The sequence below is a fragment of the Amphibalanus amphitrite genome, unplaced genomic scaffold (assembly GCF_019059575.1).
Source record: "Amphibalanus amphitrite isolate SeventyFive unplaced genomic scaffold, NRLGWU_Aamphi_draft 000151F_arrow, whole genome shotgun sequence".
Classification (NCBI taxonomy): domain Eukaryota; kingdom Metazoa; phylum Arthropoda; class Thecostraca; order Balanomorpha; family Balanidae; genus Amphibalanus; species Amphibalanus amphitrite.
The window spans coordinates 83,403-148,698 of record NW_024881646.1 but is presented as its reverse complement, the minus strand read 5'-3'; the positions used below and the strand labels follow the sequence as shown (position 1 = coordinate 148,698).

At 50.1% G+C, this 65,296-nt stretch overlaps 1 protein-coding gene across 1 annotated transcript; it reads left to right on the top strand.

Annotated features, from left to right (window-relative positions):
- The first annotated feature begins 21,042 nt into the window (after positions 1-21,042).
- LOC122382943 (acetylcholine receptor subunit alpha-like) lies at positions 21,043-52,743 on the top strand. The gene is made up of 7 exons (XM_043368914.1): positions 21,043-21,483; positions 42,930-42,974; positions 47,028-47,137; positions 47,472-47,652; positions 48,816-48,931; positions 52,053-52,221; positions 52,603-52,743. Exons 1-7 carry the CDS (start codon positions 21,274-21,276, stop codon positions 52,741-52,743), a joined length of 972 nt encoding a protein of 323 aa, XP_043224849.1. The 5' UTR covers positions 21,043-21,273.
- Positions 52,744-65,296: the final 12,553 nt, after the last annotated feature.

The following is a 65,296-nucleotide window of genomic DNA, read 5'->3' as shown; positions in this document are numbered from 1 at the left end:
GAGGCCGGCGACGGGGCACCAAGAGCAAATAAAGTGCCTCAACAAGCCGACATGGGGCCTGAGAATCAGTGTGGAATTTTAGGACCCTGCGTGAGCTCTCGGAGACCTTCGTATTTCGTAAGGTCCACAAAGGTCGTTGGATCCTCTGAAGCTGAACTCTGCGGGGCCCTCAGAGGCAAGCATGTCTCCTGGCACCTGCCTACGTTGAGTTGAGACCCTCCGAGGCCGTCGTAGGGTTCTTCAGAGGCCAGCGTTGGCCCTTGAAGCCGTCAAGAGGGCCCTCAGATGTCATCATGGCGGGGCCCCTGAAGCCTGCCTGCGTCGAGGCCCTCAGAGGCCGTCGTGGGGCCCTCAGACGCCAGTGTGGGCCTTTGGAGCTTGCGTTGGGTCTTAGAGACCATCGTGAGGGCCCAGAGAGGTCGTCGTCAGGGCCCTCAGCCCCTCAGGGACCGTCCTGGAGTCCTCAGAAGTTGTTGTGAGGGCCCTTAGAAGCCTTCGAGAGGATCATCAGAGGTCGTCATGAGGGTCCTTGGCCATATTGAGGGTCCTCATGGGCCCTCAGATACCTTTGCAGGGCTCTCAGAGGCCTTGGTAAGACCGCTAGAGGCCATCGTTGTTAGGGCCCTCAATAGACCGTTGCAGGGCCCTCAGATGCCAGCATAGCCCCTGCAGCCTGGTTGTGTTGGGCCCTCAGAGACCGTCTCTGGGCCGTCTGAAGCCAAATGGGCCCTCCGACTTGAGTTGGGTCTAGGGCCGTCACGAGGGCCCTCAGAGACCGTTGTAGAGGCCCTCAGAGGCCAGTGGGGCCCCTGGAGTCCTGTGGGACCCTCAGCGGTCGTCATGAGGGCCCTTAGTGGTCGTTATAGGGCCCCAGGGGACAGAGTTCGTCGTGAGAGCCCTCAGAGATCATCGTAAGGGCCCTCAATAGGGGCCCTCAGAGGCCGTCATAGGGCCCTCAGAGGCCAGCGTGGCCCCTGGAGTCTCCTTGGGGTCCTGGAGTCTCTGTGGGACCCTCAGCGGTCGTCATGAGGGCCCTTAGTGGCCGTTGTAGGACCCCAGGGGACAAAGGTCGCCGTGGGAGCCCTCAGAGATCGTCATAAAAGTGCCCTCTGGGGCCGTCGTGAGGGCCCTCAGATGCCGCGTGGAGCACCAAACGCGGCTCGGGACACTTCTAGCCAGTGTGGGGGCCCCAAAGACTAGCATGGGGCGCTCCTGACCATAATTGGACATCCCGGATGATTCCACATCAGTGTTCGTTTCCCGATCACTGGTTTTGAGGAGAAATTGTATTGGATGGTGCGACGGGCCCCTTGTACGGATTTTGGGGGTGCAAAAAGATATGTTTGCACCCCCATGTTTTTCGATGGGGGTGCAGCTGCACCCCCTGCACCCCCTATTCCGCCGCCACTACACAGAGGTGATGTATCGATGGAGGGACCGAGCTAGTTCCAACCTGCTTTAGTCGAGGTTTTATCAAAGAGTTGTTAGGCCACAGGCAGCGTATCCATCAGTCGTGTATTGGTGCTCAATACAGGCATTGCACCAGCAGCAGCAGCACCAGCGGCAGCACCCGCGCGTGGCGGCTCCCCGGTCCAGAATGACCGCCGCACAGTGTGGCCGAAGACCAGTTTAGCGCGAATTTAATCTCAGCGCCGCTCGGATCCACTGAAAATGGTTCTCTGGCTCCAAAACTGACATTTACCCCTCGCCGGACCTATTGGTTTTCAAAATACGCGCCGGCCGAAGGGGGGGGGAGGGGTACGACCCCCGTCGCTGTTTCGCCCCTGATGAAACTAGAGCCTCGCGGAAAGAAACGAGTGTGTGTGCCGTTACGAGACGCAGCAACTGGTATCCGATTTTAAGGTCTCTGGTTAACCTGTGACCTCTGAGGTCAGGTCAAGTGGCCCAAGGCACGGATTCGTTTTTTATTAATAACTTCGCGAAAAAATGCCGCAGAGCCGCAATTTTGGCATCATCGTGTTCGCCTCGCTCAGGTGCGTCGAATGGTATACTTTTTGTTCGGCTTCAGTCAACTTAAGGTGTTGACCTCGGGTCAAGGTCAGGTTAGAGCCCCCCAGATCACGAAGTTGGTCGAAGGAGGCCATGTTGCATATCATTCGATTCGGCAGGTCTTCCTGAGTCCATTGGTGGCTTTCCCGACTCGCTAGCTCAATTTGATCGGGAGTTATTGACGAAAAACTCTTATTACCCTAGTGACGTCATAAATGACGTCACGTAAGGCCAATAATGTAAAAGTGAAGCATCGGACCTTGCAAGGAGTGCATGAAATCACGATTCCGTGTGCTTGAGATAGTTAATTAGGCTGGAGCCTGTTCGGCCGCGCCGCCCCCGACCTTGGTCAGGTCACGCCGGGCGGCCGACTAGACATGTTCAAAGCTGAATTGACGGCAAATAGGCAAAAAGTGGCAGCTGAAACTTGCTCGCTTATGTTCAGAAATGTGCGGAGAGTTCAGCCATGCCCTAATCGTCATATCCATTTTTATCCATTTTGACATTTTCCAACTTCTTTATGAAATACTATCGTGAGAACGATACACATGCAGGGCTCCTGTTCTAACTCATTAAACTCAGAAACTATTCATTGAAAAGCTACCATGATAGCAGAAGCAGCTTCATCATGAATTGTGCTATCCGTTGATATGCTATTTTCTCATATTTCTTCTCGAAGCTTCCGTAAAATTTACATTGAAAACTGGACATATTTCTCAGTACCATAGCCCGATTTCAGGAACCGGAGCGTGGGTCTACTTTCGGCAGGGATATAAGTCCTCAAATGATAAAGTGGCTTAAAAAATAAGGTTCTATCCGATAACTTTGGACAATTTCCTACCCATTGATAGGTATAAATAACAGTTTATCGAAAGTCGGGTTTTTGATTAAATTCGCGCTAATCTGGTATTCGGCAAGACCGTGCGCCGCCCCCGGCTGCGGCCGTGACCCCGCGCCGCCGGTGGCAGCGGCGCTCCCAGCGGGAGGTGGCCCGCAGAGGCGCACCCAGCAGCGCGCCGAGAGGGACGCCCCACCCCGGCCACGCAACGCATAACACAGCCAATACATAACAATACATAACCCAACACATCTCCCCCCTAAATAAATAGCGCCTTAGGCTGTAATTGTACACATGGAGGTGTCACTTCAGCGACAGCATGTTGGTGATGATGTCCACCACGCTGGCGAACCCCGCGCCGTCGGCGTATGCGATGCCGTGTGCGCAGGCGGCGGCGTCGAGAATCGAGCGCCGTCTGCGGTGTCGGAAAACGAGCGCCTTCAACGTGCGAACATCGCCTCGAACTTCTCGGTGGCCTCCCAGCGACGTATGCCTGTCGGTAACGATCAGTTCAGGGCAAACCATACGGGTGACGATGATAACTAACTCACATACATTTATCAAATTTATGCCTGTTAAGAGAGATCTCACAATCTGGAGACTATTCGAACGACATGAGGACTTTCATAATGTTTTTTTTTTACGGGTCAGGGTATCTAGCCGGTGGCCTGGAAATCCGTCCATATCGTGTCACGTATGGACGGTTAGCGGGCATGTACGGTTGTTCCGTGACAGTTTCACCAGAACTCCAAACGAAATCAGGGAGCGGGGAACTGCTCTCAGATATAATGTTTGGGTCCTGACTCTGAGTGGTGTGCCCGCCGTCTGTCCGCCGCTCTCGCCGTTGGGGCGTTGATAGCGCCATCGTCCATCGCCGTTAATCAAACTGCAACTCAAAATAAAATTGGATCGAACTAAAAGGTTTATTGCAGCCTCGATGAGGAGATGGTCAATACTGATGACCAATGACCGTAAAAACTGTCAAAAAACCACACACACACACAACAACATTCGGTCAGATTCAGTCGCAACACATAAACAGGATAACACATACAAAATGACTAGATCAAGACATTGATGATTAAATGAGGATATGAAACAATCATGGACAAACAAAACCAAGTTCAATAAACAAATTAAAGATCAAACAGGCACCTACTTAGTCCGGGTATAATGGGGTCGTGCTCCAATCAGCTGTTAGGCGCGTCTGCTCGTCAGTCGTCTCCAATAAGTACAAATGAGACCAATGATAGCGAGACCAATGATAGCGCCAACCTCAACGTGAGTCACGTCACACCGATGCCTTCAGTTCAATGGCTGGAGAAAAAATAAGTAGCAATTAGTAATCCACATCCATGCGTCGAGCAGCCACGGTCACACACATCACAATCATGCAACATGCGCCTCATTCCATGGCACCAACATTCATCCCAGTACCGACAGAGCTTTGGCGGTAACATGGCTCCCCATTTTTTTGCCAAAAAAAATCAAACCTTCTCGCGCGCGTCCCGCGCAAAAGCGATACATCAACACAAAAGGCTCCCTTGACGGGAATTAAGACCTCAGTTCTCCCGACAGCGATTCCACTCAGTCACCCGAACCGCAGAGTGGTAACACGCTCCGAACTGCACGATCTAGAGTCTAGCCCGTCTAGCCATTTGGACCTCGAACGTGCAACAATAAACACAATCGGCCAGCGGCACCGCAGCGCAGCACACTGCCTTACCCGCCACTGCGTGTCTCGGCCACGAAATTCACAAAGTACGCAAGTGAGCGAAAGTCACGCCGTTCAGCGATGGCGCCAGCTCACCTAGCTAGCCACCGGGCAGTCAGCCTTCACTACGCGCCCACCATCGGTCGCGGCTCGCTCATGCACTGCAGTCCCTCACTGCCCTACTCGTCAGTTCTCAAGAGCAGTATGAGGCGGTGGATCGGTCGGTCATACTCCGACCGCCCGATCTTCACGCGCACCTTACGCACGAGTTCGTCGTCACTCGGATACACGCGCACAACGCGTCCCATCGGCCACCGCCCCCTTGGGGCAGCATCGTCCACGACGATCACGACGTCACCGTCTCGGACGTTGGGTTCAGTTGCCTGCCACCGTCTCCGTTCCTGCAGAGAAGGCAGGAACTCTCTCCTCCAGCGTGTCCAGAAGAGGTTCGCCAGGAATTGTACGCGCCTCCAGCGATGTCTCGCGTACAGGTCCTCCTTGACGAATCGTCCCGGAAGAGAGCACACTACTTTCGACTTTAAGGTTAGTAGCTGCTGAGGAGTCAGGGGTTCGACCGTGTTAGTATCGGACATACTAGTGTAAGTAAGTGGCTGGCCGTTGATGATGGCTTCTGTCTCGACCATCACTGTGCGCAGCAGTTCGTCGTCCAGGCTGTGGCCGTGCGAGGCCAGGATGCTGCTGAACACCGCCCGCGCTGTCCGAATCGGTCGCTCCCAAACGCCTCCCATATGACTTGCGTGAGGGACATTGGCGTGGAACTCAACGAGGTCGCAGTCATCCTTCAGGAGCTCATCCTGGATCTTCTTGTGGTCAGTCTCCTTCAGGGCGGCTTCCAGAAGGCTCTTGCCGCCCATGAAGTTGGTTCCTTGATCGCAAAACAAACGGCGAACCGGGCCTCTCCGCCCCACGAAGCGCCGGTATGCGTTCAAGAACGAGTCAGCCGATAGTGAGTTTGCTGTCTCCAAGTGGACACCTCGGGAGCTCAGGCACGTGAACATCACGCCCCATCGCTTCACATCGCTTCTCTTTTCCCGGATATAGAAAGGGCCGAAATAGTCCACTCCTGTGAACGTGAACGGCTCGGCACCTTCCACACGTTCTGCAGGGAGATCCGACATCTTTTGTACAGACGGCGTTCCTCTCAGACGGATGCATTTCACACACTTCAGGATGCATCGAGACACCGCAGACCTTCCTCGTACTATCCAGTATCCTCGCTGTCTCACTTCACTCAGAGTTGTCTCTCGTCCGCAGTGCTCCATCCGGTCATGCACATGACGCACAACAAGGTCTGTCACATGTGAGCGATTGGGCAATATCACCGGATGAGCCACTTCGAAAGGCACATCTGCTCTCCGGAGTCGACCCCCAACTCGCAGCAGACCGTCGTTGTCGATGAACGGGTCCAGTCGGAACAACGAGCTCGTCTTCTTGACGCACCGCTTGATCCGTCCACTTCTTTCGTCTGTTGATTGAAGGGCCAAGTTCCGTCTCTGAAGCTCTTCGCTGAAACTGTCAGCTTGAACAGACTTCAGAATTGCCCTTTCAGCTTTGTTCAGCTCTTCTACGCTGGTCGCCACTCCGCGCGGCTTTCCCAGCGCGCCCTCCTCATGTTGTGCTGTATCTCGGTCACAGCTTCTTGCGCGCTGGCGCACTATCTGGCAGAAGCGCCGTACCACGGCGACAGCTCGTTTGGCTCGAGACCAGCTGGAAAAGTAGTCCAGTCGTTTGGCCAGAGACTGGTTTTGACCATCCTGCTCTGGGACTCCTCGGACTTCAATCTTGAGCACACTTGCTGCCTTCACTTCAGGGTCATCCGATGCCACTTCTGCCTTTGTGACCTGTCCGGGAAGACCTCCGCGCTGCAGAAGGAACGCAGGTCCGTTCCACCACAGACCGTTGGTCTTCAGCTCGTTCAGAGCTGCTCCTCTCGATGCTATGTCAGCTGGGTTATCTTCGGACGCTACGTGTCGCCACTGAGTGGGGCGCGTCGCCTGTCGAATCTGCTGGACGCGGTTCGACACGAAGACATGAAACCTCTTCGATTCGTTGTAGATATAACCCAGCACCACTTTGCTGTCGGTCCAGAACACTTCGTTCAAGTCTGGTATATCTAGCTCTCTTCTAAGGAGACAGCTGCCCTTCACCATCGCCACTGCCGCAGTCAGCTCCAGTCTGGGTACGGTGAGAGGGCGCTTAGGAGTGACTCGTGCTTTGCTGAAGACGAGTGATGATGCCATTTGCCCGTCCTCCGTCATGATCCTTAGATAGCTGCAGTAGCCGTAGCCTTCCAGACTTGCATCACAGAAGTGATGCAACTCGTACAGCTTCACACACTCTTGTCCCAGGCCATGGGCGTAGCACCTGGGCACACTCACTGAGGAGAGCTGCGAGAGGCCGGACTTCCAGCTTTCCCAGCGTTTGGCAGTCTCGTCGGCTACTGGATCATCCCAGTCGTATCCATCTGTGCAAAGCTGCTTCAAGATCTTCTTGCCTTGAAGGGTTACCGGCGATACGAAACCCAAAGGGTCGTAGAGGGAGCTCACGAGAGAGAGGATCCCTCTTCTGGTGGGTGGCCGTTCTGGAGTCTCGAAGCTGAAGCCGAGAGTGTCGTCTCTCAGGTTCCACCTGATGCCCAAGGTGTGTTCAAGTGCCGTCATCTCACTCATGACTTCGACTTCTTGCAAGTCCTTGGCGCGACGGTTGGCCGGGAGCTGTAGCAGGACCTCAGACTCGTTAGACGCGAACTTCCGTAAGTTGAAGCCTCCTTTCGCGCAGAGATCGATGGTTCTCTTCGCCAGGTCTACGGCAGACTCCACGTCTGGTACGGATGTGAGGCCGTCGTCCACGTAGAAGTTACGCCGCACGAACTCGGCTGCACTTCTTCCTGATGTACTCTCGTATCTGTTGGCAGTTTCCTTCAATGCCATCATCGCACACGCTGGCGAGGACGTCGCCCCGAACAGGTGTGTTGTCATGCGGTGCTCTTCTGGGCTAGCGGTGATGTCACCTCGCTTCCACCACAGGAAGCGGAGGAGGTTCCGGTCTTCTGGGTTGACGCCGACCTGGTTAAACATTCCCTGAACATCACAGCTGAGGCCGACGAGCTCCTTTCTGAAACGGATAAGTACGCCGATGAGACTATTTCCGACGTCTGGACCCTGAAGGAGCTGCGAGTTCAGAGACACTCCTTGATGTTGAGCGCTACAATCGAACACCACTCTGAGCTTGGCCTTCTTGGGGTGGCACACCCCATGATGTGGTACGTACCACACATGTCCCTCCTGTTCTTGTTCATCGGCTGGAACGACTTCGGCGTAGCCTTTCTCCAGCATCTCATTCATAAACGCTTCATACTCCTCTCGGAACCTTGGGTCTTTCGCCAGTCTGCGTTTCAATCCTTGGAGCCTCTTCAAAGCCACCTCTCTGTTGTCCGGAAAGGAGAACGACTGGTCCCTCAGCGGGAGGGGCATCTCGAAATGGAGGTCCTCTCTCTGATGTATTTTGCTTTGCACGATGTTCATGAACTTCGTGTCGTCTTGTGAGTACGTGTGCTCTTCAAGCGTGTCGTGGAAGTCAGCCTCAAGCAGGTGCATCAGCTGAGCAGGGCTCACTTCTCGAGTGTGCACGCGGAAGGCAAAGTGACAGGACGTCCCGTTGCTCCTTTTCGCCTCACTGTCCAGGATACCGACGATACTCCATCCAAGTACTGTCTTCATTGCCCATGGCTCGTGGTCTTCTCCCGCGACAACTTCTAGAGGCTTCACTGCCTTCGCGCAGTTGATTCCGATCAAGACTCCAATCTCGGCTTCATCGAAGTATGGAGGCAGTTGCTGTCCAACAGACTTCAAGTGAGACCACTTCCGTACGCTCTCCTCTCTGGGGATGAGCCCACGATCTGCCGGGATATCGGAGCGCGAGTAGGTCGTAGGCAGGGGTACTTCGTCTCCGCCATCAACTGCCTGCACCACTAGACCATGGACGGCGTGAGCTCGCTCGACTGATTTCCCGGTCATTGTGCTCAGTTGCAGACGGGTTTCCACCCCTTCAACGTCCATCTGCTGGCGCACCGACTCCTTGATAAAACAGGCGTCTGACTGCAAGTCCAATAAGGCGTATGTGACGATCTCTCTATCTGGTCGCTCATCATGACGAAGCCGCACGGGGACGACCATCGAATGGGCGCACACATTTCTCTCTGCAACGCCCACTCGAAGAGAAGTCGCACTTGTCTGGGTACCCTGACTGCTCTTCGTGCTTGATCGCCCACCATCAGAGGCCACCAGAGCGTCATCATGCAGGACGGTAGGATGCAGCTTCCCACACTTAGTGCACCGTTTCTTCACCTTGCACGTACGCCACACATGTCCAGGCTTGAGACAGCCTCTGCAGAGACCGTGCTTGAGGACGGCGTCATGTCTCTCACGGACGCTCATCTTGATGAACTTCTGACAGTAGTCCAGAGTGTGGTCTCCGTTGCAAATCTTGCACCTCAATCTTGGCACTTGGTCACCATCTGACGGCGCGTTGGTGGCAGCTAAGAATGTTCTTGCTCTTGTCTTGGGCTGAGGCTTCTTCGTGTTCTGCTCAGCTTCGGAGAGACGACTACCAACTGGTCCGCTGGCAACGCGCGCTTCTTTCCTCAAAAAGAGGACAAACTCGCCTAGAGACGGATACCTCGCGCTGGATCCGAGGCGGGGCTCGTAGAGCGCCTCGTCTATCACCCGTTCCCAGCGGTTCACAATGTACTTCGGCAGTAGCTGAAGCATCCGAACGTTCTCGTCAGGGTCACTGAGGACATCCAGACCTACAACGGTTCTTGAAGCAACTTCGCAGCTCTCCAAGTAGTCGGCGAACTGCCGGAGTCCCCTTGCATCGCCAGGAGCGATCTTCGGCCATGTACGTATCTTCCTTCTGTAGGTCTGTGCAGTTATGAAGTTGCTTCCATAACGCTCTTGCAGTTTCGCCTTCGCCTCACCATAAGCATCCTCTGAGCTCAAGTGCAGAAAACCTTGGATCGCGTTGCGTGCTTCACCGCTCGTGTACCGAGAGAGGAAGTGTAGCCTCTCGGCAGCTGATGAAGTGCGCGCTTCAATGTAGCTTTCAAATGATTTCATCCACAGGTGAAACTGCTCTGCATCACCACGGAACACCTCTGGCTCCAGGGCTGGCAGAGAACTTCTCTTACTCTGCTCTGCAAGTAGCTGAGCCAGCCCTGAGAGAAGCTCTGCTGCAGAAGAGGCGGCTGCTCCCTGCGAAGGTTCTTGACTAGGATTCCTCACATCAGCTTCTCGGTTCGTGTCAGCTGCAGTGCTCAGTCCTGGTGCAGGCTGCTGCTGGTGATCAGATGGAGCAGCAATGTCCTCTACTGTCTGTTCCGGATGGCGGCTGGTTACAGCGTTTCCCTCAGTCTGACCTTCCAGTTCCAGCTTGAACTTGTGTGTCACCTCTGCCTGTCTCTGCTGGATTTCGATCTCGGTTTGCAGTGCCAACTCCTCTTCTTTCCATTGCAACTCTTGGCGTTGACGCTCAAGCTCTTGCCTTGCCTTCAGCATGGACAGTCTTGCTGCCACTTCAGCTTTCTTGCGCTGGTCTTCGATCTGCATCAGCTGAAGGCCAGACTTCGTGCTGACGCCAGAGCCAGCCACTGATGCACTTGCCGTCTTCTGCGGCTGTTTGCTCTTCAAGTAGCCTTCAACCACCATTCTGACTTGGTCGATTTCTTCCAAAACCATCTTGTGGTTCTCTGAGTGTTGCTCCACTTCAGCCCGAGGGAGCAAGTGACACAACTCATATTCGGTCTGTGAGAAGGAGATGTAGTTGTGGATCCACTTCTTGGCCTTCTCTTCTGAGATGTCTGGGTTCAGCTCCACTTCAGTACCACTCTGTCGGACCACCTGCCGACTGAGCTGCTTCAGTTCACGTAGCTGATGCTTGTAGGCCTTCGTCTTCAGTTGAGTTTGGTACTCGCGTCCCGCCTCTGTTGGACGGATGGCTCTCCCAGAACTGGACTGCAGAGCGTCCAACGTCTCATCCTCCTTCCTCGAATCAGCCATGTTAGTTCAGGTAAGGTCAGTATCAATAGGTTAGTGGTTCAGAGGAATTGGTTATGTTAAAAACTATTAACTTCACCAAACACTATACTACAAACACAAGTTGTAGGTAACTATACTACAGAAAACAACTCAAAACTGGTGACACATCATAACTGAAGCCACCCCACTACGGATGGAGGAATTTTTACTGATAGCGCCATCGTCCATCGCCGTTAATCAAACTGCAACTCAAAATAAAATTGGATCGAACTAAAAGGTTTATTGCAGCCTCGATGAGGAGATGGTCAATACTGATGACCAATGACCGTAAAAACTGTCAAAAAACCACACACACACACAACAACATTCGGTCAGATTCAGTCGCAACACATAAACAGGATAACACATACAAAATGACTAGATCAAGACATTGATGATTAAATGAGGATATGAAACAATCATGGACAAACAAAACCAAGTTCAATAAACAAATTAAAGATCAAACAGGCACCTACTTAGTCCGGGTATAATGGGGTCGTGCTCCAATCAGCTGTTAGGCGCGTCTGCTCGTCAGTCGTCTCCAATAAGTACAAATGAGACCAATGATAGCGAGACCAATGATAGCGCCAACCTCAACGTGAGTCACGTCACACCGATGCCTTCAGTTCAATGGCTGGAGAAAAAATAAGTAGCAATTAGTAATCCACATCCATGCGTCGAGCAGCCACGGTCACACACATCACAATCATGCAACATGCGCCTCATTCCATGGCACCAACATTCATCCCAGTACCGACAGAGCTTTGGCGGTAACAGGCGTAGCCGCGCGGTCCTCATCGTCATCCCGGCCTCGCAGCTTCACAGGTTTCAGGTGGTCATGGTGTATCCTGATAACCTTCCCACCAGGCATACTGACCTTATACGTGACTCCTTCCTCAGTTGGACCTTGTTTCTCTATCACAGTCCCTGGTCCCTTGTAGTGCAATGCCAGCTTGCGTTTGCCTCCAGGACAAGTGGTGTGGTCCCTCACCCAGACCTTCTGACCCGGCATGTACGGTGTCTCTCGTGCTGACTGGTCGCGGGAATCCTTCATGTTGGCCGCTGCTTGCTCGATTTTTTCACGGACTTCTTCATGTGCATGGCGTAGCTGACGAAGCTTGTGTTCCAGGTAGGTGTCGACCATCGAGACCTCCTGACGTGTTCTGAATAGCTCATCGACGGGAAGGCGAGCTTCACGTCCGTGCACCAGTAAGAAAGGCGTGAAACCGGTCACCGAGTGCCTGGACGTGTTGTAGGCGAATGTGAGGGACGCCAAACGATCGTCCCAGTCGGACCCACATGGCTTGATGTATTTTGATGACATGTCTTTGAGCGTCCGATTGAATCGCTCTACCATTCCGTCGCTTTCTGGCCGATAAGGTGATGTGCGAGTCTTTTCTATGCCCATTCGCTTACAGAGTGATTGGAAGACGGCCGATTCGAACTGTCGGCCTTGGTCGCTGTGGAGGCGCTCCGGTACCCCGTGGTGCAGTACCAAATCGAACATGCACTCGGAAACTGATTCAGCCGTTTGATTTGGCATGGCATATGTAGTCACATACTTGGTAAAATAATCCATAATGACTAGGGCGTATTTGTTTCCACGTGCGGATACTGGCATCTCGGTTATATCGACGGCCACTCTTTCGAATGGTCTCGAGTATGTCTCTGTTTGGATTGGTGCTTGCATTTTTGGCGTTGGTTCGTTCCTCCTCTGACACAATTCGCATGTTTCGCAGTGCTGGTTAACATCCTTGCTCATCCCTGTCCAAAAGAATCTAGCCGCCACTTTTTCCAAAGTGCGCGTCTTTCCCAAATGGCCTGAAGTCTCGTCGTCGTGCAACATCTCCAAAACCACCTTGCGATACGTTTTGGGGAGGAGCGTCACCGAATCGCTGACGCTGCCCGATCTCTTTAGTTTCATGATGCCCTTATCTATGAACAGCTGGTCGAAAAAACGAGCCATCGTTCGTAGAGAGCTACTCTTTTTCTTGAGCTCCTTCCTTGGAGGTAGCTTCCCCGCTGCCAACCAGTTCTTGACTTCATTCAGGACGGGGTCCAGATCCTGTTCCAGCTCTAGCTTCCCGAGGGTAATTTCTTCCCGAGAGGCTTTGTGGTTGGCGGTTAAGAGCTCGCTGACTCCTGCATCAACTGTTGGATCGGTGAAGTCGGTGACAGGCCTCGACAGAGCATCGGCATTGCCGTTGTCACTACCCTTTCGGTACTCAACGACGAAGTCGTACGTGCTGAGCTCAACGGCCCATCGACCTCTCCTCCCAGTGGCATCGCCGTCAACGTTGATGGATTTCGGGATGTTTTTTAGGGGTTTGTGGTCGGACGTGATGGTGAATTTAGTGGCCGCGAGGTAGTGACGAAAATGTCTGATGGCCCACACGATCGCCCACAGCTCCTTGTCGTACGCTGGCCATCGTCGTTCGCTTTTGTTTAGCACTTTGCTGGCATACGCGACGACTCTCTCTTCGTCATCGACCATCTCTGTGAGAACAGCTCCCACCGCAGTGTTTGAGGCGTCAGTTGCGAGCCTGAACTCCCCTTTAAATGTCGGCAGGGTCAGGATTGGAGGAGACGTCAGCTGTGTCTTGATGTTATCGAAGCTTTCTCTGAGCTCGTCAGTCCACTCGAAGTCACCTTTCTTTTCTGCGGCTTCTCGGATTGGACGCACCAGGTCGGAATAGTTTGGAACGAACCTGGAGTAGTATCCTGCCAGTCCCAGGAAGCTCTTTAGATCTTCTGCTTTTCGCGGTCTAGTCCAATTGCGCACCTTCTCTATGTTGGCTGGGTCTGGTTCGACGCCTCTCCTTCCCACCTTGTGTCCGAGGAACACCACCTCGTCTCGAGCCAAACAGCACTTCCTTGGCTTTAGCTTCATTCCTGCTGCTCTTATCCTTTGAAATACTTCCTCCAGGTTCTTTAGATGTTCTCGTTCGCTCTCTCCAAACACGATTATGTCGTCGATATAGACGAGGCAGCTCTTGGAGTCCATTCCAGCCAGCACCAGCTCCATCAGCCGCTGGAACGTCGCTCCTGCGTTCTTCAGGCCGAACGGCATCGCTCGGAAGTGGTGGAGACCTTTTCCTGTGCTGAAAGCAGTCTTCTCCCTGTCCTTCTCGGCGACGTCAACCTGCCAGTAACCTGACGCCATGTCGAGAGTTGAGAAAAATTTTGCTTCGGCGAGGCTGTCGAGGCTCTCGTCCACCCTCGGCAAGGGAACTGGCAAGCTTTGTGTGACGGAGTTCACTGCTCGGAGATCGATGCAGAACCTGAAACTGCCGTCTTTCTTTTTCGCCAGGACAATTGGTGAGCACCAAGGGCTGGAACTTTCTTCAATGATCCCTTCTTCAAGCATCTTTTCTTTTTGTCGTTCCACCTCCTCTCTCAGCTTTACTGGGATTCGTCGTGGCCGTTGACGTACTGGCGGTGCATCGCCAGTTTTGATCTGATGTTGAAGGAGAGTCGTTTTTTCCGATGTCTGCTTCGCCTTTGCTAAAAACATCACTGAACTCCATCACTAGCTGCCTTAATGAAGCCTTTCCCGTTTTTGAGAGCACCGCTGACTCCAGTTTGAGCTCCTTCATGAGTTCATCGATCGTCCCCTCGTCGACTGCGGCTGAAGCAACCGATGTGTCTGGAATGTCGTAAATACCTCTCCCATTCTCCTGGATTGAGTACAAAAGTCCTATCTCTGTACCTGGAGGGATCGTGATTGCCTCACTCCCGATGTTTGCGATTTGAACCGGGACCTTGGCTTCGCTCGTCACCGCGGTGACCACGCGAGGGATTCTCCATTCTTGCTCGTTCCCCACGGGCTGTGGCTCGAGCACCCCTTGCCAATTGACTTCCTTAGTGACTTTGACACCACCGTCTGGAATCTCGACGTCGACCTGAACGAGCGTCTGAGACTTTGCCGGTATTGTAACAGGCGAGCATGTTAGTACCCTGGCGCGCTGGGGTCGTAGCTCTGCGTATGTCGGGAGTGGAATCTCCAGGCTGCCGACCCTGAAGACCCCTGCCTTGTCGTCTAGCACTGTTTTGTGCTGGCAGCAGAAGTCTCGGCCGAGAACGACTTGGTAAATCAGACCTGGAATTACCAGCATAGGCTGGATGAATTGCAAAGCCTGTATGGAGAATGACACTTCTGCCTGTGTAGTGACCTGTATTCTCTGCCCACCCGCCTGAGTTATTGCTCCAAAATGCCCTCTGCGGGACGAGTGTTTCGGTACGACCGTCTGGGCGAATTCTTGTCCGATCATTGATGCGTCGGCTCCAGAATCAACCAGGGCCCATACGCTGCGCCCTTCGACTTCGACTTTGATGACAGAAGCGCGCTTGGTGTTTGGTTCTTGCCCCGGCATTGCCGGAGTATTCTCCACAGCGCCAGATATGTCGCGTGCGGGGCTCGAGGGAGCGATGCCCCCTGCTGCGACTGGCGTTCTCCAGCATTCGGGTAGCGCGTGCCCGTACCGTCCACAACCCTGGCAGGGAATACCGGGCGGAATCGCGCTCAGTTTTGCCCTCGGGGTAGCGGCTCGTGCTGTCCGTTTATGTCGGTTTGAAAACTGCGGACAATCACGTTTGAAGTGGGCGGTATCGCCACACAGGTAACAAACGCCTCGTCTACTGCCGGTCGGTTTGCGGTGCTCGGTCAGCTGGACTTTCATTTCATTCAACTCACTCCGGAGTTCTCCAAGAATGGTCAGAATATCTGGTGCCTGTCCACTCTCGATGGATTGCGCTTCTTCAGACGAAATTGCCACAGCCGTGTCATGACCGGCGGACGCCCGCATAACGGCGAGAGTGAGGTCCTTTTCCCAAAGTCTCTGGACAACTTCCTCCGCTTTTTGAAGCGACAGCACAGTGTGGTCATTGTGCAGCTTCTCTTGAAGCTTAAGATCGCTCAGACCACACAGGAAGTGATCTAGCGCTATATGATCCACCTGTTCACTGGATAACCCCGGGTGTGCCAGATTTGTAATTTTTCGGACGCGATCCGCGAATAACTCTATATTCTCTTCAGGCAGTTGACGGATAAGACGCAACTGAGCCCGAGCCCGTCGCGTGTCGCAACTAGATCCAAATTTCTCTTGTAGGACCCCCTTAAGTTCCCTGTAGTCGCTCCTGGCTCTTTTGTCCAAGTTCCCGCAAATGTCCAAAGCAGCACCATCCAGCAAGTCGAGCAGGGCAGCTGCTAGTTTTGACCCCTCAAAGTCGCCAAAACGCGTCTCAAAACGGGAAATCCACGTTTCCCAATTTTCCTCCTCGCCACCGCTAAATTTTGTTGTGCTGTGAATTTTTAAGTACAGTTCGCTCGCCATTTTGGGCGGTGTATGATCGACGACTAATAAATATGATCGTATCGTCCAACGATACGGTATGCAATGACCAACGGGTAATTTGAAAATCGTGTCGTGCAACGACAACGCTATATAGCCCTATGATCGTATCGCCCAACGATACGTTATGCAATGACAAAACCAGATAATTTGAAAATCGTGTCTTAAACGACCACGCTATCTGTGCTTTATGAGCTGTAGGCGCTGCCAGTGCCTCAGCGTGATTTAATATTTGCCTAACATTATCGACCTGAAACCAGCAAAATCTGGGTCGAGAACAACTGCACCTTTTCCAAATTTCAGGTCGTAGGCTAAGAGCTCATCTATCGTAAATCGATAGCATAAGAGCTGCTAAAACGGTTATTGTTTAAACAAGCATAACTCAAAAGTAGGGAGCGTAAATGAGCTTACCTTGACCGCGCCAATGTTAGGCCACAGGCAGCGTATCCATCAGTCGTGTATTGGTGCTCAATACAGGCATTGCACCAGCAGCAGCAGCACCAGCGGCAGCACCCGCGCGTGGCGGCTCCCCGGTCCAGAATGACCGCCGCCCCCGGCTGCGGCCGTGACCCCGCGCCGCCGGTGGCAGCGGCGCTCCCAGCGGGAGGTGGCCCGCAGAGGCGCACCCAGCAGCGCGCCGAGAGGGACGCCCCACCCCGGCCACGCAACGCATAACACAGCCAATACATAACAATACATAACCCAACAGAGTGTAGACTGCCGTGGTCGAGATTTTATCGTGAGTCTAGTCCGCTCTAGCCGAGATTTTATCGGAAGTCTAGCCTGATCTTCATCTGGCCGAAGATATATCGGGGATTCTAGTCCGCTCTAATCGAAGTTTTATTGGGGGTCTAGCCTGATCTGGCCGAGGATTTATCCGGGGATCTAGTCCGCTCAAGTCAAGGTTAAATGTGAGTATCTATCTAGTCTGCTCTAGTCGCAGCTTAACCTAGAAGTTTTCTCTTCGATGATGTAAGCTCAGACGTTGTAATGTGGCATTGTTGAGCGCGGTGTCGAAAGTATATAGTAAATAGTTAGTAGTTGGCAGGGACGGGCGGTGGCATCTACGTGAATTTGCAGCTGGTATGTAACAGAGATGCTCATCCTTGTATTGTCTTCCTTTCCTTTCTAGCGCCTTTCACTGATAAATTGCGGATGTTTAATATTGAAACTAAGTCGGCATTTGACGTTTCTTCTTTTCTTGATGACGTTAACTGCTACAAACTTTCCAATTAGTTCACTTCAACTTGCCACTGAATGAGCGTGTTTTGGTTGAATGAGCACTGGCCAAGCTGTGTTAACCTCCTACGAGGTCCCTGATTTGTGAGATGCGTCCCCCGAGCTGACTGGCCGGGGCTCGGTCATATTGAACGATTCCGTCCATTGGTGTTGTAACCGCACCATTCTCCGTCCGAACCAGTGTAACGGTCAGTCTCCGTCCGAACCAATGTGACTGAACCAGTCTGTCCGAGTGTTACTGGGCCATCCTCCGTCCGAACCAGTGTAACTGAACCAGTCTCCGTCCGAACCAATGTGACTGAACCAGTGTCTGCCCTGATCGGGCAGGTACTGCCGGTTTTCGCCCCGGCGCTGTTGATGTATTACTGAATTGTTTGAACTGGAGGCTGTATCTCTGGTTAGACGACTTTGGTCGAATGTGCTGGCTCATAGCGTCTTCTGCGGTGGCTTGGGTAGAGCGGTATAGGCAGAGGTAGCATAGAAACAGATGTAGACGTGATGTAGCAAGTTCAGCTCACGAGGTAGCTCCCTACTCTCTGAGTAGGGAAGTCTCGAGATGGCCCGCAGTTTGAGCCGTAGAGGTGATATGGGAAAGTCGGCGCGGTTGGTAGCATCCAGGTGGATAGACGAGCAATAAATGGAAACAAAACCAGTGTCGTTTCACTGTCGTCCCTGTGAGGTATTTACGTCTGTGAAACTTTATTGGTAAATATGTCAGTCGTAATGGCCAAATATATTTATTTGATCTGGAAACCAATTTTTTCTGTTCAAGGGGCACTGTTGAATCCTGTTGTGACGTTTTGAGTGGAGTCCTCATAACTGATAATTAAATGACATGCACAAAACACTCACACTCATACTGAGCAGGCGATGGGTGGGATTGTGTGAGCTCGCATATGATGCAGTTTGTTGTTCAAGTCGGCCGTAAAACGTGTTGATCGGAGAGTTCGATGCATATCCGCTATTTAGGTCTGTTTTCGACGAGGGGCAAACAGACAATTTGCACCCTTGGGTGCATGAACCATGAAATGTCAGGCGTGAGTGCGTGAACCGTGGAATAAACATTTCTTTTTCCGTCTAAACTGACATCGAATACAGGTCGGACTAAGTAGCCCCCGAGTGAAGAGTTACGTGTGTATTCACTGAGGACTCATTTCTTTGGCATATTAGTGGCTTTTGGTTTGCAGAGAATTACACTGAGTAGTCGCACGATTCGTGGACCGTGTTCAATGGCCCTTTTCGGTTAACGCCTACCGTAGGGCCTGGCGCCTACCTGTGGTTACCTATCTAAGAATCCGCAGCAGCTTATCATGTAGTGAGTGCATTCTTCCAGGAAACAGTTACAACCACAGCGTTTGAGTCAGTCTTCTGAGCCAGCTAGAGCTTTTGAGCGCATCTTACCTACATACATTTCTCTCTTATCTCTCTTACCTATGCACAGGCGATATTGCTGTTCTCTGCAGATCTCTGTGGATCTCTTGAAAAGAGCTCGATTTTGTTTCAACTTAATTGTTCACTCGGTATTTATGTCAACAATTCTACCCGTACAGCTTCATTTGAGATGTGCTCAAAGTGGCCCGCACAGTCCAAGCATTTTACGCACGGCACCGCGAACTATAGCATGCGCTTCGTGTCCCCGCCAACAGATGTCACTGGTGACGAGCGCCTGATTTCACACTGTGCCGCAATGCTCGCGGACTGGGCTGCAGTCAGCGACCGAGACGGCGAATGTTCGCAGATGGTCGCGGAGCTGCGAAAGTGACGTGCGGCCGGTCGGGCAGCAAATAGTAGAACTAACGGTGACCGATGGGGGAGGGGTAACGTGATTAATTACGAGCTGTGGCTGATGCTTGACTGAGCCTTCAGCCGTGCGGTTCTGACTGCGGATTGGAGCGTTCCAACATTTCCAAGACCTCTCTCCCTCCCCCTTCCTCCCTTCTTCCCCCCTCTCTCTCTCTCTCTCTCCCTTTCTCTCTGTCTGTCTGTCTGTCTGTCTGTCTGTCTTTCTCTCTCTCTCTCTCTCTCTCTCTCTCTCTCTCTCTCTCTCTCTCTCTCTCTCTCTCTCTCTCTCTCTCTCTCTCTCTCTCTCTCTCTCTCTCTCTCTCTCTCTCTCTCTCTCTCTCTCTCTCTCTCTCTCTCTCTCTCTCTCTCTCTCTCTCTCTCTCTCTCTCTCTCTCTCTCTCTCTCTCTCTCTCTCTCTCTCTCTCTCTCTCTCTCTCTCTCTCTCTCTCTCTCTCTCTCTCTCTCCAAACAACATTCTCGCCCCAATAACCGCTGCGCCGGCTATTAGACAGAGGGCAGACACAGCTCAGCGCTACACTCCGTGCTTCTGACAGAGGCCGGTTTATGAGTCGGACCCGGCGCACGGTGGCGGGCGGGACGGATTGGCGCTCGTCGGGGTCGGGCCGTCGGTCCGGGCCGAGCACCAGTGCCGACTGTCGGCGGCTCCGAGCGGTGTCCAGGGTGGCCACCAGTCGCGCTCGTGCTCTCCGCCGCCGCCGCCGGCGCTCGGGACGCGCAGTGAGACGCCGGTGCTCGTCGGAGCGGCCTGTCGGACTGACGGATTCTCGCCCCGGTGCGGTGGGTCGGCGACATGTGCTGAAATGACATGAGCTGACATCGGAGGTCAAACGTTTCCATTTCTCACCTTTTGATTGCTTCAAGAGCAGTATGCCTTTACCACGGGTGGAGAATGTTTGAAAAAGTTACCCCGGCCGGCGACCGAAAGTCAGAAAGACGATGATGCTCAAATATTTGTCAACGGTTATCAACAAACCCCTATTCTGTGGCATAGAATAATGGATGTCTGCCGTTTGTACGTTTTTAGGGAAAACTGCTGCACGCAGGTGCGGAAGATTTCGTAATTGTAACAACAATTTTGCAACATGCCTTAAAATTTCGGACGCATGTCACCTAGTGCTAGGTCAGGTCATCAGGTCAAATTTGCTGGATGATCGTGCTAAAAATGCCATCATGCCCTTTGCAAAGCTTATTCCGTGGAAGTTGCAACCTTCCCACACAAAACAACATGTCAAATTTGACCGTTTTGATCCTCTTATTGATTTGAGCTCGCACCTGAAATATTATTCGCGACCGAGCCTTAAACGAGTAATCGAATGTTTTGTTTGCAGTGTTTAAGCTCCGTTATGTTCATGAACTGTGAGAAAAGTTGTCGGAGAACGCTAAAATCAGAGAAATTTGGCTTTTGATGATCTATGGTGATTTTATTATTGAGCTTGCCTAAAACATGACCAGATTTCTCTGATCACGTTTGTCGCTCTTTCAAACATCGTTCCGCTTCTCGCCTCGTAGCCCAGTAGCCGAGTGAGAAGGAGCGTGAAAAGCCCACCTCTCTACTCAACGTGTTACGATAGGGCCACCATCCTGGCGCGGGTTAAGTTGGGGGAGCCTTGAGCCCCAGCAGCTCGTCCTTCCATCTCACTGATATTACTCTCGTCCTGTCTTGTGATGTTATTACAGTGCCATCTTACGACAACGGCCCTTAAATATGACTTACTTCTGTTTGATGAAACATGTCGGGCTCCGCGATGAAAAGACTTAAAAACATAGAAGCTCCAAAATGAAAATAAAGTAAATTTTCAAGAACTTTTCAATGTAGATAAAAATAATGAGAGACGCTTTTATAGATGGCAGTTTTTTCGTATGGAGACAGCTTTTAGGATTTACAAAAGTGGAAAAAGTTACCCCGGCCGCGCCGGGGTCGGCTGAAAGTTACCCCGGCCACGGCCGGGGTGGCCGGGGCAGGTTCTCCACCCATGGCCTTTACCATTTCCTGTCCTTCCCAGACATACAATTCGATGGACCTGCCACTTCATTATTTAATTGTACAACTTTCCTTTTTTCGCTGGCTAATATTTGGATCGTTCCCGCATCTATTCCAAGTGAACCCCGTAACATAACCGTTCCCCTCCTAATGTGACCGGTGTTGTCCCGCCCTGTTTAGTTCTGCTCACCTTCCTCGGGTGGTGTGTGCTGCATTCCCTGTGCCCCGGCCACCCCCTGGCCATGGTGTGGCCGCTCCGCCCCTTCCTGCTCCTGCTGCCGATCCTGCTGTCTGCGCTGCTGACCTCGCGGCCGGCCGGGGCCAACTCGGACGCCTCTCGGCTCTACGACGACCTGCTGTCCAACTACAACAAGTTGGTGCGGCCGGTGGTCAACAACACCGACAAGCTGCAGGTCTTCATCAAACTCAAACTGTCCCAGCTCATCGACGTGGTGAGTGACCTCTCGCTGTAAAATTTTAACAGGGAGAGGGCGGCCATGTGACGCGGCTGGTGGGTGCGGGAAATGAAATGATTTTGATACTTGTGATAGTCGTCCGATCCTTTATTGATGAGGCCATATTTATTTGTCTGTCGTTATTCATATTTTGTTTACAGCAATGCTCTGAAGACCTGATTGGCTTGCTTAGTGTCCAGTATACCTAAAGCATGTACGCTGTGCGCAGTCTCCAGTAGGCCCGCAAGCATTTTTTCACGTCAACTCAGGGGTTTCTTTAAATACACTGTGTGCAGTGCAACTGCTCTCCGGAAAACTAGACCTTTTGTTCATAAGCACAAGCCAAACCTAAACTAAAACGGTTAGTCTTGTTCGAATTTCGTAGCCCCCTTTCAAGCAGGTGGATGGATTCAACGTAAAGTTTATGGTTTGTTTTTAGAGGCCAATAGATTCTTGATAAGATCGTTGTAAGAATCATTATTCATTATATCTAGCAGTCAGTGGTTAAGGTGCCCAGAAGTTAGCCAGCCTGCTTTATGCGTCAACATTTTCTGTAATCTGTTTTAGTCATTATGTTATATCGTGACCGTCCACTGCATGTCTACTCTTTTGTGTACGGATCACACCATGGCCCATCTATCCTAATCTCTCATCGATGTTATTGTCCACATTTGTTTCTGTCTCTGCCTCCCCGGGCCTATGTGATGGTTCTCCTTCCTTGTAGGTAGGTACTTACTATACGTACAGCTTCTGCCGGTATTCGTCTCATCAAATATGCATTTGCCTGCCTGTTTTTGCATGAATGCGTTCAAAGGATTAAAGCGGTACCTACTAAAAAGGCCAACGTTAGGTGTATAGCATACCTAAGTATCTAGGTACATGTGAAAAAAGCTAAGCCGAACAAATGGAGATGACAATGATATAATCTTATTTTAAGTGTTATAAAAAAAATGATGCATTTTACTTAATTGGTGCTTAGTCGTGGCCATAACTATTGTCGGGTATGTAGCATGGCGCATTAGTAAAGTGGTCTTGGCATGGCGTGCATTTGTGACAAGGCCGAGCTGGCTGGTCGCTCCGGCTCGTAATGTGCCGCCCTGATACCGAGCTTCGTTCGCCTGCCATTGGCGGTGCCATTACTGCGGCGGTAGTGGTCACGAAACGTGAGCGCAACTGCGGCTTTTGGAGGAGCTGCCGACGCAGGTAGGCAAGCACCAAGATACCTATAAGAAACAGGTAGATCCGATGTTTGAAAGTAAAGCCCCAGTCACAAATTTGACGCACCTGTGACATTTCCTGACACCCACGTGACTATTGTATTAACTTTTGTGTTTTGCGATGTTTTGACCTTATTTAAAGTACTGAAAGCTCAAAATGTATGATTAATGTTGTTTAAAGCAGCATTTTAATAATTATGTTTGTAAATTATCGATAAGCTGCTTATAGCAGGTCACGTGATTGCTACCAGATTATGTGCTCAGAAAGCATCTTTTCAACTTCAATTTTGAACAATTTTTACCTGCTTTGAGGCCAAATGATGGACGGTTTGAGGCACACGATGAAATGCTGAATCTATTAATGCCAAAATTTGTTCGTTTTTTGCATTTTTAGACTAGTATACCCTGGCTCAAACTTTGACCAATTTGTGTGTAAACCCTATGGTGAAGGGAAAACTTCACGCCCAGCAGGCGTCATTACAGTGCTACCAAATCGTGTTTGGTGGGGGTCGGCAAGCACCACGAAGAACATTGCTCGTCAGTTTCTTCTGCATACTCGTTATCGTACCTATAGCCTATAGGTTTGGTAGCCTCGAGTTTGTCATTTATCGGTCTATCTTGGACTTGGAAATTTAAATCCAGCCTTGCTTGAATTTTTACCCTTTCTGGAGGTGTGGTTCTTTCATGAGGAAATAACGGTGTCTTCCCAAAGAGTGACTGACTGTGAGTTGGCGGACATCTCTCGGTCGTGCGAGCTCGATTAGACCTGTGACGGATCACACCGGCCGGCACGCACCGCCGCGCCGGGGCGGTGATGGTGTGGCGCGGACGGTGCTCTCCGCTGCCGGCTGACCGCTGTAAGGACAGCACACCATCGCTTACTCACCGCTGATGTGCTCGGCCCGGTACCGGGACATACTCAGCTCGGCGGATCCCTTTGTCAGCGGCCCGACCCCGAGCCATTACACCGCCGTGCGGCCGGCCAGCCCGTCACTAACCGGGTGCATGTAAGTAAGGCGACGGAACAGCGAGGGACAGGACAGCAAAGGAGGTGGGGAGATAGCGATGGGGAGAGTAGTCAGCTGCCGGACATTGGTCACGTGACCACATTTTCCGTGTGACCTTGAGTTGGCACCAGATTTTGTCGACAGACGTGGCGCAGCTTATTTTACTGCATTATTTTAGATACTAAATATTTAGACGTGTGGTGGTAAATGATACCGTGCAAATAATATTGAATCATCGGTGACATAGTTACCATTGATACTTGAATAGCATCAATAAAATGCAATTATTACTCTTCCATTGATTTTATTGTGTTTGCAGGCATAGGTAGAAACTGAAAAGCTGAGCCTGCAGCTTACAGTTGTTCTATACAGTAGCGGCGGAACACCTTCAATTAAGAGGGGGGGGGGGCACTGCCGACTTTCGGTCCGATTCTTTCCATGCAACGCCCATAGGGCTAATGTTAAAATGTCAAAATTATAGGGGGCACGGTGCCCCGGTGCCCTCCCCGTTCCGCCGCCTATGGTTCTATAACTCTTAATGCATAAATCAATGCTACTGAGGGCTGCAAATTTGTTTTTTACTTATCTTTAATAAGTGATGCCCTACCTTCATCTACCATTATCTGTAAGAATCTTGCATCAATCATCACCAGACTTCTTAGTTTTTTTTTTACATACCTACGCCCCAGCCGCGAGAGTGGGCGGGTACGACTCCCTCGCCTTAAAGGAAATAGTTCACTTTTTAACATGGGTTTTGAACTGGAATAGCAGTTCCGTAGCTTGGGCTGAGACGAGCATAAATCAGGAGCTTTTACAGCCCAACGATCACCCTAGGCAAAGATATTCTATTTCTCGTCCCGATTGCGTTGAGGATGTGTGCCTTGCATAAATTTCCATCCAGTATGAAAAGAGCATGGGTCCCGAAAATTCTTCAGAAACTAAAGAAATTATCTACGAGAACTCTAGAGAAATTCTCGTACTGATCAATTAGGACATTCAGGGGAACATTATCAGATCGAGCAGATCGCCCAAATGCCGGTGGCTGCGATAATTTCTCTGTTTCTGAAGAATTTTCGGGACCCATGCTCTTTTCATACTGGATCGCGTGTGCCTTACAGAAACTGAAAAGTTCTTCCTATATCAAAATATAGAAAAAAAATCTTTTGTTATAAAAAGGTTTTATTTTCTTTGCTGATTATTTTGAACATAAAAAATAATAAATCGTTGCAAAAAAAATAATTTCATGAAAGTGAACTATTTCCTTTAAAGGGACTATCCCACCTTTAACATGGGGTTTAAGGTGGGAAATCTGCACAACCGCACGTGCAGATTTGGTCACGTGACCAAGCGCATTTGCCGCCACTGTATTTATATACACTGTGGGGAGAGTGAAGGGTAAAGTGTGTGTGAAAGAGGGAGAGAGAGAGGGGGAGAGGGCAAAAGTGGGATAAATAGAGAAGAATACACCGACCGTGGCTTGTCGATGTGCTGACATGCCCAACTGGAAAAAGAATTGCGCAGGGGATACAGGGTTGTATACGACTCAGAGTTGAATCATGAATCGACTCAAGAATCAGTCGTTTTTCTTCGAGTCATGAGTTGAGTCGAATCAAATAATTTGAAAGCTTAATGAATCATGAGTCGAGTCGATTCACATATGTATAGGCCACTTGAGTCAGAGTTTGAGTCGATTCAAGGTAACGCGAGTCACATTTTGAATCGATTCAATGAACTTGTCACAGTCTGCTCCAGCTACCAGGGAAGATAAACTTATTTTTAAAGTCATGAAACTGCTAGTGAAGTAGTGAGCACCTTTTATGTTTAGGCTGGCATCCGCTACCTATTATATTCAACTTTGGCCAAGTCAGCATTGCAATTGCCTCAGCCTGTATTTATACCTATAGGTAATCACTACATCTGTGGACTGTTACTGAAATACTCACATTGGGTTGGCTTTGTGAGTGCTAGTAAGGGAACTAACAAGTATAAGATAGCTACCAGTTTACAATTGAAATAAAACCTTAAATAATTGTCTATCAAAGTTGTCTAGAAAGACCATCAATAACCCTCACATTTTTCTTTTCCGATGGTTCACAATTGCTAATACGTGGTCGCGCATGACGTCGCAAATAACTATTCGTAAACAAGATGAAAAATGAAGTTTTTATTTAATTCAAGCTGATAAATGAATAGGAACAGATTTAAAACGATATGAGAACTTGATCTTTTTAGCCAGAAAATTATAAAATGATAAAAGTTAAGAAAAAATATAACATGATTTGGTTTCAAATTAAAATTGTATGACGTCATTAACGTGGACAAATGTTTCTCGAGCTTGCATAGATAAGAGTAATATTTGTAAGTTATTAGCAATTTCTGTCGACAATCATATTTGCTGCCATATCCCAAACGTAAAGGAAAAGCAAAAAATCGTAGCGGCGCTACCATAGCTAAAAAAAACGCTACCATAACGCAAATCAACTGGAAAGTGACGTTTTATTTAACTTTGTTATTTATAATTAACGCAAACGTCCATTTTTAGGCTTGGCCGCGGAAACACATATCTCTTCAGCATTGCGCGCCACACAGGAATGCGGCTGATTCACGTGCTTTTGTGAGCGAGGTGCTTCCCTCCGGGAGAAATTCGCCGTCCCCATATGCTTAACACGGAGCCGAGCGGCGGCTGACAGGTGGCCGGCTCTCGGGAGATCGGCAGCCGACACTCGAAAAATCGACAAGCCGCCGCTGAATGCGCGTGCGAAGATGAGCGGGGTGCCGCCGTTCCGGAGAGACGGCTGGAAAATTCCACCGGCCGGCCCGGCGGCAGTGTGTTGGGCGGCGGGCGGCGGGGCGGGGTTTCCCCGTCCAGCGGCCGGCAGCGCTGAGCCGAGTCGTTCCCACGGTCTGGCGGCCAGCTGGGTGGGGGCGGGGTGGGGAGTGGGGCGGCCGATTGCCAGCCGCTTCTCCACGGGTAGGTGCTGCCACCTGCGCAGTAGTTCCACTGGCGGCCGCCAGGCCCGTGTGCGGGCCGTGCGCGGTAGTTCCGCCAGCGGCCGCCAGAGGTCACGCGCGTCGTGTCTAACCTGACGAAGCTACAAAAAGTTAGATAACTTTGATAAGAGGGACGGTAAAGCCACAATTCCAACGCTGAATGTTGGGCAAAAGCAAAGGGATCCAACACAGCCATCTGTATTTACTGTATTTACCCTTTTCTGTCAGCGATAAGCCCCAGCAATCGCACCGCTGTAAAACTCGCAAGCTGTTCACCGTGCAGGGTATTGCATTATAACCACCCACCGGCTCTCTCTACGTATGTGTAATCGCTTAATAGGTAGGACGCTAAAACAAGTTAGAAATGATAGGTAGGTGAAACAAAATACAAATTGGGAACAAGTATAATTCAAATTACAAATAATTCATTGGAACAAATCAAAATTATCTGAGACCAAGGCAAATTCGCAAAGTCTTTGATCGACTAAAGACGTCTGATTTAAACGTCGGAAAGGAACAAGTTCTTTGCGGTATTTAGGCAAGTAAATACCAAGTACTTTGGCAGGTTTTCAGTACATTAGCAAGTTTTCAGTACATTACCAAGTAGCAGGTGATACAGCAAGCTGGCAGGTACTTTGGCAGGTTCAACAAGTTTTTCGTGAATATCTAAGCTTCTAGACGTCCGATTAACACGGGACGAACACCAATCGATCCCAAATTTTCTCCCTCATACTTTGATTGCCAAAGCGACGCGGAGCGAGCCAAGATATCTTGTTTAGTTATTCATTTGAGTAGGATTGCGGCTTTTTTGAAACGCTGAGTTTTTGCAGCGAGCTTTTTCTCTTAGGGCTTGCGAGATAGCTGCGTGCACACATATCTCTTCAACATTGCGCGCCTCACAGGAATGCGGCTGATTCACGTGACAAACTCGGTGGCGGTCCCTCCGTTGCGGAGATTCGCCGCCGACCGCCCGACGACGGGAAAAACTGCCGAGTCTGCCGGCAGCTGCTGCCACCTGGACCGCAGTTGGGGCGGCCGGACCGGTGGCTGCTGCCACCTAGCGGTACAACCGCAGTCTAGCGCATACAAGACCGCAGCGTACACTTATCAAAGCATACATGGAAGTCGTAACATACAACGTTCAAAACATACAAAAAACAGACCAGGTAGTCGAAACATACAAAAGTGCAGTACCAAGTACATTTGCGAGTACCAAGCACTTTCGCAAGTACCAAGCAAGTACAAAGTACTTTTACAAGTACCAATCAAGTACCAAGTACTTATGCAAATACCAAGCAAGTAGCAAGTACTTTGGCAAATACCGAGTGCTTATGAAAATACCAAACAAGTACCAAGTACTTTGGCAAGTACCGATACTTTGGCAAGTACCAAGCAAGTACCAAGTACTTTTGCAAGTTCAGCAAGTTTTTCGCCAATATCGAAGCTTCTAGACGTCCGATCGTCACCGGGAAAACACCATTCGATCCCAAATTTTCTCCCGAATCTTTTTATGGCCAAAGCGACGCGGAGCGAGCCAAGATATCTTGTTTAAATATCCATTTGAGTAGGATTTCGGGTTTTTTGAAACGCTCAGTTTTTGCAGCGAGCTTTTCCTGTTAGGGCTTGCGAGATACCCGCGGAAACACATATCTCTTCAGCATTGCGCGCCACACAGGAATGCGGCTGATTCACGTGCTTTAGTGAGCGAGGTGCTTCCCTCCGGGAGAAATTCGCCGTCCCCATATGCTTAACACAGAGCCGAGCGGCGGCTGACAGGTGGCCGGCTCTCGGAAGATCGGCAGCCGACACTCGAAAAATCGACAAGCCGCCGCTGAATGCGCGTGCGAAGATGAACGGGGTACCGCCGTTCCGGAGAGACGGCTGGAAAATTCCACCGGCCGGCCCGGCGGCAGTGTGTCGGGCGGCGGGCGGCGGGGCGGGGTTTCCCCGTCCAGCGGCCGGCAGCGCTCAGCCGAGTCGTTCCCACGGTCTGGCGGCCAGCTGGGTGGGGGCGGGGTGGGGAGTGGGGCGGCCGATGTCCAGCCGCTTCTCCACGGGCAGGTGCTGCCACCTGCGCAGTAGTTCCACTGGCGGCCGCCAGGCCCGTGTGCGGGCCGTGCGCGGTAGTTCCGCCAGCGGCCGACAGAGGTCGCGCGCGTCGTGTCTAACCTGACGAAGCTACAAAAAGTTAGATAACTTTAATAAGAGGGACGGTAAAGCCACAATTCCAACGCTGAATGTTGGGCAAAAGCAAAGGGATCCAACACAGCCATCTGTATTTACTGTATTTACCCTTTTCAGTCAGCGATAAGCCCCAGCAATCGCACCGCTGCAAAACTCGCAAGCTGTTCACCGTGCAGGGTATTGCATTATAACCACCCACCGGCTCCCTCAGCGTATGTGTAATCGCTTAATAGGTAGGACGCGAAAAGCAAGTGAGAAATGATATCTCGGAAAAGTGAGATACGGCCAGAAATGAGTGTGGGTCCCTCCGTTCTGAAGATTCTGATCGACGCCGATTGAAATAATTCGCCGTGCATATCTCGGCTTATTGACGACCGATTGACACGGGATAAACACCGATCGATACCAAATGGCTCTGTGGGGGGGGGGGGGAGTAGAGTGGCAAGTTTTCCTACCCGACGAACCCGGAATTATCCCGAGGGGGTAGTTGTGGGAGTAGAGTCGGGGGAACGGGGGGGGCGAGTGCAAGTACCAAGTACTTTCGCAAGTACCAAGCAAGTACCAAGTACTTTTACAAGTACCAAGCAAGTACCAAGTACTTATGGAAATACCAAGCAAGTACCAAGTACTTTGGCAAATACCGAGTACTTATGCAAATACCAAGCAAGTACCAAGTACTTTGGCAAGTACCGAGTACTAGCAAGTTTTTCGCCAATATCGAAGCTTCTAGACGTCCGATCGTCACCGGAAAAACACCATTCGATCCCAAATTTTCTCCCGAATCTTTTTATGGCCAAAGCGACGCGGAGCGAGCCAAGATATCTTGTTTAAATATCCATTTGACTAGGATTTGGGGTTTTTTGAAGCGCTGAGTTTTTGCAGCGAGCTTTTTCTCTTAGGGCCTGCGAGATACCCGCGGAAACACATATCTCTTCAGCATTGCGCGCCACACAGGAATGCGGCTGATTCACGTGCTTTTGTGAGCGAGGTGCTTCCCTCCGGGAGAAATTCGCCGTCCCCATATGCTTAACACGGAGCCGAGCGGCGGCTGACAGGTGGCCGGCTCTCGGGAGATCGGCAGCCGACACTCGAAAAATCGACAAGCCGCCGCTGAATGCGCGTGCGAAGATGAGCGGGGTGCCGCCGTTCCGGAGAGACGGCTGGAAAATTCCACCGGCCGGCCCGGCGGCAGTGTGTTGGGCGGCGGGCGGCGGGGCGGGGTTTCCCCGTCCAGCGGCCGGCAGCGCTGAGCCGAGTCGTTCCCACGGTCTGGCGGCCAGCTGGGTGGGGGCGGGGTGGGGAGTGGGGCGGCCGATTGCCAGCCGCTTCTCCACGGGTAGGTGCTGCCACCTGCGCAGTAGTTCCACTGGCGGCCGCCAGGCCCGTGTGCGGGCCGTGCGCGGTAGTTCCGCCAGCGGCCGCCAGAGGTCACGCGCGTCGTGTCTAACCTGACGAAGCTACAAAAAGTTAGAAAACTTTGATAAGAGGGACGGTAAAGCCACAATTCCAACGCTGAATGTTGGGCAAAAGCAAAGGGATCCAACACAGCCATCTGTATTTACTGTATTTACCCTTTTCTGTCAGCGATAAGCCCCAGCAATCGCACCGCTGTAAAACTCGCAAGCTGTTCACCGTGCAGGGTATTGCATTATAACCACCCACCGGCTCTCTCTACGTATGTGTAATCGCTTAATAGGTAGGACGCTAAAACAAGTTAGAAATGATAGGTAGGTGAAACAAAATACAAATTGGGAACAAGTATAATTCAAATTACAAATAATTCATTGGAACAAATCAAAATTATCTGAGATCAAGGCAAATTCGCAAAGTCTTTGATCGACTAAAGACGTCTGATTTAAACGTCGGAAAGGAACAAGTTCTTTGCGGTATTTAGGCAAGTAAATACCAAGTACTTTGGCAGGTTTTCAGTACATTAGCAAGTTTTCAGTACATTACCAAGTAGCAGGTGATACAGCAAGCTGGCAGGTACTTTGGCAGGTTCAACAAGTTTTTCGTGAATATCTAAGCTTCTAGACGTCCGATTAACACGGGACGAACACCAATCGATCCCAAATTTTCTCCCTCATACTTTGATTGCCAAAGCGACGCGGAGCGAGCCAAGATATCTTGTTTAAATATCCATTTGAGTAGGATTGCGGGTTTTTTGAAACGCTGAGTTTTTGCAGCGAGCTTTTTCTCTTAGGGCTTGCGAGATATCTGCGTGCACACATATCTCTTCAACATTGCGCGCCTCACAGGAATGCGGCTGAATCACGTGCGATTGTGAGTGAGGTACCCTCAGTTTCAAGATTCGGCTGTAGAATACGTAGTTTTAAATACGTAGTTTGACGTAGATCTCGGAAAAGTGAGATACCCCATATGCTTAACACAGAGCCGAGCGGCGGCTGACAGGTGGCCGCCGGCCGGCTCTCGGGAGATCGGCAGCCGACACTCGAAAAATCGACAACCCGCCGCTGAATGCGCGTGCGGCAGTGCTGAGCCGAGTCTTTCCCACGGTCTGGCGGCCAGCTGGGTGGGGGCGGGGTGGGGAGTGGGGCGGCCGATTGCCAGCCGCTTCTCCACGGGCAGGTGCTGCCACCTGCGCAGTAGTTCCACTGGCGGCCGCCAGGCCCGTGCGGCAAGCGGGCCGTGCGCGGTAGTTCCGCCAGCGGCCGCCAGATGGATACCGCCGCGCGCGTCGTGTCTAACCTGACGAAGCTACACAAAGTTAGATAACTTTAATAAGAGGGACGGTAAAGCCACAATTCCAACGCTGAATGTTGGGCAAAAGGAAAGGGATCCAACACAGCCATCTGTATTTACTGTATTTACCCTTTTCAGTCAGCGATAAGCCCCAGCAATCGCACCGCTGCAAAACTCGCAAGCTGTTCACCGTGCAGGGTATTGCAATATAAGCACCGACCGGCTGTTTTATCGCAAGTGTAATCGCTTAATAGGTAGGACGCCAAAAGCAAGTGAGACATGATAGGTAGGTGAAACAAAATACGAATTGAAATTAAACATACCTCAAATTGCAAACAAATCATTGATAACAAATTAAAACGAACTGAGACCAAGGAAAATCCGGGAAGTCTTAGGTTGTCTAGAGTCGTCTGATTTAAACGTCGGAAAGGAAAACTATTTTAGAACAAGTTCTTTGCGGTATTTAGGCAAGTAAATACCTTTGGCAGGTTTTCAGTACATTAGCAAGTTTTCAGTACATTACCAAGTAGCAGGTGATACAGCAAGCTGGCAGGTACTTTGGCAAGTTCAACAAGTTTTTCGTGAATATCTAAGCTTCTAGACGTCCGATTAACACGGGACGAACACCAATCGATCCCAAATTTTCTCCCTCATACTTTGATTGCCAAAGCGACGCGGAGCGAGCCAAGATATCTTGTTTAAATATCCATTTGAGTAGGATTTCGGGTTTTTTGAAACGCTCAGTTTTTGCAGCGAGCTTTTCCTGTTAGGGCTTGCGAGATACCCGCGGAAACACATATCTCTTCAGCATTGCGCGCCACACAGGAATGCGGCTGATTCACGTGCTTTAGTGAGCGAGGTGCTTCCCTCCGGGAGAAATTCGCCGTCCCCATATGCTTAACACAGAGCCGAGCGGCGGCTGACAGGTGGCCGGCTCTCGGAAGATCGGCAGCCGACACTCGAAAAATCGACAAGCCGCCGCTGAATGCGCGTGCGAAGATGAACGGGGTACCGCCGTTCCGGAGAGACGGCTGGAAAATTCCACCGGCCGGCCCGGCGGCAGTGTGTCGGGCGGCGGGCGGCGGGGCGGGGTTTCCCCGTCCAGCGGCCGGCAGCGCTCAGCCGAGTCGTTCCCACGGTCTGGCGGCCAGCTGGGTGGGGGCGGGGTGGGGAGTGGGGCGGCCGATGTCCAGCCGCTTCTCCACGGGCAGGTGCTGCCACCTGCGCAGTAGTTCCACTGGCGGCCGCCAGGCCCGTGTGCGGGCCGTGCGCGGTAGTTCCGCCAGCGGCCGACAGAGGTCGCGCGCGTCGTGTCTAACCTGACGAAGCTACAAAAAGTTAGATAACTTTAATAAGAGGGACGGTAAAGCCACAATTCCAACGCTGAATGTTGGGCAAAAGCAAAGGGATCCAACACAGCCATCTGTATTTACTGTATTTACCCTTTTCAGTCAGCGATAAGCCCCAGCAATCGCACCGCTGCAAAACTCGCAAGCTGTTCACCGTGCAGGGTATTGCATTATAACCACCCACCGGCTCCCTCAGCGTATGTGTAATCGCTTAATAGGTAGGACGCGAAAAGCAAGTGAGAAATGATATCTCGGAAAAGTGAGATACGGCCAGAAATGAGTGTGGGTCCCTCCGTTCTGAAGATTCTGATCGACGCCGATTGAAATAATTCGCCGTGCATATCTCGGCTTATTGACGACCGATTGACACGGGATAAACACCGATCGATACCAAATGGCTCTGTGGGGGGGGGGGGGGAGTAGAGTGGCAAGTTTTCCTACCCGACGAACCCGGAATTATCCCGAGGGGGTAGTTGTGGGAGTAGAGTCGGGGGAACGGGGGGGGCGAGTGCAAGTACCAAGTACTTTCGCAAGTACCAAGCAAGTACCAAGTACTTTTACAAGTACCAAGCAAGTACCAAGTACTTATGGAAATACCAAGCAAGTACCAAGTACTTTGGCAAATACCGAGTACTTATGCAAATACCAAGCAAGTACCAAGTACTTTGGCAAGTACCGAGTACTAGCAAGTTTTTCGCCAATATCGAAGCTTCTAGACGTCCGATCGTCACCGGAAAAACACCATTCGATCCCAAATTTTCTCCCGAATCTTTTTATGGCCAAAGCGACGCGGAGCGAGCCAAGATATCTTGTTTAAATATCCATTTGAGTAGGATTGCGGGTTTTTTGAAACGCTGAGTTTTTGCAGCGAGCTTTTTCTCTTAGGGCTTGCGAGATATCTGCGTGCACACATATCTCTTCAACATTGCGCGCCTCACAGGAATGCGGCTGAATCACGTGCGATTGTGAGTGAGGTACCCTCAGTTTCAAGATTCGGCTGTAGAATACGTAGTTTTAAATACGTAGTTTGACGTAGATCTCGGAAAAGTGAGATACCCCATATGCTTAACACAGAGCCGAGCGGCGGCTGACAGGTGGCCGCCGGCCGGCTCTCGGGAGATCGGCAGCCGACACTCGAAAAATCGACAACCCGCCGCTGAATGCGCGTGCGGCAGTGCTGAGCCGAGTCTTTCCCACGGTCTGGCGGCCAGCTGGGTGGGGGCGGGGTGGGGAGTGGGGCGGCCGATTGCCAGCCGCTTCTCCACGGGCAGGTGCTGCCACCTGCGCAGTAGTTCCACTGGCGGCCGCCAGGCCCGTGCGGCAAGCGGGCCGTGCGCGGTAGTTCCGCCAGCGGCCGCCAGATGGATACCGCCGCGCGCGTCGTGTCTAACCTGACGAAGCTACACAAAGTTAGATAACTTTAATAAGAGGGACGGTAAAGCCACAATTCCAACGCTGAATGTTGGGCAAAAGGAAAGGGATCCAACACAGCCATCTGTATTTACTGTATTTACCCTTTTCAGTCAGCGATAAGCCCCAGCAATCGCACCGCTGCAAAACTCGCAAGCTGTTCACCGTGCAGGGTATTGCAATATAAGCACCGACCGGCTGTTTTATCGCAAGTGTAATCGCTTAATAGGTAGGACGCCAAAAGCAAGTGAGACATGATAGGTAGGTGAAACAAAATACGAATTGAAATTAAACATACCTCAAATTGCAAACAAATCATTGATAACAAATTAAAACGAACTGAGACCAAGGAAAATCCGGGAAGTCTTAGGTTGTCTAGAGTCGTCTGATTTAAACGTCGGAAAGGAAAACTATTTTAGAACAAGTTCTTTGCGGTATTTAGGCAAGTAAATACCTTTGGCAGGTTTTCAGTACATTAGCAAGTTTTCAGTACATTACCAAGTAGCAGGTGATACAGCAAGCTGGCAGGTACTTTGGCAAGTTCAACAAGTTTTTCGTGAATATCTAAGCTTCTAGACGTCCGATTAACACGGGACGAACACCAATCGATCCCAAATTTTCTCCCTCATACTTTGATTGCCAAAGCGACGCGGAGCGAGCCAAGATATCTTGTTTAGTTATTCATTTGAGTAGGATTGCGGGTTTTTTGAAACGCTCAGTTTTTGCAGCGAGCTTTTTCTCTTAGGGCTTGCGAGATAGCTGCGTGCACACATATCTCTTCAACATTGCGCGCCTCACAGGAATGCGGCTGATTCACGTGCTTTTGTGAGCGAGGTGCTTCCCTCCGGGAGAAATTCGCCGTCCCCATATGCTTAACACAGAGCCGAGCGGCGGCTGACAGGTGGCCGGCTCTCGGGAGATCGGCAGCCGACACTCGAAAAATCGACAAGCCGCCGCTGAATGCGCGTGCGGCAGTGCTGAGCCGAGTCGTTCCCACGGTCTGAGGTACCCCCAGTTTGAAGATTCGGCTGTAGAATATGTAGTTTTAAATACGTAGTTTGACGTACATCTCGGAAAAGTGAGATACGGCCAGAAATGAGTGTGGGTCCCTCCGTTCTGAAGATTCTGATCGACGCCGATTGAAATAATTCGCCGTGCATATCTCGGCTTATTGACGACCGATTGACACGGGATCAACACCGATCGATACCAAATGGCTCTGTGGGGGGGGGGGAGTAGAGTGGCAAGTTTTCCTACCCGACGAACCCGGAATTATCCCGAGGGGGTAGGTGTGGGAGTAGAGTCGGGGGAACGGGGGGGGCGAGTGCAAGTACCAAGTACTTTCGCAAGTACCAAGCAAGTACCAAGTACTTTTACAAGTACCAAGCAAGTACCAAGTACTTATGGAAATACCAAGCAAGTACCAAGTACTTTGGCAAATACAGAGTACTTATGCAAATACCAAGCAAGTACCAAGTACTTTGGCAAGTACCGAGTACTTTTGCAAGTACCAAGCAAGTACCAAGTACTTTTGCAAGTTCAGCAAGTTTTTCGCCAATATCGAAGCTTCTAGACGTCCGATCGTCACCGGGAAAACACCATTCGATCCCAAATTTTCTCCCGAATCTTTATATGGCCAAAGCGACGCGGAGCGAGCCAAGATATCTTGTTTAGTTATCCATTTGAGTAGGATTGCGGGTTTTTTGAAGCGCTGAGTTTTTGCAGCGAGCTTTTCCTGTTAGGGCTTGCGAGATATCTGCGTACACACATATCTCTTCAGCATTAGACGATAACCAGGAATGCGGCTGATTCACGTGCGATTGTGAGTGAGGTACCCTCAGTTTGAAGATTCGGCTGTAGAATATGTAGTTTTAAACACGTAGTTTGACGTAGATCTCGGAAAAGTGAGATACGGCCAGAAATGAGTGTGGGTACCTCCGTCCTGAAGATTCTGATCGGCGCCGATTGAAATAATTCGCCGTGCATATCTCGGCTTATTGACGACCGATTGACACGGGACAAACACCGATCGATACCAAATGGCTCTGGGGGGGGGGGGGGGGATAGAGTGGCAAGTTTTCCCACCCGACGAACCCGGAATTATCCCGAGGGGGTAGGGGTGGGAGTAGAGTCGGGGGAACGGGGGGGCACGTACCAAGTACTTTCGCAAGTACCAAGCAAGTACCAAGTACTTTTACAAGTACCAAGCAAGTACCAAGTACTTATGCAAATACCATGCAAGTATCAAGTACTTTGGCAAATACCGAGTACTTATGCAAATACCAAGCAAGTACCAAGTACTTTGGCAAGTACCGAGTACTTTGGCAAGTACCAAGCAAGTACCAAGTACTTTTGCAAGTTCAGCAAGTTTTTCGCCAATATCGAAGCTTCTAGACGTCCGATCGTCACCGGAAAAACACCATTCGATCCCAAATTTTCTCCCGAATCTTTTTATGGCCAAAGCGACGCGGAGCGAGCCAAGATATCTTGTTAGCCTTACATTTGGCTTCATATAATACTGTGCTGGCTTGCAGCTGGCACGTAGTTAGGTACATATTGATTTGCTGCTGACATTTTTATTTACATTATAGGTATGCAAAGTGTGTTATGTGGTTTCAATAATAATAGCAACATGTTTTTCTTTATTTTTATTTCATACATAAATAAAATGGTTAATGTTAGCTTTTTTAAAATATCTACATGTAATGTATATAGTTCACTAGTTGTCAGGAATTACATATGCAGTATGCACCCATGAATGTATTTCACTACTTAGCAAAGCAAGCGTCACACTTCTTTTTGCAACAAAGGAGAGGCGCTGTAGGTTAGGTTTTAGGTTTTAGGTGGTAGGTTTTAGGTTGAAGGTTGTGTTAGGTTATGCCAGGTTTGATTAGGTTTGGTTTGGTTTGGGTTGATTAGAAAGCATCTCTGGGTACAGCGCCTCTCCATGGTTGCAGAAATAAGTGTGACGCTTGCTTTACGACTACCTGTATTTCTTGGGTTTGCACAAACATTTTATGTTGAATAATTTGATGAGTCTGTCCAATGAGTTGAGTCAGAATTGAGTCATGAGTCGATTCAAATTATTTAACAGAACCCTTGAGTCATGAGTTGAATCGAATCGCTAAACTGAAAATATGCTTGAATCATGAGTCGAATTGATTCATATATTGCTTGGCATGTTTGAGTCAAGAGTTGAATCGAATCATTTCAATTAAAGTTTTTGGAATCATGAGTCGAGTCGATTCAGTTTTAGGAAACTCTCTTCTGAATCGACTCACCAAAAATTTGAGTCGTATACAACCCTGAGGGGATAGCACTATAGATCTTCGGCGGCCTTATTTCCATCGCCAATGGGCGCCGGGTCAGAGTGCGGGAGTGGCGCCGCGCTCTGCCGGTCCCTCGTCTGACGGCTGCCGTGACGGCCTTGAGCTGAGGTTCGACGGCGGTCGGCCGGGTCCCGGGCCGACCGATACCCGCGCCGGAACCGCCGCCGAGAGCATGACAAGCGGCTGCAAATGGCTGCGGCGCGCCGCGACCGCCGCCGCGCCGGCCGGCATAATCAAACGGCTCTGGCCGCCGGCCGATAAGATTGATCCGGCTAATAAGAGGCCGGGTGCGCCGGCCGCCGCCCGGTCCTCGCTCCCTATTTGCTCTGTGTGTCGGTCCGGCCGGCTTCCTGCCGAGACAGACGGCATCGGAAAAGGGTGCATCGCTGTCATTGGTCAGTAACTCCGCTGTCTCTGAGGCACTACCGGCGCCACACCGTAGCACAGCAGCAGCCATGAGCAGTGAGCATCGTTAAAGGAACAGCAGCTACCCTGCAGGCACCGCCGCCGCAGCCTCTGTCCTGTCTGGGTGGCAGTGGTGGCTTCGCTAGGTCTCCACAGACCAGCGGCAGACCCGATGAGACCCTCCTCAGACCGCCGACCTGTCTGGCTATACCAGTCCCGCGGCCTGCGCGTCGACCCGGTCCGACCATTGCCGCTCACGGGTCGGTCGAACGCGCACCGCCGCCCCGCCGCCGGCGCCGCGCCCGCCGCAATGTAGTTACGCTGCCAGGCAGCTAATTCGGTTTGCTGCCCCGGCCTTCCACCAATCTTGTCGACCCAGCCGGTCCGAATCACCCACTAGAACGGTAGAATAAATTCCGTGATGAGACTAATGTGATGATTTATCAGCGCCCCGGCCTGTCAGCGGCCGTCCTGTTATTTCAGAGTCCACTGCAGCAGTGGCCAGGGTCAGGCTGAAATTATTCAAATTATTAAGGTGGCTGAGCGCTGTACGACATTATTATATGAGAATGACCTCATCTACGATGATAACTTGGACACAGTTTTTCGCTCACTTCTCCCGATAGCGGGCTTATTTCCGCTAACCATTAGCTAGATCACCCTCTCTCTACAGCGCCGACATATCTTGGAATGCGCTACCAAGAATATTGACCGAGTTTGCAGCGAGGCGCACTCAATTGGATGCTTTTAGACACCACCCATACCTATTCACTTTAATTTTTACTGTGTTTTGTTCAATTTGTACCGTGCATGCCTTACTTTAGAAATCATAGATTGTTTGCATCAACGTGATCCATGTAACAGTTTTCTGGCATTCCTGCTAAACACCGAGACATTTTGACAAGATTTTTCTAACAAACCTGGGACACGCATTGTATTTCTCGATTTAAGCATTGCTCACGATACAAAACAGATGTCTGATATTCATGCAAACAGCATGAGTTAATGAAGTACAAATATTTTTTGAGTGGGATACACTGGATTCGATTGTTCGTGATAAGCTTCATCGAACGGCCGAGAGGCTCGCTGGAATGCCCAGGTGCATGTCTGAGGTCTTTGTATGTACTCGTATGTACCCCACGGCCTCGGACGACTCAGGGACGTCCCCTGCGTCCTCAGAACGAGCAAGATCCGGAACGGAGCTGTCACCGATCCCCAGTCGCATCGCCGAGTCAGCGCCTATACGTCTCTGATTGGAAAACATAATAGAAAACAGGGATCGGTGCACCCAATAATTGCGCTCTCCTTATTTGGTCGTCGCACAGCAGCGGTAGATATTGGCTGGCTGGCTCCCTTACTCCAATAAAAACACCGTGGCATCTTCTTATCACCTGGGACCAGGCAACAAATATTCGAGTAGGTATACGGAATACGGAATGATTGCGTACTTCATCACAGCAATAAATGGTATGTTGTTGGTAAATAAGATTACAAATAAGTTATTCGATATTTCAATCTTGTTCAATGTTCATGTGACATGTGAGAGCATTTTTATCAGCAAACAAAAAGGAAACCTGTTTGCTTGGGAGGAAGAATATGGTCTAGAGGAAGTTGTTATTTAATCAAATACGGACAGACAATCTTGACATCAAGTCCCTAGCTGCTGCTAGATAAGCGTTTTTTCACTAAGTTATAAAGCGATATGGGACGGTGTGTCCGGCAGTTTAATATAGACGGCAAAGGAACGGCGGATCTGGTGGATGTAGGTATGTGTACAGACGTTGGATCCGTTGGGTGTAGTAATGGCGCAGATCCGGTGCGTGCTCGAACAGCGGGACGGTTCGAACGATATCGGAGACAGCTGCGGTCACTCCACTGCAGCCCCGGCAGCTGCCCGACTGACAGAATCATTGACAGCTCCGGCAGTGGTCCGACTGACAGCCGGCGTTCCTCGGCTGTCGGCGCTGACCGACACGGTCCACACGGTGCACCTGCCGGGCAGACTCCCGCGGGTCGCAGCTGGGCCCGGGGCAGCACCCCGCCGGGGGCAGAGCCACACGGCGCACCTGCCGAAGGAAACCCAGGCTCCAGCTGAGCTAGGTCAGGAGCCCACCGAGGGCCGCTGGACTCCCCTGTGCGAGTCAATCAAACCCGCCTCCCAGTTGAGAGAACATGAACGGAAGGTAGCGTACTCACATACGAGTACTTTCCAGTAAGGCATAGTTAGATAGAGTACTTACACCCAAACTAACACCATTTATGTTCGGTGGCTGTTCGTCGTTCCACTGGCACCGGCAGGGGAATCACGCCCGCCGGCTCAGGTCAACAATTTCGTAAAAAGCCTAACATTTGCACCATAACAGATTCGCTACTCGCCAGGATATATGTAAATCATTGTCTTGTTTCGCATATCGAATGTAGAATGCGTAATGCGCATCACCTTTATTCCCCACTCCATTACCTCTATCAGACTCTTTGAGGTCATGAAGCTTGACTGTCGCTGGTGCAGCAGCCGTCACTTCCTGCTTGATTGAGACCTTTTTCAGAATGATGACCAATTACGGTTAGTTTCGGTCATCGGACCACGGCAAATGTCGGTTTAATATCGTATTCCCGAGTTAGAATGACACATGTGGTCTAATGGAGCCTGCACATGAGGTCGGCTAGTGCCACTGTCATATCCGCTATCAGCAGTAACGGCTGAAATGTTCGCCCGGTGATGGACCCATTTCCGAGGGGCCCGGCTCATCACTGACCCCGCCGCTAGTCTTTGTCCTTATCTCTTCTCTCCCTTCCTCCCTCTCTCTCTCTCTCTCTCTCTCTCTCTCTCTCTCTCTCTCTCTCTCTCTCTCTCTCTCTCTCTCTCTCTCTCTCTCTCTCTCTCTCTCTCTCTCTCTCTCTCTCTCTCTCTCTCTCCCCTCGTTCTGTCGATCTATCTCATCCCGATCTGGCTCCGGTTGCCTGGCCGCGGGGCCGGCGGGGCGGGGCGGGGCGGTGTGGCGGCTATATGGTCGGCCGATGGAGGACTGCGCTCGTCCGCCATCTGAGCAATGGTCAGCCCGTGCCGCGGCCGACTGGGCCGTGACTCGTCGCGCTGTCGATCGGCCCTCCTCCCCTGTGGCCGCCCCCCCCCCCCCTCCCCCGCCGCTGGCCCGACCGGCGCGGCGGCCGGTGGGCCCACCGCGTCCCCCGGCGGAGGACAGAGGACTGCTCCTGTCTCCATGGACGGTGTCCGCTGGAACCCACTGCGGAGTGTCTCTGGGTACTGTGTGTTACAAGCTTACATCGCTAGACAGGCTGTCCCTTACCGCCATGAATAAGATTTTCTCGAGATCCACCATTCCGCACAGCCGCACCACTCATCTCCGCTCTGAAATCAGTACACGTCCACCCATGAACTTCCGAGGCCGGAGCTCTCCCCATTCACATGTCCCTTTCATCTCTACCGTGTCCTCGGAATCACGCCTCGGTCCCAGCCCTCGATCACACACTCTGCTCCCTTCATCTTGTCCTTTTTTATTCTCTTCGCCCAATCCCCATCTATCACTCAGTCCCGGTTTCGCCGCTTCTTTCCGTTTGTTTTTTGTCATCCCACATTTCTCTCTCTCTCTCTCTCTCTCTCTCTCTCTCTCTCTCTCTCTCTCTCTCTCTCTCTCTCTCTCTCTCTCTCTCTCTCTCTCTCTCTCTCTCTCTCTCTCTCTCTCTCTCCCCCTCTATCTCTCCCTCTCTCTCCCTCTCTCTCTCTCTCTCTCTCTCTCTCTCTCTCTCTCTCTCTCTCTCTCTCTCTCTCCCTCTCTCGGTTGATCGGAGAGAGATGGGTCGTTGTCACGTGACACCGTCCGTCTTTGTCGAGCCGCTGATGTGCCGACCGGCCGTCCACTCAGAGTGGTGAGCAGACCCCGGGATAGATAGCGGCCCTCGCAGAGGCTAGAGCAGACCTCTCGAGCGGGGCAGACCGGACAGCTCATGCTGTGCTGACGTCTCTTACGGAGGCAGTGATCCTCCTCAGGGCTGTGTGGGTTTGGTGGAGAGTTGTTAGAACAGCTGTGCTTGCGTTTGTTACGGGTTCGAGATATTAAAATTTTAGCCACTCAGAAGAGATATTCTTGAGAAGTACTTAGGTACAGCATTTATATTGTTTTCGTCTCCAATAGGTATCATAGCAACCTGGCCAATGATTTCTACCTCGTCTGCCTCGTATCAACCTGTTCCTGCCCTCCCCTGTTGTGACGAACCCTCCCCTAACCATGAGCACGGATAGAGTCTCAATGCGATGGGCTCCGCCTCATGTTCATGAATCATGATCTGGGAGAGGTAGAGTCCGGCTGAGGTCGGTAATACCTTCCATGTCAATGTCTTATACATTAGTCAGGTGCATGCTCAATGTGCACGTACTCGTAAAGCGACTAAAAATATGCTCGTACTTTATATGCTATATGGAGCTATTTAAATACGCTCGTTTGAAAGAAAATTGCATAGTAGGTATGCATAAAAAAGTAAATTGGTCAATATCTATGCCAGATCACAGTTCAGCACACCAGAAGTCATCAAAGGTCAAATTTCGCCTACTTCAAAACTTTTGATGCATCGAAACATAAATAGAGGCGATATTTAGCCCTGACTTCTGGTAAACTGACCTTTGGCATTACACTCTCTTCATTGTATTTTTTTACGCATGCCATGTGATTTTCTTTCGAACGATCATACGAGGTGTGTCACTACCTGGCCCAGGAGCCAAGTTAATTAAAACGGGGGCATTAAGATAACCCTGGCCCGGCGCGGTTAACCTTCTGTGTGATGTCGTCAAAACGTTTCGCTGACATTTAATTTACATCTCTTTTGTTTCAGAATTTGAAGAGTCAAATTATGACAACCAATTTGTGGGTGAAACATGTAAGTATAGGTATGTCCGCCTGGTTATCGATCTCCCGATCTATTAGGTATAAATCGATTATCTGTTGTTATCGATCCGTACTATGACGATCCATCCCGTCATCTATGAGGAGGTATGATTTTATTTTCATATCGCACGTGCACATGGCACATGGATCTGAAAGTTGACCTGAGGTTGACAAGAATCCAAAAATCCTATTTTGGGAGCGATTAGCCAACAACCAACTGTGCTGTTGTCAAGAGACCCCATGGAATCACAAAAACATATTTTTTGGCATATCTAGCTAGGGTACATGAGCGTGACATGATTATGTAGAGTCAAAATATGTTATTCTTTGTCTCCAAAGATTAGATGACGCAGTTTATAGCTTTACCGTTTTTGATTTATCCGGTGCGGTCCAAACGTCCGGTCCAAACGTGTTCTTGGTTTATCGGCAGATTCCAAGAAATCCTTAATCCGATGAGCGTCTTTTTGATAGGCATTAATAAAGACAGACCCTAGACTCCATTTTGTTTTGAGGTTCATTATCCACTGAGATCCAACAATCCCGCGCCCCGCTGGGGGGGCTATTTATAGCCCCCTCCCGTTTTTCTGCAATAACTTCCAAACCGCGTGACGGATCAACGCCAAACTTTCAGTACCTTCGGCTGCATCAATTTGACACCTTGTGTCAAAATTTGAACTTCGTAGCTACCATAGGTCGGCCGGAAATGACGTCAGAGTGACGTCATGTTCGTCCGATTTCGACGCAAAACATTGAACCACGGCAATCGCTCCCAAGAGCTCAGTTTTTAAGCTAGATCCAATTTCTTTGCATGAAAGGACTCAGAATTGACCGCGCTATCAAACTGCTATCTCGGATTTTCAAAATTTTAAAAATTTCGAAAATTTTATATAATAATATTCAAAATTTATATTTTTATATTTTTTCAAAAAGTTTTGACTTTTCGAAAAAAAAAAACGGAATATATGTGACAGAACGCATGATTATGACTACCTCTAGCAAGTTTTAGCTAAATATCTTCAAAAATGGCCAAGTTATACGCATTATTGCAAAAAATTCACAATTATTAATTTTTTCAAATCAATTTTCAGTACGTATTTGACATCGTACACCAATACAAAGGGCACCATCGTGTTCCTGAGCTCAAATTACATCCAATTGACACCTTTTTTGTTGAAAAAAAATTAACTTCAAAATTTGACCTTTTTTGACCTGAAAGTGACCTGACCTAAGCTGAATTCGACTCAAAATGACCTCGAATGACACAGATGACATCAAATTCGAAATCTATGGCCTAAATGGACCATAAAACATGTTTCACGTGACCGACGCATGATAAAGTATTTCCGTGACCTGTGATGACTTGACCCTGACCTGAAAATCAAAGTACAAGTTTGGTACCCTCAAGGTATCTAGAGCATCTGTTCACGAGTGTGTAAACCAAAAATGAGCCTGATCTGACTTGTAATACGGCGGCCAGAGCCCAAAATGTGAACAAGCCAAAATGCTAATAATTTTTACTTTGACCTGACCTGTGACGTCATCGGTGACCTCAAGGTCAATGAATTTAGGTTTCGTTCGACAGTTTTTCCGGGGCTATCAGACGCCGTTTGAATTTTGACGATCGGCCCAGTAGTTTCGGAGTTAGGAGGGGGGGCTATGAATAGCCCCCCCCCCCCAGTAGGGCGTGTTATACACAGACCCCAGTGGGGCGCGGGTTAAGTCCCTACATGTCTGGCTCATACGCAAGGTCACTGTCATCAAATGAAACGCCTTTGGTTTGGGATGGACTCACCATGCAGGCTGTCATGTGAGGTCCGAGGATGAAGACCTGTCGTGTGTGATCAATGACTTCCTAGTCGGCAGACGATGAATCATGGGACAAAACTTGCAATGCATTGTCAGTGGTCACTACAAGTTTCCCGATTATTTGTGATTTGTGTTTCTCAATGCCTTTCAAAAAGAGCGAGTTATGGCTGCTGATTAATTATGGTGGTAGTTCATTGCGAGGAAATGCTAGATCAAGTGTGTGTAAGTTGTGCGTCTACGGTTACATGTGGCGTCCCGGTACCACCTAGTGGTCGTATATTCATATTTAGCTTTTATATGAACGTTTACCTTCATAATCAAAGAACTTTGGGCATTCGCATAGCTTATAACCAACCCTCCCTTTGAATACAAACAAACGGTTACGTGTCTTCCGTCCATGTTAATGCCAGGTAAAACCTCGCATAAATATAAATATTCTAAAAGAAAACCTCGTCTGGCTCAAACTATTATGTCAAAAACGACCACTAGCTGAAATTGGATGGCAGATACCGCTCCGTTTTAGTGCCCACTAACTTGAAAACTGCTACCTAAAGCCACGCAGGCATATCAACAGATGCCAAAAAGTGTGCGTGTTCTCCGTTCGTACATACTTAGTTCGAATTGTAATTTGTCGTTCGCCTTTTTAATTTTTAGCGGATATTGTTGATACTTGATGCTTATGAAAGCGGTAGCTTAATATCAGTACACAGCTCCTGATATGCACGTTCTGGGCGCTCGTGTGATTCCTATCCTAATTGGACAGAAAAGTAAGATCAAGTAATGCGACGAATAAATCGGCATATCAACTTCATTGCATCTTCCCTTATCCCCGGCACTATTCTGATTACTGCAGACATACATGCACCATTGTGCTATACCTATACGTCATGGCTGGTGCCGTGGTGGCCGTAGGTCTTTATTTCTCAACTGTAGTTTATATAGGGTCTTGCTGTAGTCGACGTTCGTGTATGTACGTAGGGGAGACCGGGGCACAGCGGCCGCCCTAATGTTTGTTTCCATGCCGACGCTTCATTTCCAAATATGGGAAGATTCTTTCTATGTCAACATGATCCCTATTAAATTGCCTTTCATTTCAACTCGGTTTCATTTCTAAAGGCGTTCACATATAATTGGAAAAGCTTAGCACCTATGCATGACGGTCACTTTGTCCCAGTCCTCCGAGGCAAAGCGGCCACCGGCAATTTCTTTGCCCCTTCATGAGAAACAGGATAGTTCTCTCATGCACGACTAGTTATTGATGGCAATAAGGTTTAAGCGAGGATGGATGTTTATTTTGTTATCTTCCCATCCTGTAGCTAAACAATGCAAGGACATTCATGAAAACAGTGTATTGATTTTTTTTGTAACTCATGTAACCGAAAAGTGGCCGAAATAAACTCATGGCGATACATTTCAATATCAATAACGTTTGTTGTTCAGATGGAAGCAACTTATGGCCAATTGTGGGCTGGCCACGCTTCGCCCACTTTGCCCCGCGCCTACGGTCTGAAACAAAAATATTTCAGCTCAGCTATTAGTGGGGAAAAAATATTAGAATTGGTTGAAGACATGTACGGAAACCACGCTATTCATGATCAACAACGCATAAATAAAATTCCAGCGGTTATGGAATAAAATACAAAACATTAAAGAATCGTAAAAATAGTAGGACAGTCTGGGAAGAAATACTTTTCCGTATATCACAGATCCATGGCGACGGGCCGGAAACCTCGGTTTGGCTCTTTCGAACGAGAGCGAGGAGAGCCACACGTATAATTGGCAACCAATAAGTACGGAGTTGACACCAGTTGTGAATGGCTAAGATATGGGGTGGCCACTTTGCCCCGGGTGGCCGCTTTTCCCCGGTCTCCCCTACGCCGCTGAGCGCCGACGGATATGGCTGGATAGTTAGGCTGTGCCGCATCACACCAGTGTCATGCGGCGCAGCCTAGCATTCGCTCGGCGCTTCGGCGCATATCCCAGCCGCATGTGGATCCTTGTGGCTGGTAAACGTCCAGAACTCCAGTCCACACTGCACATCGCTGATTTCGATGGCTCGTTACACCAGGAGATTGGGCCGATTATTATCACAAATTGATCAGTGATCACGATAAACTAGGGAACCATGCGGCTCCATGCGCTGCAGGCGCACACAAGGGGCAAACTCCCGGCCTCACGGTGATGCGGACCTTGCGCCATCGGCCGTGCACCGTGCTCAGAGCACCCCTGGCGCCCGCAGGCCTGGTACGACTACAAGCTGACCTGGGGCCCCGACATGTACGGCGGGGTGGAGATGCTGCACGTTCCCTCCGACCACATCTGGCGGCCTGACATCGTCCTCTACAACAAGTGAGGCTGTTATCATTATGCCGCTGTATCTATAGATATATTGGACTAATGCTTCATCAGCTGCTGCATAATGAAGTCAACGGGCCTGTGCTTATGAAATGGGATACTTTATTTGCATGTTTATCACGTTTCTCATTGTCTCCTGTTATGTTCTTTTAATTATCAACTATGGATCATTCCTTGTGCCTACATTTTTTTTCAATTTGAAATACATCAATGTGAGGTTTGTGGTCCCGCGGGCTCTACGTTCAATCGTAAATATGTCAGTACGCACACGTACGGTTGGTGCACACTGCACGTACGTTCCAAAACGGCTCCTTTGTCCGGCCGCCAGCGCGGACGGCAACTTCGAGGTGACGCTGGCGACCAAGGCCACCCTCCACTACAACGGGCTCGTGGAGTGGGAGCCGCCGGCCATCTACAAGTCCTCGTGCGAGATCGACGTCGAGTACTTCCCGTTTGACGAGCAGACTTGCGTCATGAAGTTCGGCTCATGGACATACGATGGCTTTCAGGTAAGTTAGTGCCGCAGTAAAATGTGATGACCCGGCGCGGTGATGAAAGATGACTGCAAAACGTCCTTACCGAACATGCTGCGGCTTCCGAAGTAGCGATAGGTGAGGCACTTCAAGTTAGACACTTCAGCTCCCCGTCGCGCCAGAGCTGGCGACTGGGGATCAATCGCACAGCACATCACAGCACAGCACAGCACGGAGCACAGAAGGCTCAATCGGAGGCCAGTTCAGATTACATGACACACCTGTCCAGTATCTATAAACGTTATGTCATCTTTTCAAGCAAAGCATTTGTTGATAGAACATTTTTGTTACTTACTAATTTCTGCTAGCATTCAACATCGCCGACCGTTTTGCCTAGCGTGGCGCAGGGCCGAGCTGAAATAGCGAACCGACGGGCCCTTTTGTGGCTAGTGGCACCGGAAGTTTCTAAAACAGTGATACATGGGTTTGTTATCGCGCAATATTCGCATTTAACTACGCTGCGGCCAGGGCAATGCCGGCTTTATCAGACGATCGACAGCAAGTTAATGCGGAACGCTTTGTGGCGCCGTCATAATTCTTGGCTGGCGGCTTAGATATAAGTCAACGTAAGTCCGCGCGGGGTTATTCATTCGCTCAAATGTGATCATAAACTACGGTTACTGTGTTCTAGATACCATTGTGGTGTGATTTACTGCGGTACAGCTAGTTAATATGAGCGCTTTTCAGCGGATGGTCCCCGTGATTGTCTCCGAGCCACGCTTGTCGTTTGGCCTCATTATTTCAGCGTCAGGATTTTCACTAAGCGCTCACGCTACTACTACTTACCTACACTAGGCAAGATATATCACGATGCCAGACTTTGGCATGTCCATCATTGGTGTCCAGCATTGGTGTAAGGATCCATTGCATATACTTATTCATAGATCATGGCATTTTATTAAATACGTGCAGGAAATCACATTTGCACCAATATAACATAACGTAAGACGCTGCTCCGTGCACGAGTGATTGAAATATGCCGATCATTTTAGTCTTCTCGATTCAGCCCATGAACCGCTCATTCTTAGACGACTTCGGTGTACATATTATCAGAGATCCAAACAAAGCACATTTAGAGGCTGACGTCTCTGTTTTCATCCATTAACCATTAACTGTAGCCATCCGCGCGTGGGTTGCAGGTGGACCTGCGGCACTTTGACGAGGTGGAGGACTCGGACCTGGTGCCGCAGGGGGTTGACCTCTCCGAGTTCTACATGTCCGTCGAGTGGGACATCCTGGACGTGCCGGCCGTCAGGTGGGACTGCGATCAGACACTGAAGGACACTGCGTAGTATTCAGACACTGCGGCCTCGGCAGGGAGACCGCAGCGTCCTGTGGTGGATCTGTCAGGCCGTCACACTCTCTCTCTCTGACGTGAATATTAACCCTCGCCGGCACAGGGGGGGGGGGTTGATGCACCCCCCCCCCAAGGGTTTTCGCGAATAACTCGCGTAAAAAGCGGCCGATCGCCACGAAACTTACAGTACCCTCGCATTGATCAATTTTACACGTTCCCTAAAAATTTCATGACCCTGACCCCAATGACCTTTGACCTGTGACCTCTTTTCCGTGACCATGTTTGGCCGAAATCGCGATTCGGCGTATGTCGGCTCGCATTAGCCGCGCGTTTGCAAGCTTTTCGTGGTTTCAAACGTTCAAACATGTGATTTGATGTTGCTCCCATACATAAGGGTGGGTGTCAAGGTCACCCGAAGGTCAGGTCAGGTCATTGACCTTTGGTGACCTCGGGTGACCTCGGTTCACTTTTTCGAGTTTTACATGTTTCTAGGCTAGTTTTTGGAGCTGAATTCGAATTTAGCAACAATTTGAACATTTATGAAGCAGTTTTGGTACCTTCGTAACATGTCACGAAGCTGTCAGAGGCGGTTGACTCACTTGACACGTATTACGAATACCCGTCACAACCCCTACCGGTTGACCTGACCTGACCTGACCCGACCTGGTCTAAATGCTTAACATCATCTCTGATCAAAACTAACACGATATTCGTGATCAGCACCCCGGAAAACCACATAGCAGCCACACTTTACGACTTTCTAACAGGTCCCGATTTTCCCGGTTTTCGGGTCATTGACCTGACCTGGAAAGTCACCCGATGACCTAGGACCTTAAAATTGGTTATCACCGGCTTCCTCTCGTGACGGGCAACACGCTCGTTTTTTCCGCGAAGCTCTAGCTCGATCAGGGGCCAAACGCGAGGGGGGTCGTACCAACCCCCCCCCCCCCTTGTGCCGTCGAAGGACGCAAAATGGCCTGTGCCGGCGAGGGTTAATAGAAGACAGTTGTCTCATTACCCCTAAATACTGATCCAACCTTGCCGAGAGTAAACTGCTGTTGAAAACGAGACGACTTGGCATTCAAAGCTACCTTAACCCTATTCCTGGCGGGGGGGCCTCAGGAGCCCCCCCCCCCTGAGGTTTTTTGGTTATTTCTCCCAAACGCGTTGAGCTAGGAAGCTCAAATTTTCTGACTTTTCCTAAAAGGCTTCTACGCAACATGTCTGAAAATTTTGAGTTGATCTGACCTCAGGTCAGGTCACCAGAGGCGGTTTGGTGACCCTACCTCAGAAAAGTTTGCAATCACGCCAGAGCTAGAGTTTTTGACCGATCAATTTCTTCTCTTCAGACTTTAGTTAGGGTACCAGTATGTGCAATTTGTATATCTCGGAATTTTGATATCGGTGACCTAAGGTCAGGTCAGTCTCGCGACCTCCCCATTATAAGTCAATGGGGGAAAAATCAACTCCCTGTTTTTACCACTAAAACGGGTCGGAATGGCCCCATATACCATACATGACTTCATATACGATCAGCCTTCACTACCTTGAGGTCTGTTTTGCTGTTGGGCAGCTGTGAGGTCATGTGACGTCATCAAAGGTCACCAAAGGTTTTTGGCCAATAACTCCGTACAGGAACAAGATACAGACGCGTGGATGGTCTCATTGTGTTCATCTCGTCAAGACGCATCGAATGATATACATGATGACCTCGAGGTCACGTGACCTGAGGTCAACCTTTGACCTTGACCTTTCGAGGTCAACATATATATCATTCGATGCGGATTGACGAGAGGATCACGATGATGCCCTTAGTTTGTTCCTATCTTGACTAATTCGAAAGTTATTCGAGAAAAACTCTCTCCATATCTAGCGCCGCCATTTTGACTTTTTCGACCCCTGTGACGTCATCTTTGACCTGACCTGAAAATGACCTTAGTAAAAATTGTAGATCTTGACCGTGCGTATCCGATGCCGTTTACCGTTTGTCGCTGTGATGTGTAGTTTTTGAGATCTGAAGGGGGGGCCGAATCGGCCCCCCCCCCCCCGCCAGTTTATTGTCCCGGCGGAGCCCGCCAGGAATAGGGTTAAGTCCGCATAGTCTGTGCTACATAGCACTGAACTCAGTCATCAGTGAAGTGTACTGTCATAGGAACAACGCGATCCGTTTTATCTCGCAGAAAAAAAAAACGCACGCACACATCTGGGGGCAGAAGTGGGTATAGAGTTTGCCGGTCGATCTTTTATCTTGGCCCTTGCAGCCGTGCTCCTTACATGCTGCACTCGTTTACCGGCCGATTGGGTCCGCCGGTCAATGGAACAAACACTCAGACGATTCCAATGGCCCGCTCGTCAGTCTACAGCTGGATCCGACGATCCACTGATCCGACAATCCACCGGCCCAACCGGTCCATTGATTCACCAATCAGCCATATCGAACAATCCATTGATTCACTAGTCAGCCGTATCCACCGATCCACCGGTTTATGTACTGACCACTCTTACAGCCGGATCTAACAGTCCACCGATCCAAAATCGATCGGTCCGCTAACCTACTGATCTAGTGATTTACGATTGCATTTATTAACGCGGTCCACTGGTGCCCAGTCGAATCCACCAATCTACCAAAGACGCATCCACCGATCCACCAAACCACTGACAGCCATAGGTACCTACTCACCAATCACGCAGACGGTCTGATCGCTCACCAAAGACATATCCGGCGGTCGTCCGTTCCCATCCCTGCTGCCCGACCACTCACCGGTATTGTGTGTTCTGCCGTTATCAGTAATAAGAAAACAGCGGGACGGTCGGAGCAATGATGGGTCAGGTAGTAACAAAACACTGAGTTGTGATGTCTGAACGAGAAGAAGATATGTTTCACTGCGATGGCTAGAATGGTAACCCACTGTTAACATCCGAACATAGATCATGTATTTTTTCATGCGCATGCGTTTGATTTTTACCGTGGTGTAAGCTTGACCACTGACAGCAACAGGTCTGCCGTCATTTTATATGTAAAGTGATCTAGCCTGCATACCTAGTATGTGACATTAGTCCAGGGTAACCTTTGTTTCAGACATGAGAAGTTTTACACGTGCTGCGATGAGCCGTACCTGGATATCACATTCAACATTACAATACGGAGGAAGACGCTGTTCTACACGGTCAACCTCATCATTCCCTGCATGGGCATCTCGTTCCTCACGGTGCTGACATTTTATCTGCCCTCGGATAGCGGGGAAAAGGTTCGTTACGAACGTAAAGAAAGTTTTCAATTCCTAAGCAGTAAGCACTCATCGAACCGATGAGCTGTCACCTTTTCTAAATACATTTATTCATCTTAACTTTACAAAGGTTTTACCTTACAAAACATCGTTTTCTCAGGTCCCTACCCCATTAAGTACATCAAGAACACACATATACAATGATACACAGTTCAATGTTTTCAATGTGCCTTATACGCGTTGATTTAGTCATTGTTCTTGTTTTCACGCATACCATCTGAAGTGTTGAAAATGCTGATATTCTGTCACCGCTCATCGCCAGATGACGTTGTCCATTTCCATCCTCGCAAGTCTGCACTGATGTGACTGATGACAAGTGACGTCATCGCTCGGTACCCCCAGGTGACGTTGTCCATTTCCATCCTCATCAGTCTGCACGTGTTCTTCCTGCTGGTCGTGGAGATCATCCCGCCGACGTCACTGGTCGTCCCGCTGCTCGGAAAATACCTCATATTTGCCATGATACTCGTCTCCATAAGGTGAGAAGCGACCTTTTTTACCTTTGTGCCAGCCGGGCAGTGGTGGGCAGTTGCAGTGGTTGCAGGCACTGGGCAAGGATCGGTGAGCGGAATAAGTCTCGAACTTTTCTTTGGACGCTTATTCACAAAAATGCGCGGAATTTTCAACGTGACCGGTGTTACAACGTACAACGTAACGACATGCAATATCTATAGGTATTTGGTGTGGCTGTTGCCTTACAAAACATTTCGGAATGCAGTCGCCAGTCAAAACATTCGTCTCCGGGTCTTCTCTTTGAGCAGACCTCATCGTCTGTCCCAAACTCCGAGCCGTTGGCGCGCTGCAAATCCTGCGATGTGTCTGTGTTCGGCGGCCTCTGATCCGTCCCGTAGTATCGGGGTGTGGCGGTAATCCCCGCCCATCTCCGCGCCCCGCCGCGGTCTGCCGGGGTCGTCCGGCGGGCCATGACTGTCAGCGGTGCTGATGGGCAGCGCTGCCGTAAACGCCACCCTACGCCCGGCTACGGCGAGGGCGGCCGCCGCGGGCGGCGAGCCGGCTCCCAGTGGTATCACGGCGGCGTCACGGCGGTCACTGCTGCAGCTGCCGGTTACGGCCCCGGAGTATATCGTAAATAACAGCCGGCGGTCCTATATACACCGGCTTCGTCTGTCGTCGGTTTATGTGACCCAGACCTTCTTACGTTTTAATAGAGCTAACGGAAGAAAAACGGCATTGAGGGTCAGCATAAAAAGTGTCGAAGCACAGATTAGTTTAATGATGATTATGTGTGAAACTGTGAATAAAAAAGTGTCTGTGTGATTATGCTTCATAAGTTGCGATCATGCACGGAATATGAACCACTTTTGGACGTTTTTGTTTTTGTAAAGGTACCCAAATGAAAATGTCTTCAGATGGAAACAACAAAGGTACAATGCAGTTAAATTTTATAATGCACTCTGTTGGCAGCATTAGCACTAGGTGCATTGCCCCTGGCATTGCCTTTGCCATTGCCCCCCATGTGCTCCCAGTGTCGCTCACCTGTCTCCCGTTCCCTGCCTGCAGCATTATGGTGACAGTGATGGTGCTGAACGTCCACTGGCGGTCGCCGCAGACGCACCGGATGGCGCCCTGGGCCCGGCGGCTCTTCATCCAGGTGCTGCCCCGCCTGCTGGTGATGCGCCGACCGCTCCAGCCGCGCCGCAGGTCAGACACATGCGGCGCAGGTGCGGCGTCAGATGCCGCAGGTCAGACACATGCGGCGCAGGAGCGGCGTCAGATACCGCAGGTCAGACACAGACGGCGTCAGATGCCGCAGGTCAGACACAGACGGCGCAGGTGCGGCGCCAGATGCCGCAGGTCAGACACATGCGGCGCAGGAGCGGCGTCAGATACCGCAGGTCAGACACAGACGGCGTCAGATGCCGCAGGTCAGACACAGACGGCGCAGGTGCGGCGCCAGATGCCGCAGGTCAGACACATGCGGCGCAGGAGCGGCGTCAGATACCGCAGGTCAGACACAGACGGCGTCAGATACCGCAGGTCAGACACAGACGGCGCAGGAGCGGCGTCAGATGCCGCAGGTCAGACACATACGGCGCGGGTCAGACACATGCGGCGCAGGAGCGGCGTCAGATACCGCAGGTCAGACGCGAACGGCGCAGGAACGCGCTGCTATCACAGGGAACAGCTCTGGAATGTGCTCCAGGGATGGTGCTGCTCGATCATTGGACCTCAGTTGCTTACCTATGAGTGGATTTATGCATTATTTGATTAGGTCAGCCTATACGTTTCCCAGACTCAAAAGATCGGTCGCTAGCTTGTCTTATCCGGACTCTGGCACGAAACCGAAAGTCCACTGGTTTCAAGAAAGACAGATCACATTGGAACATTTTACTGTTCGTGCAGAACCCTCTTTGTGCATGTTGGCGCCTAGTTGGAAAATGTTACCTATTCCAAAAAAAAATCAGTTATTTGAGAGACTATAAAAGCATATTTGCTTTCATTAAAATTAAGACTATAAAAGCATATTTGCTTTAATTCAGTCATCTCTTCTTCTGAAATAAAGCTAAAAATGATCATTGAAGTGCATACCTACTTATTGATACTTAATGCCATACTCGTATATAAAGCATGTCTTTAAAAGTAATACGAATAAAGTCATACGGCGGTGAAAGAAAAACTAGCTCGGTAGCAATAAATATTCACTGATGAAATCGTACGGCAGCTCTTGCAGAAGCTTATGCTTCGTTAGCTGTACCGGTAAACTAAACGAGAAGTGTTGACAGGCAGCTAAATGAGCTCATGGTGCCTGCTTCCGGTGTCTCGGGGGCGCGGCGGGGCCGGGGGCCGCTGATGATCGGCGGGGCGCTGGGCGGCGCGCGGGGCGCGTTTCATTCTGGTCGGCTGTGTCGGACAGTGCGATCGATCACTGAAATCGGCGCCGAGCCGAACACGGCTCGCCGGGCGCCACTTTTTACGACTGCTTCATCTTGATTCGGGTGGCCAAAGACCGGAGAGACTGCAGATGAAACCCAGAAACTGACGTGACGCCGCCGGCCGGGCGCTAAAGGAACCGACCGTCAAAGCAATTAGCGAATTGCTGTCTGATTTCAACGAATTTCAAAATGTGCCTGTCGATAGGTTTCGTCCCCTAGATATCTTATACCCTTAATTGTCACAACTCTTTTTAATCACTATTTAGATAAGTTCCTTCCCTGTGCGATGCATAACGTCATGACGAGCACGCCAGGTATGTGGCTCAAACGTTTTCGATCACCAAAATGGCTGTATGGTGACCTTTGTGAAAGCGGTAAAAATGCTGTTGTTAAAATGGAAAGGCGAATTTGGGCAAGCCATCGACAAGCATTTTGGGGGTTTATCAGGTCAGACAGAAATTGCATATCGGAAATAAAACAATGGGTAGCTAATAGGCGCTGATGATGGTACATCTTCGTGCGCGAGCATGTGATTAGAGCAGAAAGATATGTTTTTCCATCTACCTTAGATATTTTAGGCTGTGACACCTTAACCCTATTAATGGCAGGGGGGGGGTTGTTTTTATCCACCCCTCAGGTTTTTCGGGAATATCTCCGAAACCGCTGAAGCTACGATGCTGAAATTTTCTGACTTTTCCTAAAACTAAATTGGGCTTATTCCCTGAAAATTTCAAGTTCATAACTTTACCAGGGGCGGCTCCAGAGCACTGGGAATTGGGGGGTCCTATTCGTGAAGCGAGTCATTTGGGCGAAGATCACGATGCTGCACCAGTTTTACGAACAGTGAATGAAAGATATCATGTGATAACACTGATAACATATACAAAGTTATTGTGCATCCTCTTTTGACACGTTTTTGCTATAATAGGCGAATCCAGGCGTCCAAAAAAGGGGGTTATGTTTTACCTCCCAACATAGGTGCCCTGACACCGCCTATGCATGACCAATACAATTGTAGTCGTTCTCTCATAAGAAAATTGTAACATAACAAGACCATTACCACCCTTTTTAGAAACAGTACTAACAAAAACCTTATTTACTATACTTTTTGTGTACCCCCAATCTCAATGATCTGTATCCGCCTATGATTTTTGAAAATGCATATTTTTAGGATCCATGTGAATTCCTGGTTCATTCTCTATCGATCGGCAAAAGTTGCGTTAGGATTGGTTCAGAAACCTGGCCGTGATAAACATTCTAAAATGTATCTGCAATTTGCCCGTTTTTACCCCCCTCTACCCCCCCTGTTGACATTTTTTAATTTTAATTTTTTAGAAATGTAGATCACGTTGAGCGAAATCGAATGCCGTTTGAATTTTGAAAATCGGCCCGTTAGATCTCGAGATATCAAGGGGGGGGGGTCGATGCCCTTAATTATTCCCAACAGCATAATAAAAAAGCCACTGATGCAGTAAAAAACATCATGAATCGTAGTGATTTGATCGACATTTACAGAGAAATTAAGGGCGAAAGGCAGAAGTTTAGGTACTTGGAGAGTAGGCAATCCTGTTAGAAAGTGTGCAAGATTAGACTACTTTCTTACGTCAGAATCCCTCATGCCAATGGTAACAGATGTTGATATCATTCCAGGTTATCGAAGCGACCATTCTATAATTACAATGGAACTGAACCTGACAGAGCAAAAGAGGGGGAAAGGGTTCTATAAAATGAACACATCTTTGCTAATGGATCGAGAATATGTACATGTATATGTACATATTCAATATTCAATATGTACATGAATATGTATATGTATGAAAAGACAATAAGGGACGCGATTTTAATTTATGCTCTTCCAGTTTATTCAGTTACTTTTGTCAGAGAAAAACCAACAGAAGTTGAGGTGATGATCAGCTGGAGTGCATCTTGGGAAGCTCTGATTCTGAACATGCGTACTGAAACGATTTCCTATTCAATTCATAGACGTAGGAAGTTAGTAGAAGAAGAGTTCAAAGTAATTAAGGAAATTCAAAGATTGGGAGATCATGAAGAAGGCGAGACGTCCGACGAAGTACAGTCAAGACTATCAGTCTGTAGGGAAAAATTAGAGGGCCTTAGGAAAATAAAAATGGAGGGTATTGTGACACGAAGCAGGGCTCGCTGGTACGAGGAAGGTGAGAAATCGACAGCATACTTCTTGGGTTTTTTTTTCATCACTCTTTATTACACAATTTCTTTACAACACAACTACCACATTTTCCAACGCTCATACATGATGCTCACTACATTAGCATGTTTGGTTACAGCACAGTACCATATTAATATCTCGTACTCTAATTTCCCTTTCATTCTTGTCATGGTCGTACATAAATTCAGCTTGTGTCAGAATTTTCATTTTTTTGTAACAAGTTCACAAACCTTGGCTTTTCTTTTCTAACCTTACAACTATATATGTACCATTTTCCTATCAAAATGAGTCGCTGGATCGCTGTTGCGGTTTCCCTAGGGCATTCGTACAAAGCTGGATCAAATCCCAATATGATTTCCTGAGGGTTCAATTCCAGCGTAATCTTCAATCGGTCACGTATCATATCTTTCACCGATTGCCACATCGCACCCACTTCTTCGCAAGCTACCATTAGGTGTTGTATCGTCTCTCTTTCCCTACCACAAAAGGTGCATAAGTCGCTGACGTCCATGAATTTCGATGCAAAGGTATTTTCCGCTTCCCCTTCGAGCTGCCAGCAAACATAGAGACAATTAGCTATGCTATGCGTAACCAATCTCAGCGCAAACCTCACAACCAAGTCCCTCCAGGAAAACACTGTAGCTGTACAAAAAGGGGCTATTGGTATATTCAGCCCAAACGAACACGACACAAACATACTAGCAAGTATACAAGTCTCAACCGAGACTGCCCTGCCAACGGGCCGCCACCCCTCCCCCCGCGCGGCGCAATGGTGTCCCCACCCAAACTAGAAACCCTGTCGTGTGTGTCCTCCCCCGGAAAAAGTCCTAACTAGAAAAAAACCGGGGGACCTAGCTGGGGAAAAACCACATTTTGTGGAAAAAACCCATCTTTATTTAAGAGTGTGGTGCGTGTAAAAAAAAAAAAAGCCCCAAAAACGGTGGTGGGTGGGTGGGAAACGCAAAAACATTTCAGAGCGAGAACACTGCTGACTTGCGTCAGACCGGGCGGCTTAGAACAGAGTGACCGCGCAAATGCACTCAAACCCCGCGCCGTCACCGTCACGTGACACAAGTCGCTCCACCAATCAGAGGAGGCCGCCGCCTTAGCGGCCTTGCCGCCCGGGGGCGCAGGCGGCCGCCCGCCTGCCGCCGAACGCTGCTCGCAGAGGCCGGCCCGGCTCCGGGGTCGCCCCAAAGAAGTCGCTCGTAGTGTCGCGGAAAAACCGGTTATATCTTGTCATATATAACCGGGCGTATTTTCCGCTTCCCCTTCGAGCTGCCAGCAAACATAGAGACAATTAGCTATGCTATGCGTAACCAATCTCAGCGCAAACCTCACAACCAAGTCCCTCCAGGAAAACACTGTAGCTGTACAAAAAGGGGCTATTGGTATATTCAGCCCAAACGAACACGACACAAACATACTAGCAAGTATACAAGTCTCAACCGAGACTGCCCTGCCAACGGGCCGCCACCCCTCCCCCCGCGCGGCGCAATGGTGTCCCCACCCATTCAATACATCCACCCAGACACCAATGCGCCATAATAAAACACCCCCTTCCCGAGACCAGCAGACCGAATAGGGGATACAAATTAACACAAAAGACCTACAGTCGCCGCCAGTGTCGAGACCAGTGGCGGAACCCACCCAAATACGTGCTTGGTTGAAGGTAGGTAATTATTTCAACCTGGCCCGAAGCTTACCAGAAACGCCACGATCCCTTAAACCTGCCAACATGAATGTGAGCGATACAGCGGTCACCAATGAAGAACAATATTACGGCATTTATACCGAAGCCCTCACAGGACTAACAACCAGTAGCATTAGCCACTACTGCGATGATAGCCTCCACCAAGTAAAGGCCCTCGATATACCCGCCGAAAAAAAAAAACAACCATCCATGAGTTCTTAGGCATCTGACAACAGAAGCTGTATTTTCCTTTACCTTGAACCCTATGCACATGCCTATCAGCGCGACCATTAATTTTCCCAGAACTTTGGAAGGGGTTAGAACAGTATCAACGAAGGTCGTTGACAGCCGCCCAGCAAAAAAAGGGGAGGGCTCTCAGCCCGCTCCAGGAATCAGGCTGTTGTAGGAGGGGACGCCCGCGGGCAGACTAGCGAGCTGCCCAGAGGCCGTGTAGAAGGGACACCCCCGGGCAGACTAGCGGGCTGCTCCGAGGCCGTTGTAGAAGGGGACACCCCTGGGCAGACTAGCGAGCTGCCCCGGGGTCGTAGAAGGGGACACCCCCGGGCAGACCAGCGAGCTGCCCCGGGGTCGTTGTAGAAGGGGACCCCCCCCCCCCAGACCAGCGAGCTGCCCCGGGGTCGTTGTAGAAGGGGACATCCCCCCCCCCCCGGGCAGACTAGCGAGCTGTCCCGGGGTCGTTGTAGAAGGGGACACCCTGGGGCAGACTAGCGAGCTGCCCCGAGGCCGTTGCAGGAGAGGACACCCCGGGCAGACTAGCGAGCTGCCTCGGGGTCGTTGTAGAAGGGGATACCCCCGGGCAGACTAGCGAGCTGGCCCGGTGTCGTTGTAGAAGGGGACCCCCCGGGCAGACTAGCGAGCTGCCCCGGTGTCGTTGTAGAAGGGGACACCCCCGGGCAGACTAGCGAGCTGCCCCGGGATCGTTGTAGAAGGGGACACCCCCGGGCAGACTAGTGAGCTGCCCCGGGGTCGTTGTAGAAGGGGACACCCCCCGGGCAGACTAGCTAGCTGCCACGGGGTCGTTGTAGAAGGGGACACCCCCGGGCAGACTAGCGAGCTTCACCCAGGACTTGCAGAATTGGGCATCCCAAGATTCTCCGAATGTCTTAGGCAATTGCCCGACCTGAATACCAAAAATACCCGCTTTTGAAATCTGATAGTATCCGCATCACCCGCCACGGGCAACAAGTCTGCCTTTCCGCGAAGCTCCGAATTGATCAGGGACCAAATGACCGGCATACAGACAGCCCCTACGCTGCAAACAGGCCAATATGGGTATAAAGGTTGCCGTTGCTTCCTAGCTCGACACGTTTAGGAGGTGCTTACTGCCTCCAAACGCCGAGCTGGCTCAATGTCACCCATAGAAGGTACAGTAACTCACCCACCAACCAACCATAGGCAGGTCCTGAGTGACGTCAACCCTGATGCTGGCGAGGGGTACCAGTGCCCCAAATTTTGTTGATTTAGGTGGGAAACGACATCCAAATGAAAATCATTTTTCACTCGCCTCCATTTTTAATAGCCCATTTTCCACTCCCAATTTTACCAAGAAAAAGCATTTGCATGGATCGATAGCCATTTTACTTCCGACATACCAGCCTTGTATTAAATTTTGCTGTACATTCTTTTTCCACTCTTTTTAGGCCTTATCTGACCATCAATTTTCCACCCTTATCCCTTATTTGAAAGTAATTTTCATAGACCCGGGAAACAGGTGGGCAGCGGGGGCGCTTGCCCCCCCCCACCTGAGAGCCGAGGGGACGGCGCCCCCTCAACATTGAGGCAGCGAGAAAGGATCTTTCCTCCCTTTTCCGGACTTCCTCTTGTTTCCTTTATACATCTAAACATCAACACCCGGCATTTTCCTTGCCATCTGAATGGTTTCTGCTGTTACAGTATCGATTTGACATCTACCGTTGTCATCCCGCTTTTGTTTGGGCCTGGCCTTGGCCATAAGTTTGGCAGGCCAGCTTTTATACTGGACCATTTTGAGTCAACCTTGAGAAATACCCAACGTACAACGGTGGTAAAATCGTTGCTACAGGTATAACACAGGTTACCCGCTCCGGGTGTAAGGGAGGGGTGTGGGGCAATGAGTGCACTTACGTGGCGTCCTTGGAAGGCCGGTATGGGATTAAAAACTCAGCGACACTAAGGGCTTGTATGGTGTCTTCGGTTATCGTTAGCATCCTCAGAATCACCGGCGTAGGGCCCTCAGAGCCGCCGGTAAGGGGCCTTTAGAGGCATTGGTGTGGGAATGTCATGCAGGTGCCGGTGTGGGCGCTCAGAGGTGCCAGTATGATTCTCTCAGAGGCGCCGGTGAGGGTCCTTACAGGCGTTGCTGTGGGCCCTCATAGACGCTGGTGTGGAGCCGTTACAGACGGGTGCGGGGCCTGAGCTGCTGACGCGAACCCTCCACAAGCCGGCAGGGGGTTATCAGTGACCGGCAAGAGGCCCTTAGGCCAGCAGAAGTTCTGTGGGGTCCTTAGAGACCGGCATGGTACTATCATACGCCGGTGGGGCCCTGAGAGTCACCGGACCGGTGTGGGGCCCTCAGAAGTCACCAGTGGGTGGCCTTTAGATACGCAGGTATTGGGTAGGGTAGGGATTCGGGTCCTCGCTCTCAGAGTCGCCGATATAGGGCATTAATAGGCACTAGTGTAGGCACTCAGAGTTGGGGATGTGAAACCCTCAGAGACACAGGTGTGGGCCCTCATAGGCGCCGACTAGGGCCCCCACAGTTGCCGTTATAGGGCCATCAGAAAAATAATTGTGGGACCATCACAGGCGGGAAATGCCCCTAGAACTGGGCCCTCATAGGCTAGGCCGGTAAGAACTTTCAGAGGCCAGTAACGGGCCTTTGGAGACCACTGAGGGGCCCTTATAAAGGCCCAGGAGGCCCTCAGAATCCGGCGTGGGGCCCTTACAGAGATCTTAGTGTGGCAATTAGGGTCCATGAGGAGCTCTAACGAGCCCCATGGGGCCCTTCTATATGGCCATTGTTAACCCCCAGTGGTCAAATGGCGCCTCAGGGCCCCTCGGACCCGAGCGAGGCTCCCTTTGAACCCGATGGGGAGGTGGGGTACGTGTCCCCTTAGACCCCTAGCTACGCCACCGTTTCATATGCATCATGTCAGGTATTTTATATGCTCACCCCCCCCCCTCCTTGAAAATTGTTCCCGGCCCCCTAGGAATTTTCCTTTGACCACCCAAGCCAAAATACAATTTTGGGACACTGAGGGGAACTCCCAGTCCTAACAACGCATACTGACTTCCTTCATTTTAACTATTAATGATAGTACCTGACCTGTATTGTTCAACGTTCATTCGCTGTTTTGCAGGAGAAAGGTCATCTCATATTTTATAGCGACAAGTAGAAATAATTTGCTAAGAAATAGACCGCTTTGAAGATAGTTACAGACGATTTAACAACCCTCAGCAGCAGCAGCAAACCAAGGTTGAAAACACGTCTAACGTTAGACTTGCTATAGTTTCATTTTTTATCTTCGGGCTTCGCCTAACGATTTTATCACAATTTTATTACTATCATAGTATCTTACTTTCCACCAGCATTGCCCTCATGTCCCTATTGGTGGAACCAAACATCCCCTCAAAAATGCCGATATCGCCCATGCCCAAGCGTTCACAATCCACCCTATCGGGTCCCCTAGAACCTCCATTAACAGATATGTACCGGGCCCCGTACATGGAATAACGTACCTTTCAAAACCCCGGCCACCTTGGCCTATACCTGACGATGTCCCGTAAGACCTGCTAGGCAGCACCACTGGAGCAAGATGAGCTGGGAGGGGTCGGAACTCCCTCAGCTGACACAGGAGCTGTGAAGGAATCCTTCAGCGGCCAGAGAAGACTCTGGCAAAGCGGGCCGGCCCCGCCGAGTGTGCCGATCCGTCGCCGTTCAGGGTCGGATGCCAACCACCAAGCCATGGAAGAAAAAAAAAACAGATTGTGTCACAACCATTTTTAGCCGAAATCTCGTATCAAAAGGGGGTTATATATACCGGGGCCATTTATCTCACAATGCGTGTGATGACATATCGGCAGGATATGCATATTGCATGCCAATATTACTATGATGATTGCTGCTTATGCATGCCTAGGCAATGCTCTATTGACCAACAACAAGAAAGGCACCTCACTCTGGCAAAAGAAAAGATTTACAAACGCCACTACCATAAAAAACGGAACACAGTTAACTCGTACCTCAATGCAGAGTGAGAGCCACACAATCATGGGCTACCCTAAAATTGCATCCTAGAAAATGGCATGCCTACCTACTGCAGCCTTTAACCCGCGCACCGACGGGGGTCTGCGCCAACTTCGCACCGACGGGGGGGGGGGCGGATGACCGCCCCCCCCTGAGATCTCGAGAACGAAGCAAGATAGCGACAAGCGGTAAGCGGCATCGGATACGCACGGCCAAGATCTACAATTTTTACAAAGGTCATTTTCAGGTCAGGTCAAAGATGACGTCACAGGGGTCGAAAAAGTCAAAATGGCGGCGCCAGATATGGAGAGAGTTTTTCTCGAATAACTTTCGAATTAGTCAAGATAGGAACAAACTAAGGGCATCATCGTGATCCTCTCGTCAATCCGCATCGAATGATATATATGTTGACCTCGAAAGGTCAAGGTCAAAGGTTGACCTCAGGTCACGTGACCTCGAGGTCATCATGTATATCATTCGATGCGTCTTGACGAGCTGAACACAATGAGACCATCCACGCGTCTGTATCTTGTTCCTGTACGGAGTTATTGGCCAAAAACCTTTGGTGACCTTTGATGACGTCACATGACCTCACAGCTGCCCAACAGCAAAACAGACCTCAAGGTAGTGAAGGTTGATCGTATATGAAGTCATGTATGGTATATGGGGCCATTCCGACCCGTTTTAGTGGTAAAAACAGGGAGTTGATTTTTCCCCCATTGACTTATAATGGGGAGGTCGCGAAATTGACCTGACCTTAGGTCACCGATATCAAAATTCCGAGATATACAAATTGTAGCTACTAATGACCTAATAATATCCTGCGACTTTCAAAGGCCTCCGACATCTACTGTAGCTCTGGCACGGTGACAAAGTTGCAAAAAAGTGACTTGAGGTTGGGTCATTCAAAGTGACCTGGTGACCTGACCTTAAAAGGTAGGAGGTTCAAACTTGCACACCATGTGTAAAATTGATGAGGTTATAGTCATACCAAATTTCGCGGCGCTACGCGCCGCGGTTTTCCCGCTATTCGCGAAAAACCTCAGGGGGGGGCGGATATCCGCCCCCCCCCCCGTCGGTGCGCGGGTTAAACATGGGTGTGAAAACTTCCTCTGGGTAATAGCCTGTAACTTACTATGCTATCGCTCATGCATCCCAAAACCATCTTGCATAATTCCCCATCTAATCCATAATATCCTAGTCCGCCGAGACTTATCACACCCAAACTGGGTTCCACTGTATCACCTCTGTACCTCTGTATCACCCACTAAACCTTTCATTCCAACCTTAACACCAGATAACAATACGAACTTAGACCAATAATACCATTGCATTGGTTATCCTTAGCATGAACTCCATTTACCCTCTCAAGTCTCACCCGGTAGTTGGTGCCCTCGTTATCAACAATCCCTAACCCACTAATGAAAACTCCGCTCGGACACGCTCGGACAGAGCCAACATCACCAGCGGCTCATTCTCCACGGTGTACGCCCACCTGGCACACCTTACGCCAGTAACCGTTCACCTGTATGGGAACCACAGTTCAACCAACACCAGGCACCACAAAACGGCAATTCTACCAACTCTCTGCACAACCACCGGCCAACACCACGTGGCCACCAAACCCTACGCCGGCCAGGCCGTGCACTCTGAGCTGCTACACCGAGAAAGCATGAGCTGATTCCACTCACACGGAGTGTAGAATGGCAAAGTCCGGCGCTCCGTTCCAGGGAAGAAACAAAAAACAGTTACAGCTATGTTACACCTAGCAAATACCTACACCCAATCTCCCAAAATCTGAAAAACACACCAAGCCTATTTCTACCAGCAGTCCAAGTTTCGTTGTTTCATCTAACCTTCAAAGAACCTATAATACCGGGCATTTGCCGACCCATTGCTCATCGACCCTCTTCTTACCGTGATAGCATAACATAAACACAAAAACCAGACCTCATGCCGAAAATGAAAAAAAATTCAGACAGAAACAACAAACCAGTAAAAAATAAACATAAAAA

Coding starts and splice junctions, on each gene's coding strand:
- LOC122382943 (XM_043368914.1), top strand. CDS start 21,274: ATGGTGTGGCCGCTCCGCCCCTTCCTGCTCCTGCTGCCGATCCTGCTG. Junction 47,653..48,815: donor GGACATACGATGGCTTTCAG/GTAAGTTAGTGC, acceptor CGTGGGTTGCAG/GTGGACCTGCGGCACTTTGA. Junction 48,932..52,052: donor CTGGACGTGCCGGCCGTCAG/GTGGGACTGCGA, acceptor CCTTTGTTTCAG/ACATGAGAAGTTTTACACGT.